Source organism: Dermacentor andersoni, chromosome 2 (genome assembly GCF_023375885.2).
Source record: "Dermacentor andersoni chromosome 2, qqDerAnde1_hic_scaffold, whole genome shotgun sequence".
NCBI classification, from domain to species: domain Eukaryota; kingdom Metazoa; phylum Arthropoda; class Arachnida; order Ixodida; family Ixodidae; genus Dermacentor; species Dermacentor andersoni.
The window spans coordinates 119,109,744-119,181,832 of NC_092815.1; the positions used below are offsets into that span (position 1 = coordinate 119,109,744).

At 47.8% G+C, this 72,089-nt stretch overlaps 4 long non-coding RNA genes across 4 annotated transcripts; 1 reads left to right on the top strand and 3 right to left on the bottom strand.

Moving 5' to 3' along the window:
- The first annotated feature begins 9,675 nt into the window (after positions 1 to 9,675).
- Positions 9,676 to 11,762, top strand: LOC129382909 (uncharacterized). Its single transcript, XR_008610895.2, has 2 exons — positions 9,676 to 9,876; positions 11,435 to 11,762. It is a non-coding gene; the product is annotated as an uncharacterized lncRNA (long non-coding RNA).
- A 2,076-nt stretch (positions 11,763 to 13,838) lies between these two features.
- LOC126541310 (uncharacterized) lies at positions 13,839 to 15,145 on the bottom strand. Its single transcript, XR_011892553.1, has 2 exons — positions 15,055 to 15,145; positions 13,839 to 14,799 (listed from the first exon to the last, which is right to left on the bottom strand). It is a non-coding gene; the product is annotated as an uncharacterized lncRNA (long non-coding RNA).
- Positions 15,146 to 21,122: 5,977 nt separating this feature from the next.
- Positions 21,123 to 23,174, bottom strand: LOC140215949 (uncharacterized). Its single transcript, XR_011892554.1, has 3 exons — positions 23,135 to 23,174; positions 22,414 to 22,550; positions 21,123 to 22,076 (listed from the first exon to the last, which is right to left on the bottom strand). It is a non-coding gene; the product is annotated as an uncharacterized lncRNA (long non-coding RNA).
- Positions 23,175 to 31,322: 8,148 nt separating this feature from the next.
- LOC129387572 (uncharacterized) lies at positions 31,323 to 33,018 on the bottom strand. Its single transcript, XR_011892555.1, has 2 exons — positions 32,652 to 33,018; positions 31,323 to 32,327 (listed from the first exon to the last, which is right to left on the bottom strand). It is a non-coding gene; the product is annotated as an uncharacterized lncRNA (long non-coding RNA).
- Positions 33,019 to 72,089: the final 39,071 nt, after the last annotated feature.

Below are 72,089 nucleotides of genomic sequence, written 5' to 3' on the forward strand. Positions count from 1 at the left end.
TCCCTTGCTGAATTCGTCGCTCGTGGATGATTTGTATTCGGCGAAACTGGGTTACGAGGGGAAACCGCTTTAGAGAATAGCCCTTTTTTCTAGCCTATCTTCCTGATTTGGTTTTTCTTGAAAGTTTCGGCACGTGTAATACTCCTCCGCGAGCTGCACTGCCTTCTCTAGGTCTGTCTCTGGGAGCCCGTCCTGCAGCCGAAGTCTAACTTCTGGAAGAACTCGATAAAACCGCTACATTGCTTTGCCTTCAAGCACCTTGTCGTGGTTGCCATACATTTCTGCACTTTTTAGCCGTTCCTTTAAGACTTTAGCTCGTACGCGAACTCAGTGTGTGACTCGCTGACTCGTTATGTCAAGAAATGTGAAAATCATTTGCATAGTTTAACAAACGTAAAGCAAACGTGCTGTCGCTTGAAACAAAACTATGCACTTTAAGGAGTGGTGCCAAATTTTTTAGGTGTAGTGAGCACCTGCACTGCACATATAATTTTGTTAAAAAGAAAGTAAGGCAGAATGGGCAATATAAAACTAATGGCAATAATTTTCGCATAAATAGATATTTGCTCAAATCATCTGACAATTTCTTATTTTAGAAAGTATGAAATTTCATTAAATGTAGCTGCTGTGAGATGATTCTGTATAAGCATTTGTCCCTATGCATATACTATTTGCCCTAAGTAAATTAAATTCTAGAGTTTTATCTGCCAAAACCACAATATGATTGAGGGATGCTTTAGTGGGGGATTCCGGATAATTTTGGACACTCGGAGTTCTTTAATGCGCACCCAATGCGCCTTATGTTCTTGCATTTTTCCAGCATTGCAATGCGGGCATTGTAGCCGGGATTTTATCCTGCGCCATTTGGCTTAGCAGTGCAATGTCAAAGCCACTACGCCACCATGGTTTTGACGTTGCTGGCAGTGGGATAGTTTCAAAGTAATTTAGTTTGCTCGACCTGTTTGTGCTGCTTTTTAAAAGTTTTAGTCTTGTTACTTCTGTTACTTCAATACTAGTGATTATTGTTGATCAAACAGTGTTTTTCTTTTTTTACGGTGATTTTCTTTTCTTACGGTGATAACTTGTTCCAGTGGCCTGTTAATGCTACAGGTTATTCTACTATAGTAACGCATGTTCCTTTAGAAATCATAAGCATTGCAGAAAACCACTTATTTTTATAAACTTTGTTCAGTATCCTATATGCTCTGAACGCTGGAGCACTTACCTGTGTGAATGTAGGCAAAACTGCTTCTTCCTATGCGCTATCTTATTGCATAAGTGAAAATAAATTGTTGGGTTTTCTTTACTTTTTCAGATGCCCTGCAAGCTCTCACTCAAGGAACACATTCCAATGGTCATCTGTCAGCAGACTGGGTGTATCAAAGCACCATTAGAAGCTCCAATAAACAACACTTGTGAGATGTATGACATGCTGTTGTTTAAATTCAGAGCACATCACTATTAATGAAAACTTGAATGGCTGTGCAAAACAACCTGTGTAAAGTATACTTTCTTATTTACAAATACAAACCTTTACTTCATCTGACATTGTCACCTCAAAATTACTCCTTACCGTAGAATTGTGAACAAATCATTACATCAAGACAACACTGCAGTAAGGTCAGCACAAGTGATCATGCATGTAGTACCACTTACAAGAATTACGTTTGAATGACTATAGTAATTATGTAAAGGAAGTGCCAATATCTTTTAGGGCTCATACTCTTGCTGGTTACAAGGTCGTTCATCTTGTATGCACTCAGCTCGTGCAAACAAACTCATCCATGATGCATGAGAATCTCGTTCATTGGCAAGAACGCAATCTCATACACACGTGTAGTACGGCAAATAATTCAATCGGCGAGAAATCGTTCAGTCGACGAGAAATCATACAGTCTATGGAGTAATAATAGCGTACGATATTTCTCGTAGATTCTCGTTCCCATTTTTTTCAATCGGGAGGTCAGCGACAATGTGACATTTTCGTACTTGTGGAACTTTCTGTCCCCACCTTTCGGTTAGTTGGTAGATTATATACCAGCTATCGATCATGTAATCGAAATCCTGCCATGCTTTCAAGTCAATTTTACCATAATTATGTCGTGCTCACGCCTATTGAAGCTATGAGGCAAGTAACAGTAAGGTTGTAATTTGAATATATCAGAAACAATAATTATGCCACCTGTAAATCCGAAACCCGGGGAGTTGAAATTAGTGTACATACTTCTGTCGCAAAATGCGGAGGAATATTTTCCAGCACCATCTCGTTTATTGCGTTGTCCGTTCCTGAAGCCGCGGCCGTAGCATGGACTCCGAAAAAATCTCCGCGGCACAGTGGCGCACGGCAGTTAATCTTGGAGGCCACAGTTGCAGCATGCGTGGTCTCTCAAACAATCGCTGGATGTCGCGACCATCCATGTAACAGCGCCGGATTTGTTTCTCGGTAGCCTCCTGACGTTTCTTGCATTGATATCGCATTTTCTTAATTAGAAATTCAGCAATTATAGCTGTAAAAAATGATATTGCAAGGGCAGGGTATAAGATTATGGGGTCTATACATCCCTGGGCCTACAGAACCTGCCTGGCCTTAATTACTGGTCAGCATGAAGGAATTCAGATGCTGGCGTTCCACTATGAACCCAACATTTACAATATTCACGGGTTCTGTTGCGTTTGACAATGACCAATGATGGAAATGCTGTGTACTGTGACTGCGCGAAACGCAGCGAGCCTAACTACGCGCTGCGCACTGTTCTGGCTATTTCTGTCAGTGCGGCGTCGTTTGTTCGTAAGTGTTAATTCTACGTTCTTTCTTAATTAAGTACTTAGGCATTACCTTTGCTGCGCCACCTTACAATGAGCCTTGCCAGGCCTCATCATCACCGCCACCGTATTGGAGCACATTCACTAAGCTAGTGTCGAGTACTGATGATAAAACGTTTGCCTAAATTTGCTCAGAGTGAATTACGACGCCGACTTATTATTTTCTCAACCTGTCGCTGCTTATAGTTAATTGATCGGCGCCGCTTGATGATGTACTTCTTTACTTGCGTTACAGCGATAGTGTTAGGTGATGGCAGAACTTAGGTGAACGGGTGAACTAAGTCTGATTCCTAGCTGCGTAAACTCACATGATTTGACATGAATCACAAGCATGTGATCAAAGTAGGTGTTAAAGGACTCTTAAGCTTGTTTGTGACTCTATATACTATAGTCAATCGGTGCTGTGTAGAAACGCATATAATTTCATACAAAACTTACTAAGGGAACACTTTGGCCATGGATGTCCACGGAAGTTGCAAGCACGACGGTCCAGTCAGCGCAGGAATTTGAACCATTAGTACACGAACTTGCTTAAACTTCATCCTTACGAGTTAAAACGGTGTTGCGTGTTTGTATACTGACAATTTCCAACAAAATGTCGTATTATAAATGCCACAATCTACAATTATCATGCATGTTCGATAGGCCTTACTGCCTTCTGCACTTAGAAATATGTAAAGAATATTGCTTCAGAAACTAGATCACTAAAGGCATATATAGCATACTATACAAAGCCACAAGAGCATCTTGAACCACAAGCACAGTGATTGAACAAATGCACGTACTATTGATCATTACATTTTAGCTGAGCGATCGCGGCGCCAGAATTCCTTCAAGTAATTTTAGCCGGAAACTCTATGAAATGACCTATTCTGGCCGCTCAACCTCAGGGATTAGGAACAATAAGGGAGTGCAGCTTTGCCGCACCACGTCCATGCTGTGCGCCGGGACTCTTTATTGAAATTTCCGCGATGACACAAGCAGTAACCCAGAGCCAAATATGCAGCCTATAACAAAGTTGAGCTGAGGTACGGCGAGAACTAGCGAACTTTCGTATATCGGATACGCGAGTTCGAAGTTCATTCGTTGAAAACACGCGTCAGCAGTAAAGACTACACGTACAGACTATACCGCAAAAAATGCTTCTTTTTAAAAACACAATTAACTTCCCCAGGCGCAATTTCAGAGCTTGCAAGCGGAATGTCCATGATCTTTAAAATCGTAATTTATGCAAACATCAAGAAGTCTAGCAGAAGAGAATACAAAACTCAACGATGGCATAATTGGAGCACTGTGTACTTTACTGCCAGAAGTATTGCGCATTTGACAAAGCCCACCTGATTCATCAATTTAACCGCCGTGGTTGCATAGTGGCTATAGTGTTGGGCTGCTAAGCACGAGGTAGCGGGATCGAATACCGGCCACGACGGCACCATTTCGATGTGGACGAGATGGGAAAACACCCGTGTACTTAGACTTAGTTGCACGTTAAAGAACCCCAGGTGGTCCAAATTTTTGGAGTCACCCACTACGGCGTGCCTCATAATCAGATCGCGGTTTTGGCACGTAAAAACGCATAATGTAATTCCTCAATTTAATTCGCGTCCACCAACATGACGTCGGTCAAGTTGGAATAGTAACGAACACGCTATCATTTGCAACACCGCACTGGCATGGGAAAGATAACATTTATTCTTCAGCGCAATACCTTGTGTTGGTATTATATACATAATACTATATAGGTAACAATTATTATGAACATTATACATTAGCCTATAATCGGTAGTAACCCGTGCGGGTAACCCTGTGCCCGAATGCCTTGGCTGAGCGACGTCCAGTAGCCATGTGAACGGTCCCCATCCTCTTGCAGCACGTGGCCACAACGCTGGCGAAATCAATTGCAGACGCCAGCGGTGGCCCACGCGCAGACAGTTTCGCCGATGAAGCAGCAGCAGCTTGGCCCGAATGCACGCGGTAGTCCAGGGAAAAGAATGGAATTCGGCGTCAAGTCCGAGACGGGCGGCACTGTGCCAGTCACGGGGATCACATCGAAGCCGTCGTCGCTGATGCCGGTACGTTTCGTGTGGCCTGTGTCGTCACTGCCGTTGCAGTATGCTGACGTGACACTCGTCTCCGTGCGATGTGGCTGGCTGTGACGCTTTTGCTGCTCTTTGTGGCTCCGGCAAATTGTCGTCGCCGGGAAGCTGCAACAAGTTCTTTCTGCAACGCAGAGAAGAAATTAGATGTGAAATATTATGTTTCGAGTGCCGTAGCAATACATCAACTTAAGGGAAACTGAAGGGTAGTCCTGAGACTCGGGGATGGGAAATGACCTGGTGGAGTTGGAAGGGTATAAGACAGTTTGGTTACAGAAATAGAACGCCTTTAGTTAAGTATACCTCTTCGTTGGTAGCGTAGACACAATACAAGTAAACATTACTATTGGGCGTTAGCACGGCCGCATGCCGGAGAGCGGCACAGTGCCAGGTTTGAACGAACAGTGAAAACCCGAAAGGTGTGCGGCAAAGTATAAATTACTCGGCTTCGCGGAATTCCAAGGTGATGACTGAGCTGGAAGAAATGGGGCAGTCACGCGATTCTGACACGCTCTGAGTAGAACACTAATTCACGCGTGGTATGTGCTCGCGTTTTCATTTTCTTCTTTGCCGAAAACGCTACTTACACTTCTATTACTTATATGCACTCATATTGTGAGTAGGTGAAAGCGAAACCACTCTGCCATACTCAGCCCTAAGTTCTTTATCGTTATGGGTCTTGACTTTATTTTATTTCTCGTCAGCGGGGCCAATCCCCCTTGGCGTATGCGCCACGTTGAAAGAGAACCAACATCAACATGTAGCTGATGATGACCCCCAAAATTTTGATATGCGCAGAGCGAGGGATGGGTCAAGAGGCTGGCGGCACGAAGAAAGAGAGCGAGAGATAAATAAACTCAACACAACAAGAACATGAAAGTTTAATTGAAAAATAAATAATACTCGTAGAAAAGGATTGAAAAGCACACGCTGTTGAGCAATAATTCTTCCATAGGAAAACTAAGCGAAATAGTAGAGAGGGGGGGAAATGGGAAGGAAAACAAACAAACAAACAAACAAACAAACAAACAAACAAACAAACAAACAAAATTTACTTAGAGATCAATACAGTTGAACACGGAAGCCATGTGAGCATTTAAGAATGAAAACATAAAAACTGATTTACTCAGCAGTCTCTTCCCGCAGCGCAGAAATTATCACGCATAGCAAGGCGAACACATTTGTGGCCGAAGTCCAGACCCGAGGCCCTGAGAGACAGAATAATAGAAGCTTTCGTGCTTTTTCTGAATTACGCAGCGGAAACATTTTGATGGCCGAATGGACAGTTGTATATGAGCTTTGATTCGTGAATTTTCATTACATAATAACCTAATAGCCTAAGATAAAATCCCATAGGTTAAACTATCGCGGTTTAACCATGCTTTAGAATGTGGAGGCATAAATATCAGGTGCTGTGCGTTGTTGTGGCAGAGGCTAGTCCTGAACCTTTGTCACCAACATAGTTCACAGGAAATACAGAAACACCAAAATGTCATGTTAGCTTTAATGTATAACTTCAGCCATGGTCGTAACGCCCACTGCTGTCACATACACATGAACGTAAATAAAAGCCAAGGCTGATGTCAGCAACAAATGTGACACTGTCGCGTCCATGGACATTTCGGCCCTAGTTGGTGCAGGACGTGTTGGTAGAATAGATACCACTTTTGTATCGTCACTCGAAGTCAATTCTGTCACTGAAGCCCATTATAACGTAATTAAGTCGTGTGTCCCTCGATGTGACGGTAAGAGGCATGCTAGCGTTCTGTTGTGATTGGCATTTCACAGAAAATCTTTTTTCCGCGCGAAAATTGAAATCCTTAGACTCAAGAGTATTGCGCGTGCTCTCGCCGCTGAGTGCGGACGAACACTTTCCTAGCTGGTAGTGCCCATGCGAAGTAGCGCGCTTCCATTCCTTACGTGCCAGGGATAAGCGAGACCTTATCACGCGTTCTGCGTAAATATGACGTTGAGGTGGCTCACGTTCCTACATGTGCGCAAACTGAGGCACGCACTCGATCGCGTCTACATAGGGGAAACAGGCAACTTCAAACAGCGGCTGCACCAACATCAAAACGACGCGGATAAGAAAAGAGTGGCTTCAAATGCTTGGGCGGAGCACGCAGCAACGGCACGCACAATATTGACTGGATGAAATCTAGTCTAATCGGCCAGAAAAGAGACTGGAAGTCACGTCTGTACTTGGAGTCTCAATACAATCAACAGCACACGCGCTAAATCGAAACGAAGGAACCCCCCCCCCCCTTCCCCCACGTCTTAGGCGCGGTGCTTGCGCCACATGCTAAAATATATTTAAACAGACACTTCCACCTTTTTCGCTCCATTGTGAACAGGGCTTCCGTATGGAAGCCGAAACGTCTTGTCTTTTAATAAATTTTACTTGGTCGGTGTACGTCGTTCTTTGTCATGTGTCATCCCGACCAGACGGGCTTCCGTCGAACTCTGCGATTACAGAGCACAATGTGCAGCCTATAACGGAGCTGAGTCGAGTTAGGGCGAGAACCTGTGAAAGAACGAGCTAACCGACCAACTTACATCTTACAAACGAGTTTGAATGGTCTGTAACTTCTACGACCGCAATAGTCTCTTTAGATATCCCACCACACCAGGAGTGAGACGGTAGCTTACAAGCGGAACGTCCTGATGCATCAGTATCTTAAACGAAATAAGATGTTAGTGGAACCAATGCAGAAATGAAGTATGGCGTAATTGGAGAGCTGTACATTTTGCTGCCATCAACATCGCACATTAAACAAAGGCCATTTGACTACTATATCCTATTCGTGCTCACCTACTGGTAACAGGGGGCAACAGCAAACGTGCTATTATTTACAGCACTGCATTGACACGAGGAAGATCAAATTTATTCTTCAATATAATACTTTCTATCGATATTACAAATATAATACTGAGGAACAAACGTTTAAGCTTTATAATACACGAGCCCATGGTTGAAATCCGCGTACGTGTCTCTATGCCTGATGGCTTGGCTGACAGATTTCCTGTTGCCATGTGCACATTCCCACCCTCTTGCGGCACGCGACTACACAGATGGCGAATTCAGTTGCGGTCGCCAGGGGGCCCCACAGCGGTGGTTCTCATCTTGGAGACCGCGATTCACACCGAGCGCTGCACCAATATGACTATTGTCGTTGGGGACTTGGGCAAGGGACTGTATTGCGAATGTTGTGGCCACGGGCCTGTTCTTAGCGTGCTCAAGTTCGTGCCCAATGACCGCCAGTTCCAGCTTTGCTTTGCCGTAGCCCTCAATGTTCCTCGTGTGGTGCAGTGCGCCGTCGTGACTCACACCGTCGCCTATGCGGCCGTTCGGCGTACTCGTGGCGCTCCGGTTATGATCTCGGATATCCTCCTGTCTGCCTCGTGGCTCCGGCCGTTGCATGGATCGAGTGTATTTGGTCTTGTGAAGAACATCGTTGTCGTGATTGTGCAGAATAGACGGAACTTGCATTTCGACCTCGGCTTTGCAGTTCCCCGTCCAGTAGCCGATGACGCAGCAACAGTCAACTTTCTTGATGAAACAGTGGCCTGGGCGGAAAAGAAGAAGTAGCCCAAGGGAAGAGACGGAAGCCGGCACTACGTCTGAGAACGGCGGTACAAAGCTAGGCGACGCCGTGGAGATCAGGTTGAGGCCGCCTGCAGTGCTGTCCGTACGCTTCGAGTCGCCGCCTGCGTCTTCACTCACGTGGCTGTAAGTAGACGGGGCACTCATCTCCGTGTGGTGCAGCTGGCTGTGACGCTACTGCTGCCACGCTCTGTGGCCCTGGCAAATGGCCATCGCTGGGAAGTTGCAACAAGGTCTCCCTACCTGCAATGGATAGAAAAAGAAGCTCAGTGCCCTTCTACTCCGTGAAGAAGGATGACCAGCGAAACTGTGTATGTGGGTCCTTTAATGGCGAAGTGCAGCTCTGCCGTGGGTCGGCCCGATATTGCACTATTTCAGGATCCGCCCACTTATGGGGAGGGCTTAACGCCTGCTTCACCTCCGCCGCGGGTCGGCGCGATATTGCACTATCTTCGGGATCGGCACACGTATAAAAAATTTATCTTGGCGGACGCAGAAAAAGCTACAGAAGGTTAGTCATATACAGCTTTCGCTGTAAAACTGGATGTAAGAGCTTACGTTACTCGAGCACCATAGCAACATAAAAAAAATAATAAAAAAATCAATTCACAGGAAGCTAAAGTACCTCTGCTAATTGGAGCGAACAGGACGTGATTAACCGGGGTGATTAGACGACACGGGTTCCCTTTAGGCTTAGGATACCGTTTACCTCGCCGTATTTACCATAGAGACGAAACCAGCAAACGTCGCTATCGGACGCCGACACCGTCGTTGCAGAATAGAGCGGCAAGGCGCCAGCTTTAGCAAGAACGGTGAAGAAGCAAAACGTGAGCAACAACACTTACCCAGCTTAGTCAGCGACGTTCCGAGGCAAGTGCAGGGAGCAAGCATAAACGTAGGGTGCCACGTTTCTGGTGGGCTCCGAGTGGAACACAAGTTCACGTGCGGTCAGTGCGCGCTCCTTTTTCTTTACGGAAAATGACGATGATGAATCTTCAAGATATGGCACGTACTCATAGACGAGGCAACCTAAAGTTTGCCCGCGCGGCACCAGCGCCGAATGCTCCCCTAGCGGACCGATGGAAGTTTCGAGGGTCGTCGCTGCGCGAGCGCGCGCCCGTGATCTGTTCGACGGGAGCGCTCGTGCTGGCTCGGGCGCGTTGTTTTTGCGATGGCGAGTGCGACCTCATCAGCCAGGAAAGGTGGCACGCAATAGTGCTGTATTGTTAATTGCCATAACAGCCTCGAAAACACGAAAGGTCGAACGCCGCCCGTGAAATTCTACAGATTTCCGGGGAAGTGGTACGAGAAGGTCAGACGACAAGCATGGATAATTGCAGTGCGCCGAGTCAAGTAAGCACCATACTTTCGTATTCGCGTGCAATATCGCGGCTGCTCGATGAAACGGAATAGTGATATGCCTGTTTTTAGCGCCCAACCGTTTGTTTAGTCATGCCGCGTTGTTGAATTGTGTTGACATCCGCTGCTTGTTAGCGGTAAATGCATGCGTGTTGCGACGCTGAGCTTGACGACGCGAGCTCGATTCCCGGCCACAGCGGCCGCATTTCGATAGGGGCGAAGTGCAAGAACGCCCTTGTTACCGCGTGCTTTGATTTTTGTGCACGTTAAAGAACCCCCGGAGGTAATAAGTATTCCTGAGACTAACCATTACAGCGTGCCTCATAATGATTTAGTGGTTTTGCATGGTTTTGGCAGTTAAAACCCCCGAATTTATTTGATTCTACTGTGCCTTCACTCGCAATCGGCATGGACGAGCTTTAGAGAATTATTTCCATTTTCCAAACGCTGCAACTTAATTTACTAGTTGTGCAGGTAACGAAAGGGGACGCGCGCTACTTTCGTCTGATAGCAGACAGCATTTAATGCAAGCCGTGGTCGTCGCGTGCGTCGGTAAGCGGCAGATCGGAAAGCAGCCGATCGAGACGTGCGCGTTATGTTTGTTGTTTGGCCATGCTTTCGAAGTTCACAATATCCAAGCTTGCTTTAAGGTAATTACCACCTTGCACATTCTTGCTGATTCACTCTTCCTGCCAAAAACCTTCGTTTCCTGTAGTAGCCGGCCATCGGTGCAAGCTTACTTTAGCTGTTCGCCCGACGAGGCACTAGATTTGCTTTGGTGAGGCATGTATCTCTAATGCTTGCGCTCGTGCAGTTGGTCCTAAGGTAATCGCCTGTTAACGTGGTCTGGGTTCATTTCGCGGAGCAGTCTGTACGAGCCAATCCTCATTAGCAGTGAAAAGGCACCTTGCTGATTAATGCGATGAGTTGCAATGACTCCAACATCTGCATTGAATAAGGCGTCATATACACTAAATATTTATTGCAGCATGATTCAAAGCAATATGCGCCTATGTAGTATTTAAATTGTTAATTTTGAGCAGATGTGTGTTTTGGCTGTTGTGTTCTAGGATTTCGTGTATCCTGGGAAGGAAACTGCTTTAGTGTTCTGGTGAAGCAGCGTACTGACCAGGACAAGGCAGACACACACATGAATAGAAGACACTCGCTGTGCTTGTGTCTCTCCTATTTGTACTGGTCAGTGCGCTGCTTCACCAACACGGTATGATGATTAATCACCAACTCGCCCAACTTCCCACATTACTGCGTTAGCTTTATAATGCAGTTCTCTTCGTGCCACGCAGTGACGTTATTGGGGCACGAAATAGGCATCACAAGTTGCAGGCACTAGCATCTCCGAATCACCATGTATTAAAGGCATGTACAGTTCGCCAAAAACAGCTCAATTTGTGATTTGCCTGAACCTAAGCCTGAGAGGGTATAATGAGCTATAGGCTAGGCCACGTTGTTGAAGGTGGGAAGATGGTCTTTCTCGTTAGTAACGTTCCATGCTCATTTGTGCCTAATACATGTGTTCTTTCTGTGCTCGCAGTGCTGATGACACTCCCTGGGAGCCATCCAAAAGCATGCGAATTTACAAAAACAAGCAGGCTTTGCGAAGCGAAGACATCGATAACGCTTGCCGTTGTTCGCTGACAGCTCCGCGCAAATCAGAACGAACACAAACGTGTAATTTACTAATGCTCCAGCCAAGAAATTTAGCAGCAAAAGGCGGAAGCACAAGATGAGAGCAGCCGTGTGCGCGCACTCAGCTACCGAGGAAACTAACGGCAATCGTCACCGTCCCTCCACATCTCTGCAAGTATGCATGACCGCTTTGTGCCTGCATCATATAGAAATAAAGTGGCTAAACTTCTGAACTTGGTGTATACCTCTAAATCGACGTCGTATACGATCTTGGACACCTGTGACACGCCCTTGGCTTTCACTGTCACATCACCGGCCACGATTTGTTGAACGCCGTACACGTGCGGAAGCAGACGCTCCCCTTTCGTGAGGTTGCCGCCACGAAAAAAATCTGTCCGCGTCGGCAGCCTTCTTGAAACCGCATTGCAATCTTTGCGTCGCTGTTGCGCAAGCAGGCGATCTGCCGCCGTCGAAAACTGAGCGCCGTGAGAACGAGCAGCGAAGAAACGCGCGGGCGAACCGGTGTAAACAAAGCGGAGACCGTGCCACGGCACGACCGCGCTGCATCACGTTTCCACATTGGGGGCGCTGTCAGGAGGCGCAGTAGCGCCGCCTGGCCATGGTTTTCTCGTCTATAGCGGGGGAGGAGACAAAAATCACCGCGGAAGGGGGGGGGGGGGGGTGAACGCACTAACGTTCATAGAAAACAGAAACGAATGGGCAACTGAAAAGTCTAAAATATAGCAAGACATGATTACTTATTCGAGAATCCGAACCATAAAAGTAGATGATTTCATTTAAAAAACATAAAATAAGGTTCTTTCAATAACTTAAGCTAGAAGAAACTCTGACGGATAATAGGGCTTGTAAGGAAAACCGCGCCCAGCACGGTCACCGTTATTTATATAACTTGAATAAAAACAGAGACCGTCAAACACGGTGGTTAAAACCTAGGGCTGAAGCTCCGAGAGAGAGCAGAACGAAATTGCTTAAATTTGATTCGCGTTTACAAAGCCGAGCTTCAAGTAAATTGTTTTTGTACTATGAGCCGCCGCAGGAATAAGAAATCCTGATCGATAGATTCATTTTCCCTGCAATAAAAACACAGTGGCGAGGTTACCAGAGCAGACCGATTTAAATATATTGCTAGGTGCCTAACAGTTGGCTGTGTTGTGCTTTTCCCGTTTCTGCGGAAGCTGACGACGACGAAGACGCACAATTGAATTTTCATTTACATAGAGCTGGTCTTACGATGTCCCCTCTATGCCGCAATTGTAAGGAAATAGAATCGATAGACCACTACATTTTATTATGCAGACGATATTCACACCAGATGAAGATATTACTCGAAGCTCAATTTTGTAAAATTCGATTAGGGTTAAGTATACCAGTATCATTATCATTTAGGGCCTCGACACTAGGCTGCAGTCATGGAGACGTTTGTTCCACATTATTTGATTATTAACTGAAACAAAACGTTTAATATGTTAATTATTACATATTTATTATACATATCAAATCTGCATTCATTTACCCTAAATTGGTTTCTCCAAATTATTTGCTAACTATAATTCTCTCCTTGAGTTAGTCTCTTTTAACATTCACATTTCAGTGAGTCTGACTGCTTGTTCGCATACTAGTCTAGTTATTGCAACATCTCCCCTTGCTTTTTTTTGTATTTGCTTTACTTTCCGTTTATCGTTTTCAAATAAGAATTTACTGCAGCTACCCCCTGCCGCCCGTTTCTTGGAATATCCTCCGTAGTGGGTGCGAGCCCTAACAGAGGTCCACCACCACCACCACTATAATAATAATAATAATAATAATAATAATAATAATAATAATAATAATAATAATAATAATAATAATAATAATAATAATAATAATAATAATCGTCAAGGAAATTGTTGGACGGAAACTGTTTGCTTTCACTAGATTCAACCTAATAGTTCTTGCCATATACAGAGTGCTTCAGCTAACTTTAACCAGAGCATTAAAATATGCCTATGCACCACCAAATGAATGTTGTTCATTCCTGTATGTAGTGTGTCACGCTATCTCTTTTATTTTGCTTAATCGGATACTTAGTCAAAATTAACCAACTTCTGAAGCAACTAAGTTAGGCAAAACATTTCCAATTAGAAAGTCGTAGAGCGCTTTGCAAAATGTCCGATTATATAGCTTCTAACTTTTTATCTATTAAGTATTAGTTTTTTTGCAGCAATTTAAACATTTCGGCACGTTCACATGCATTACATCGGTCGTAGTGATCGCGGCATTTTGTGAACATTATCATCGGCAACATCGCATTCGCAAATGAAACATGTTATTTATTTTAAACATAATAACGTCAGCCCATCTTGCATATGTAATCCACAAAAACAAACGTAACAAACCCTATTTTCCTTGTTGATATTGTTCAAAATATCCGATCCTAGATATTTTGACTGGACGGCTTCCAGTGGCCATGTGAAGGATTCACGCCTTTCTGCAGTACGCAGCCGCACTGTTGGTGTAAGCAGCTGGGGTCGTCTAGGGTTCTCGAAGCAGCCATTCAGTGCACGGTGGCCGCCACTTGCTCGACCTGCTCGCCTGCTGAAATGACAACGCCCGCGCGAGAGCTCCTGCGAACGGACACCGTCCCGTATGCCGTTACTACGGGTCCGTTGTCGACGTCTTCGAGTCCCTCCCACGGATCATGCTCGACGGCGGTCGGGTCCAGCTGGGCGTTGCCGTAGCTCTCTCGTAGCCGCATCATCGTCATCGTCGTCGTCGTTGCCGACGCCGGCGTTCGCTTCACACGTGGCGCTCCTCTTTATCTCTTGGAAGTGCACGTAGATATCGCTTGGCTTCGGGTACTGCGCGAATCGAGCGTGTTTGATCTTCTCGATAACGTCGATGTCGTGATCGCAGAGGGTGGAGGCAGCTTGCAACTCGAGCTTGGTCTTGTGGTGGCTCTCCGTCAAGTAGGTAGGTTTGTCGACGAAAAAGCGCCCCGGGGCGATTGTATACGTTAGCCAATAAAAACAGACTGAACGCAGCGTCGCGTCTGAGTAAGGCGCCGCTGTGCCAGGAGACGCCGTGGGAATTGCATTGACGCAGCCGTTGCTGACGCCGAAACGCTTCATGCCACCTGTGCCTCCACGTTCGTGGATGAATACAGACGAGACGCCCTTCTCCGCACGGTCCGGCTGGATGTGAAGCTGCTGCTGATCTTTGAGTCTCTGGCAAACGACCATCTCCCGGGGATCACTAGTACGTTCGCCTTATCTGCAACGTGGACAAAAGACTGGATGTAAGATGTAATCGTTTGAGACCCATAACAACAAATCAATTCGCGGGAAAGTCTAGGGCATCTCAGACTACGAGGGACAATGACATTATGAGCGGAGATGAAAACACGACAGGTTCGCTTTAGGCTTAGGATTACCATTGCTGAGTGCCTCGCCGTGGTTATAACAAAGGCGAGACCAGCTACCTATCGAAAATACCGTAGCGAAGGGTGAGCAATAAGGTGCAACTTACACGTCTTCGCGGCGTTCCAACGTGAAGACTGGGCTGGCAGAAACGGGGAAGGCTGCACTCCTGGCACGGTCCGAGTGGAACGCAATATCACGTGCGCGCGGTTCGTGCGCGCGCTCTTCTTTCTTTAATGACGATGATGATTTCCTTGAAATGTAGCAAGAACGCACTATGGTGGCACGTGAGACTTGGGTGGCATCACGAGACCAAAAAGAGGAATGAAAATAAAAATGAAACCCATCATAGGTTAAGTATACTGCATAATGCAGCGGTCTGCTTTGTAAAAGAAGTATAGAAGGTGCTTAAAAAGGATAATTAGCGGAAATAAAATAAGTATTTAAAACAGGTATCTGACAGTTAAAAATTTAAGTTTCTTGTAATTTGTATATTCTTGGCTTGTGATAAAGCTCCGCTCTTATTAACTCAGCTCTGTTGTTGCTGAAGCATTAATTTACAGATACGACTTGACTTATTAGCTTCCCTTTAAAAACCAAAGGGCTTCGACTTTAGAAGCATCTAGCATACCTGGATGTGCTGTACCTAGGAGCTAGAAGCTCAGTCGTTGCACACGGGCAGCTATTTCCTTTCCGGCCACGGTGACTCAGTGGTTATGGCGTTTTGCTGCTATGTATATAGCAGCAGCTTCATAGCAGTAAATAAATGCCGAACCATGCCGACCCTAAATACTGGTACATAACCACAATTACGGATTGGCGAAGAAGAGGGAGCCACGAGAAAAAAAAAAGACTTGGAACTTTAATTAACAAATGCAATTAATGATGGATGAATAAGTCGCACGCGTATACAAGAGCACTTGACATTCGAAGCTTCTTAAAAATTTATTTTAACACATTAGAACGTGTTGATTTCAAACGCGGGTTGAAGGTGCGGGGGCTAGCTAAGCCAACACTTTGCCCGTCATCGGTGTTCGAGGTCATTACTGCATATGTAGCAACGTGCACTGACGTGCAGGACTCACCACTGACTGCGTCAGTTACCGCGAATCATTCGAGCTTGGCAATTTGTGCAAGGTGTTGCGCCCGACACAGACTCGGAGATTGTTGTAGCGTGCATGTATCTCGAAGGCCACAACACGCAACATTGACAGCGGATGAGGACGCGACGTTGCGTGCACCCCAAATAAATTGTTCTTCGGGAAACTATGGTGCCAGCTGGGAAAACCTGCTGCTATAGCTGTCACAGTAAACGAGTTCTGTGCCAGGGCAATGTCTTTTTTTTTTTGTTAAAAGAAAGCTTGCCCTGCGGCATAAAACGTTTTTCATACTTATAGTCGTGATCAATATGAAGGGAACCCTTTATTTTTCCTTTTTTTTTGCCAGGAGACCGTAGCGGCTAAACACACATGCCCTACGTAAAAGTTAATTAAGGGAAAATTAGACATCCACCCAATCGTAGCAATGGCTGCAAAGGAAACCCATACGGATTCCTCGAAAGAAAAGCCTCGCAGTTAAAGGAAAATCCGTCCTCGGACTGCGCATCGGACGGTTGTGCTAAAGGAATCGCGTTCGAAAGAAACCGTTGCACCAATTTGACTCACTGGATATGTAACACTGGGTATGCGCCTCTTTCACGCCCGCTATAGAGTCAACGCGCATGTGCCACATGGGTGTGTGCCGCTTTTCAGCTAACCTCGTTGACGCGAACTTGGGTCACTCGGTACATGCCGCTCTTCGATGAGGAAAGAAATTGTGTGTTACTGGGCGGAATCGAACCCGCGTCCTATAGATATCCAGACAATATTGTCTGAATTCACACACGGCCCACGTGTGGACTGCGCAACTGTGTGGCGACGCGTGTCCGGAGGGATGCGCGAGAGACGATTAAGCCCGGTTTCATACATGTATCGTGTGTATATATATATATATATATATATATATATATATATATATATATATATATATATGGGAGTGTGTGTGTGTGTGTGTGTGTGTGTGTGTGTGTGTGTGTGTGTGTGTGTGTGTGTGTGTGTGTGAAGCGTCTCGGCGGCGGCAATACGGTGTTTCGCTACATTGCTCTAAAGGTAATCCCATTAACCCGGAAGCTTGTCATGAGAGGGATTCAGTGATAACATTATTAGGGCATGAAAAAATCGTCACGGGGTGCGACTCTAGTGGTAACGGATCCGGCGCTAATTAATGCTGTTGGCGATGCCCTCTACAAGCTTCGCTTGTAAAATCGGTGCAATGAACTGTATGCTGATAATGCAAAGCACTGATAACGTTCGCGAGGATGACACCGTACATCCACTGCTTAGAAACGTAATCTTTTGATATAAACTGTTTTGTTGAAGAAGACCGAAAACGTATATATGCTAAAGGCGCGAATCTGCTGCCAAAGAAGCACCTTTCGCTTCACGCTGTATCAAAGGGCTATTTGTTTCCTCAAAGCGTTCCCTACTTTCGGGGCACAACTACAGTCTGGAATGTGATGTACGATTTAGTACTGCAATGACATGCTGGCATCATTCACGAACTCTATGTGGCCATCATGTGCGGGAAACCACTGGCATGCTTATGCCGTGATAAGTTGCTCGTGTGGACCTAGAAACTACACCAACGAAAAGCGCAAGAAATGTCACGTCTAAATAGCATGTTAGGACTATTGATATTGAAATGCAGTTGATTGGGTGTTCAACATATCTGTACCTTTATGCAGTAGAACTTCAGATCTCCTCTGTTGAAAAGTACACCGTGTCCTTCTCGCCGGGGTGACGTTAAACAGTAAACTTGTTTTACTTTAAAGGTCACTGGCATACCGTAATACGAGTGTTTCTGCCTGCGCGCGTGAAGGAATTTTATTCACTTTGTTCCGGTAGCCCAAAAATAATGTCTAACCCGGTGGACGCGCGTTGTTAGCACGGCACTGACTGCGCTTTCTTATGTTGCTGGCCAATTATCCGAACATGCTTCTGAAAAAAATAGTACTGTCAGTTGTTGTTTTGAGCGTCGTAATCCCCTTCAGAGTAATTGCCTCCTGATTCCGCGCCCCGAGTGCCACGCTATCCCCACTTCTGGAAACAGTCGAGGAAACCCTCCTCGGGAAGTGGTGCTAAGGCAGCGGTCGCGTTACACGTGATGATCGATCGGTTTCGAAATCGCGTTCCTTTCAGTTGCTTCTCCATTTTGTGAAAGAAAATTTAATTAAGCGACTAAGCAAAGAAAAACGATCAACGAAATGAAGGCTGTTGTCATGATGGAATGTAAAACAAAAATTGACATTCATTCTAGTGCAGCCGTTTTAGCCTTTGTTGAAATTGTGGAAGCCTAAACTGTCTTCTTTTCTTACAAATGCCATATTTTCATGTATTATATTTGCACTTTTAATACACAGAAACATTTACAGCTCATAGTAGATTGTATTACTAGCAATATAGAGATATAATGACAATCCCAAGGACACCTAAGCACACTTATGAGCCGTGAATGCGAAAGCCTTCACGGCTCACAATTGAACATTGGTGTCGAATTCAACACCGCGAGTCCAATTGAACATCGCTGAGCGGTCCTTCGCGTTTAGCGCTGCGAGTAATGTACCATAGTGTTACGTGCTGTCCGAGCCAACAAGCAGCAGCAGTATGCGGTGCCAACGCCGCATGCTACCGACATGCTGTGCGAGGAGACACCGAGGAAGCGCGTTACGCGACTGCCTCACCGACGACAACCCGTCTCGCCCCGCGGCAGCTGCCGCGTCGCGTCGCCATATCTGCTCCGCCGAGGCGAGCTGGTGACGTGGCGTCGCGGCGATGCCCTCTCCCCTCACGCAACGTCTGGCGCGCTACTCCTTTAGCAGGTTATCACGTTCACCCGCTCTGCTTCGTCGAGGCGCGCTCGTGGGGTGGCGTCACACATTCAATAGGAATTGAGGTGCCGTTTCGCTGTTACAGATGCCGCAGGCTTTTTCGCTGCATGGACCATTTGATGCTTTCGCATCAAAGTATGTTTGTGCTATATTAACAAAAAGTTTATCAATTCTGAAGTCCTCCCCTTAGTGTTCGTGACAAATCGTTTCTCGACCGAACCACGAAGCACTGACAGCACTAGCAAGAGCAGTGTGCTACATGAAGTGCAGCTCACTCTGTCCCACTGGGTATGTGCCCACTGTAACAGTCGCCCAGTCGCCCCCTGTGGCACATATTATTGTACCGCACTCCCACCGTGATCGGCCCACTTAAACGGCGAGACAACCCGGCCGTCTTTCTGCAAAAATTAGAAAGAAGTGGCTGTACTCAGAGAGAGAGAGAGAGAGAGAGAGAGAGAGAGAGAGAAACATTATTTGGTTCCTTAAAGGATTTAGCGTCTCGAGGTCTCCGTCGTCTTCTTGGGCGCCGGCGACTTGGAGCCTCTTCCGGCAAGGGTGGGCCCCTATTCCAGGGCTCCACTGAGCCTAGCTACCTCACTAGCGTGCTGCACTAAGGCCCTTTGGGCCGTGAGCTCGCAGCTGGTAAGCCGACTCTCCCATTGCTCCGCACTCGGGTTATTGTGTTGGTGGAATGATTGATTGTGTTTACATTCCCATGTGACATGATATAGTGTGGGTGTGGCGCCGCACCATGTGCAGGTGTCTCTGTATTGTGTTGGCTACATTTTGTTTAGGATGTATAAATTTGGGAAGGAGTTTGTCTGCAATCTGCGCGAACTCGTTGCTTCCTCCTTCGTTAGAGCTTTGTGCGGTGGGGGATATTTGGCTCTCGTCCCTCTGTATAAGTTTAAGATTTCTGTGTATCCTCCTTCACAAGCGTATGGGTGATACTCCGGGGCGTGCGACTGCTCTGCTCGGAACGTGGTCTCTCGAGCTAGGCTGTCTGCCCTTTCGTTACCCTCTATGCCTGCGTGGGCCGGAATCCGGATTAACTTGTGCGTAACGTTCCTCTCGGCGAAGTTGGCTCCGCCAATAATTCTGAGGGCGGCTTTGCTAATCCTGCCCCTCATGTAATTTCTGCACGCTTCCTTCGAGTCTGTTAAGATGTTTAGAGGCCTGCCTGTCCTATATCCTTCTACTGCCGCCAGCGCCACGGCAATTTCGTCGGCCTCCGCTGTGCCGGCTGCCTTTGCCGTCGCACATGTGATCAGATTCCCGTCGCCGTCCACCACCACCGCCGTGGCCGTGCGCTTCGCTTCTCACGGGTACGTGGCAGCATCCGTGTATACCGTGTTGTCTAGTAGCGCTAGTGTCTTTTCTACGTATTCGGCTCGCGCCTGCCTTCTGCTATCGTGGAGGTTGGGGCCCATGTTCTTAGGTACTGGCCTAACTTTTATTGTTTTTCTTAAGCAGTCGGGCACGTCTGCGTATCTATCTACGTGTCCGCTCGTGTCCCGTCCAGAGAAGAATTTCGCATTAGAAAGCCACCAGATTTCGTTCACTCAAGGCCTGCAGGCTCTGAATATACTTGTACTAGATTTGGCTGAAGTGTTTAGGGAAAATAAATCACATGCCATATGTATATCTAAAACAAAATTTCTAATAGTGTATGGTACATCTGTACCACTTACACAATATGCGCAGAATTCCGCAGATATATAACAACTCCATTCATTATCCTTTAAGACAGGGCAAACTTCGTAGAGAAAGCGGGCTTCACCAGGCTTAAAAAAATGAAAACAAAACTTGTTCAGGGTCTGAAAATCGGCAATTATCGGGCTCTACTCGAAAACGAAGGACCCTGCTTATAAGCTCGCTTGAAGATTCGGGACATCTGTGAACTCGATGGTCTTTTTGCATATCCCACTTCTCGAGGAGCGAGAGAGCTAGGAGCTTATAAGCAGATTACCCAGGATCTTTGAATTTGGAGCATATACTATAGTTTGAACAGACGTTAAGGAGAACAAAAAGGCTAGGGAAATTAAGAGAATTGTCTCCTAATGCGTAGCATTCGTTGGCTCTGCTGTTACTTAGCTTTTGCTTTTGTTTCCCTAACTTCAGTTGGCCCACCCCCAAACTTCAGTTGATCGACGCCCAAATTTTAGTTGGCCCATCCCAAAGTCCCAAGTTCAGCAACACAGCGTCGATTAACCGGGGATCGTAACTAGCATGCTATCTTTTACAACACCGCGTTGGCATCGAAAAGATCAAATTTATTTTCGAGTACAACAGTATGTATTCGTATTACAAACATAATACTAAGTAAAACATTATTTGAATATTGTACACGAGCCCATGGTTGCAAGCTGTGAGATTGTCGCTGCGCCTGGATGTCTTGACAGAGGGAATTTCAGGGCACACGTGAACATTCCCACCTTCTCGCAGCACTTGGTAACACTGCTGGAGCAAGCAGTTGCAGTGGCCAGGGAGCCCCAGAACTGCGGTGCTCTTCTTGGAGACATCATCTCGCACTAAGTATTACTCCTAGATAGCTACTGCTTTGGGGAAGTCGGTCACGGACAGAATCGCGCATGTTGTGACCACAAGCCTGCAGCGGCCGCCAGCAGGACTGTGGATCTCGAGGTCCATCTGTGCGTTGCTGCAGCCCTCAGTGTTCCTCGCGTTCAGGCAGTGCGTCTCCAAAACCACCGTCGTCGACGCCGGCGTCTGTTATACCCGCGTGGGTCCTATTTTTATTTCGGACATTGTCGCTGAAACCTCCCGGCTTCGGGTATTCCAGGAATTGCACGTATTCGATCGTTTCGAGATCATCGATGATGTAATCGCAGAGAAAACATGGAGCTTGCAGCTCGATCTCGAAGTTGGCCTTGTTCTCGGTCGAGTGGGAGGTGACGAACGCGCAGACAGTTTCGCCGACAAAGCAGTGGCTTTGCCGGAATGGACGTGGTAGCCCAGGGAAAAGAATGGAATTCGGCGTCAAGTCCGAGACGGGCGGCGCTGCGCCAGGCACGGGAATCACATTGAAGCCGTCGTTGATGATGCCGGTACGCTTGATGTCGCCCGTGTGTTCACTCTCGTATACGCATGCAGACGGGGCTGTCTTCCATGCCTGGTGTGGATGCTGATCTGTACGTGTCTGGCAAATGGCCATCGCTCCCATGAAAGTCACCAGATATTCACCTTATCTGCAACGTAGACAAAAAAAAAAGAGAAAAGAAGGAAAGAAAATTGGATGAGAGAAACACATCGAGCGCCGTAGGGAGAAATCAATTTACGGTACACCGCCTTTAGGGCATCTCTAAGACCTCGAGTACAGGAGGACACGATGAGCGGAGATGAAAACATGACATGTTGCCTTTAGGCTTACGATTACCATTGCTGATGTGCTTCGCGTTTTATATCATAGACCGCCTATCGCCAATATCGTATACACTAGTTTCATCACTGTAGTACAGAGTGACACGGTGCCAGCTTCAAATGAACCATGAAGGTGCGAAGGGATATGAATAAAGCGCAACTTACTCGCCCTCGCGGAGTTCTATCGTGAGGGCTAGGCTGGCAGAAACGGCGCAGGCCGGTCCGAGTGGAACGCAATCTCACGTGCGGTTCCTGCGCGCGCTCTTCTTTCTTTAATGACGATGATCATCGTCGATGATTTCCTTCAAATGGGGTAACAAAGCAATGTATGGGCAAGTGAGAATCGGGTGCCATTATGAGAACAGAAACATCAATGAAAATAAAAAAGGAACCCATCCTAAATTAACTATACTGCATATATAGCAGTTTGCTTTATAACAAGAAATTCATAACAACGGTTAAAAAAGATAATTAGCGGAAAGAAAAGAAGTGCTTAAAAAAGGCATTTGGCAGATGATGACTTAAGGATTTCTAATTTGTGTTTTGGGAATTTTAATACTGGCTTATCTTAAACCTCCTCTTTTTAACTGTAGCAGCTTTGCTGTTGCAGAAGCATTAATTTACGCACACAACTTTAAATATTATTGATTTTTACCGTCCCCCTAAAAGTAAAGGACTTTGACGTTAGAAGCCTTTACGCTCGCCGACAACTTTCTGCAGCAATGAAGGGAAAGCTACGGAGGCAAAGCGCGCAGAAGGGAGAACGCTTCTGAAAAGAGTCCCGTGTTTTCAACTACTTTAGTTTAAGCTTGGGAAAAGAAAACATAAGCACCTTATTAGCAACAGGCAAATAAGATAAAACACACCACTAAATGTAAACGCTTACTTATATTGCGGCTTTTCCCGTCACCGTCTGGGCAAACGCGAAACTGTCGCACGTGACAGCTGCGTCGATTGAGCGTCTGTTACGAGCAAACAAAAGCACTGTCAAACGCTGGCGGACAACTTGGCGCGCTAACACATGTGCAGAAGTTCCGCCCCCGTAGTTTTCCCTTCAGTCACAGAAAGTTGTCCACGAGTATAGCATGCAGGGATGTACTGTCCGTAGGAGCAAGACGCTCAGTCGCTGCACGCGGGCAGGTTTCTCCCTACCGGCCACGGTGACTCAATAGGTATGGCATTCTGCTGCTATGTATATAGCAGCAACTTAATTACAGCAAATAAGTGACGAACCATTCCGCACAACATTGCTGCTTCTGACTCCAAAAAACTGGCACTTAACCAGAATTACGAATTAGCGAAGAAGAGGGCGGCACGAGGAAAAAAAGAAAGGAACTTTAATCGACAAATGCAATTAATGATGGATGAAAACAGCGCTTGACATTTGAAGTTTGCTTAAAATTTATTTACAACATTAAATGTTGCCTTCCAAGCTGGTTGAAGGTGCGGCGGCTAGCTAAGCCAACACTCGCACGCTTTGAGCAAAACTTTGCCTGCCATCGGTGTTCCCACTCATGACTATGCTGCAACGTGTACTAACTGGCTGGACTCATTAACTGCGTCAGTTGCAGCGGAACATTCGATCTTGGTAATTTGTGCAAGGTATTGCGCCCAACACAGACCCAGAGATTGTGGCGGACGTGCACGTATCTCGAAGGCCCCAACACGCAACATTGACAGCGGACGAAGACGCGACGTTGCGCGCACCCCAAAGAAATTGGTCTTCGGGAAACTGTGGTGCCAGCTGGGAAAACCTGCTGCTATAGCTGTTGCAACGAATGAGTTCAGAGCCAGGACAATCTTCTTATTTTGTTTTTTGTTAAAAGAAAGTTTGCCCTGGGGCATAAAACGTTTTTCATACGTATACACTCGTGATCAATATGAAGGGAACACCTTTTTCTTTAATTTGCGATGCTCGTAGCGGCTAAACACAGATGCGCTCCATTAAAGTGTTCAATGAAACTAAAACTGCATCTGGAAAACCTATTGCTATGTCTGAAGTTCCTGTATTTGAACCAATGCATCACGAGTTATCATCGTTTAAGAATATCCGATGTTCCCTTTCATATTGATGAAGGCTGTACATGCTATGTTCAGTGAAGTCTAACAAGGATCTGTGGTGTACACCATAGAACCACGGGCGGCATACTCAAACGGTTGGCACGGTCGTATATCCTCACTTTTGACGGATGGTGGTTCCATGATGAGTGCACTCCGGGACAACCACACAAGAGTTGCGGTGGATGTGCGAGGGCAGCTGGGCGAGGAAAGAATGGATAAGGGAAACTAAGGGCTGTGCGATGGTCTGGAGCTCTTACGCAGGTTGTACCTGGCGTGTATGCAGCACCCGCGCTTATCTTCTGAACGCAACCTCTCGGTGAGAGAGATCGAGCGGGAGGTCTAGTTCAGATTTATAGATGCCCTTGTCGAGTGGCGAAGGATTGCCTTTTTCGATAGCCACTTGAGCGGAAGAGCGGCAGTAGGTGACTCAAAGGAGGTTGGTGACCGACTGTGTCTGCCTGAATGTGTCCCAGGATACTGTAACGTAAGATATTCCAAACTTTTCTGTTCCAATTCTGTAATCAGCCTTCCGCGATTGGTCAAAAAAGTTTTTTTGGACCTCCCCGACTTCGCCTGTCTGTCATGTGAAGTCGCGAAAGCCACGATAGCTCCCAATCTGACATGACGTGAACACACTGCTTATGCTTGATTCGGCCGAACAAAAGAGAAATAATTATTTTTGATTCGACTGTTTTTGCCATTAACCCTTTGCTATTGGTAAAAAGGTTACACGAGGTACTATGGCGTAAACTATACAGACTCGCACTTTTCTATCTCCTGCCTTACGTCACAACATTCACCCGAGAATATACCCTACTTCAGCCTGCAAGTTTTGTCCTGCTAGCAGAGCGGACCTTAACCACATTATGTGGCAATGCAAGAACCACTCCCCTCCCCCTAACCTTTGTAGAGTTTTAAGTAGTAGGGAGCTGTGGGAGGCTGCCATGTGCAGCTACAACCCCGAACTTCAGGAAGCTATCCTGAGGTGGGCTGAGGTGGTAGAGGAGGCCTACCGCGAGTAGGATAACCTCCCTCGCCTTCTTCCCGCAGCCCCTTTCCTTTTAAGATGGGATAAATAAAGTTGTCTCTCTCTCTCTCAGGCTGCACCCACTTCACCTGTCTGTCACTCGATGTATTGCGTCAAAGTGACGTTTACGCGTTAAAGATGCATTAATGTGCCGAACAAAACTGGATTTTTTTTCTGAATAGCAGGAGACTGCTCCGTTCCGAAAGCAATAGAAGATGGCTGCCGCCGATCGTTCAGGCACTGACTACTCCCACCTGCCGGAGAGCATGTGTTTGTTTGCGCAAGCAAAACCTTTTGCGTGACCGTATAACGTTATCGAGCCCTTTTGGCACGTATACGACCTCGCTCTGCCAGCTCTTCTTGGCTGAGTATCCGTTTTAGCGGCCTGTTTAACTGTCCGTTACACGCCGCCGCGATTTTAGACGAGCAACCGCAAACAAAGTAAGGGCAAGCGGACCAATGACAGACGCCGGCACCTCTCTCTTTATCTGGTTATCTATTTTCAGTGCGCTGGCTCGGCCCCATCGGAACCCTCTCCACTTAAACGTGCTCCTCGGCTCTGGTCAGCGAATTAGTTAAGGAAAGCTGCTGAATGTAGGCAATGTTAGTCGTTTCCAAAGCAAACAAAAGAGACCTGTTGTAAACGACGATAGTGTTTGATCGAGCTCTTCAGGCAACGCTGCGAGTCACTGCTGGATGCTTGCGTCGGCAGTTACGTAAACTTGACGTCAGGAGCTAAAAACACATTAGAATAGTTTTACGTTATAGGGCCTCCAGTCAAGACAGGAGTCGTTGCTCGCACAATTCGCACCGGGCCCGGGAACGTCGGTGCGCCGGTTCGCCATTTCTATGTGAAAGAAAATCCGCTCAACGCCTTGCGGAGCTCTGTCATAGCTAAAACAGGACCTGTGTATATTAACTAGTTTCCATGTTTCTTGCGATAGTTTTAATCACCAGCAATTCAATCGGGCATACATGGCCTGCGGTTGCGCCAACAGAGATGGGCGCAAGCGGAACATGATTGGGGGAATATTAAAGTCCGAGCTCTTTTTTGTTTGCGTTGTACGTAGTTACAGCCCAATTTGCAACATGCTGTATCGTCATTCATATTCCTTACCTAGAACGATTTACGGTCGCCTATAACTGAAACTATTGGCTTCCGATCCCCGACGACAGCCATTTAACGTACCCCTTTTCTCACTGAAGCGAACCACGACAATATTGTAATCTCGTCGCCTTCGAGATTTTTCATCATGCTGACGAGAGCAGCCGCTGGTTGCACTCAATCTCATAGGTCGTGTCAAGCAGCCGCTCTTTTTGGGTCGTGTGTCACTTTCGCCAAGCGATTCGATATCAGATTCGGTATCGAGTTTCGGTATCAAAAGCGTCCACGTTTGCGGGCTAATAGAGCGAAGGGGCTTCACTCAGTGAAAAATGCTTCACATTAAAAAGTCACGAGTTTTCATTTACGCATGGCCGACGGGCTCTGAATATATATGTGCTGTCTTTCGCCCCCCTGTAGTGTTTAGAGAAAATAAATCTCGTACCATATGCATGTATAATATTATTACTAATACCTAATAGTTCCACGGAAGTCTGCAAAGCGGAGGGAAGTAATTAATTAAGGAAAAATGAGACATTGACGCAATCGTAGCAATTGCTACAAAGAAAACCTATACGGGTTCCTCCAAAGAAAAGCCTCACTGTTGAAGAAAAATTCTTCCTAGTCCGCACTAGGACAAAATTTTCTTCAACTGCGAGGCTTTTTTTTTTTCCTTTCTATTAACCCGTATGGGTTTCCTTTGTAGCAATTGCTACGATTGGGCGGACGTCTCTTTTCTCTCTTAATTAATTACTTCTCTCCGCCTTGCGGCTTTCCGCAGAACTATTGCGTCAAACTCTTGCCTTTGCTTCGAGTTATTGACAAATTTGACTTCGCCCTGCCATCTGCTAGCCGCCTGGTTAGCTCAGATGGTAGAGCGGCTGCCCCGGAAAGGCGGTGGTCCCGGGTTCATGTTGCGGACTAAGGCGAATTTTTCTTCAGCTGCGAGGCTTTTCTTTCGAGGAACCCGTATGGATTTCCTTTGTAGCTATTCCTACGATTTGGTGGATGTCTCATTTTCCCTTAGTTAATAGTACTAATAGTATGTGGTGCAGCTTTACCATTTGCCCGCACAAGATGGGCAGAATTTCGTAGATTTATTACAACTGCATTCATCATACTTTAAGACAGGGCAAACTTCGTAGGGAAATCCGGTTTTATGAGGTTAAAAACAAGTAAAAAAACTTTTTCAGGGTGCGAAGATCAGGAATTATCGGCCTTTTCCCGAAAACGAAGGACCCTACATTTAAGCTAGCTTGAAGATCCGGGACATCTGTCAACACGATGGTCATTTGCGTGTCCCAATTCTCGAGGAGCGAGATTAGAGCTTGTAAACCGCCTGCCCAGGACCTTCGAATCTGGAGCATAGCTAGTTGCACAGAGGTTAAGTCAGTAGAACAAAACGGCTACAGAAATTAAGAGAATTTTCTCCCAATGTGTAGGCTCTGGCTCAGCTGTTACTTCACTTTTGCTTTTGTTACCCAAACTTCTGTTGGCCCACCCCCAAACTTCAGTTGACCAACGCCCAAATTTAAGTTGGCCCACCTCCGTATTCCAAGTTAAGCAACACAACGTCGATCAAACGAGGATCGTAACGAGCATGCTATCATTTACAACACCGCGTTAGCATCGACAAGATCAAATTTATTCTCAATATGAACAATATATATTCGTATTACAAATATAATACTAAGTAAAAGATTATTTCAATATTGTATACGAGCCCATGGCTCGAAGCTGCGTGATTTTCCCTGCGCCTGGGTACCTTGGCCGAGGGAATTTCAGGGCACACGTGAAGATTCCCACCTTCTCGCAGCATTTGGTAATACTGCTGGAGCAATCAGTTGCAGTGGCCAGGGAGCCCCAGAGCTGCGGTGCTGTTCTTGGAGACCTCATCTCGCATTACGTATTACGCCAAGATGGCTACTGCCGTGGGGAAGTCGGGCACAGACAGAATCGCACATGTTGTGACCACAAGCCTGCAGCTGCCGCCAGCAAGGCCTGTTGGTCGCACGGTCCGTCTGTGCGTTGCCGCAGCACTCGGTGTTCCTCACGTTGAGCAGTGCGCCGCCGCAATCGCCGTCGGCCATTTCACCCGCACGGGTCCTTCTTTTATTTCGAACATTGACGCTGAAACCTCCCGGCGTCGGATACTGCAGGAATTGCGCGTCTTTGATCGTTTCGAGATCATCGATGATGTAATCGCAGAGAAAACATGGTGCTTGCAGCTCGATCTCGGCGTTGGCCTTGTTCTTTGTCGAAGAGGGGGTGACGAACGCGCAGACAGTTTCGCCGATGAAGCAGTGGCTTTGCCCGAATGGACGTGGTAGCCCAGGGAAAAGAAGCGAATTCGGCGTCAAGTCCGAGACGGGCGGCGCTGTGCCAGGCACGGGAATCACATTGAAGCTGTCATTGATGATGCGCTTGATGTCGCCGGTGTGTTCACTCTCGTATACGCATGCAGACGGGGCTGTCTTCCATGCCTGGTGTGGATGCTGATCTGTACGTGTCTGGCAAATGGCCATCGCCCCCATGGAAGCCACCAGATATTCTCCTTATCTGCAACGTAGACAAAAATAAAAAATAAAAAAAATAAGGATGAGCGAAACTAACACATCGAGTGCCGCAGGGAGAAATCAATTTACGGTAAACCGCATATAGGGCATCTGTGAGACCTCAAGGGTAAAGGACATGATGAGTGGTCATTAATACGTGACAGGTTGTTTTTAGGCTTACAATTTCCATTGCTGATGTGGTTCGCCGTTGTTATATCATATACGCCTCTCATATACGTGCATCATATCATATAGCATATCACCGTAGAATAGATCATGACTGCAGAACATCAGTGTAGAACATGGCCGCACGGTGCCAGATTTAAACGAACCACGAAAGAGCGAAAGTCTATAAATATAGCTCAACTTACTCGCTTTTGCCGAGTTCCAACTTGAGGACTAGGCTGGCAGAAACGGGGCAGGCCACACTTCTGTGACAGGCCAAGTGGAACGCAATATCACGTGCGGTTTGTAGGCGCGTTCTTCTTTCTTTTCCTTCTTTAAAGGCGATGACGATACCCTTAAAGTGTGGTAACAGCGCATCCTCGGGGCAGGTGAGAATCGAGGAGAATCATATGGTATTGATCATGCTACCTATCTTGCGGCACTTTGATTTAAGCAAACGTTTTTGTACATGGCTACGAAGTTAAAGCCGAAAATGGCAAATCCGAAACTACAGTGCCACTGAGGAACTTCAGCTGATCACTTAAAATGTCACCCAAATACCTCGCGGGCAGGAGGTTAGCAGTGTTTGTAGCAAACTTCAATATACGATAGTAACTGATCAGGTCTGTCAGTTAAAATCTGCTAACTGCATAATTTCTGATTTCATATAAGCGGCAAGCTACCGTTAAAGTTACATTGATAAGGCGTGTGTCAGCAATACGGGAGATGGGGAGTAGCCTGAGCTTGCGCTTGTAGAAAAGTTCCTTTCTGAAGGGTCCGCATTCGGATAAATATGTTTAGAATGCTGTCGTGAAACTAAATAATGAAAGCTATTTTACAGCGATGACTGCAAAAGGTAATGTGGGGCAACGAGAAACCAGACAGACGGTGGTGCCTGGTGTCCGCAAATTATTTTTTTTTTTGCCGTGAAAATACCCACTACCTCATCTTACGCTTAGTATGGAGGAAGCCGTGCACTACGAAGGCTCCAAACAAATTCCTTCCCACGTGCCACATTATTACACAATATACACCCCACACTACTCAAATACGACTGTCAGTTCTGCGGAATACCCAATACGCTCTATCATATGGTTTGGGAGTGCAATGGTGTCACGGAGGTTCCAGAATACAGAGCGCCATCTGAAGACGAGTGGGAGGACCTGCTGATCAGCGCTCACCCGGAGGACCAGAGACGAGTGGTGGACCGAGCAAGGCGGACAGCCGAGGGCCATAGCATCCTTGATTAAGGAAGCGACCCACCTGAGGGTGGCATACACAAAATTACCGGCTTTATTTCTTAAAACAAAGTTTATTTCATCATCATCATCATCATCATCATCCAAGCTCGCTATATCAGGCGGAAGCCTCATTCCGGCGATTCCATTGCTCGCGCACAGCCAGCGTGCTGGGCGTGTCCTCGTGATCTTTCTTTTTTGACCGGACCATTGAGGCATGTAGTATTGTGCGCTATAGTTATTTGTCCTTTTTTGTGGTATGTATATAAGAGTTAACGTTTGTCGTTCATGTTGCTTTTTTTTTTGATGTCATAAGGAATGTAACTATACATGAAATTATTGTACTATAGCACTATGTTATCTCCTGCCTCGTTGTTTCATTTGTACATAGTTCTAGCGCGGTCTTGAATATATTGTATTGCCAACGCTGTTCCTAGAGCACTTTTTAGGTAGCGTTGCTTCCCGGAAGCTACAGCCAACGCTATTGCTTTGGGACAACGATGGCCATTTAATGTATGCCAAATGCCTCAAGAGCAAGCCAGGACCTTACCAGTGAAACGTACACTTTCACGTAGACCTAGTTTATGCGAAGGTTATCGTAGTGTAACAGCATGCAGAACACGAATGCAAGATAACTGGTTCCGCAAGAGCCCACTGTCTTAATTTTATTCTATCAATAACACGCCTGACTCCACTATGTATGTATGTATGTATGTATGTATGTATGTATGTATGTATGTATGTATGTATGTATGTATGTATGTATGTATGTATGTATGTATGTATGTATGTATGTATGTATGTATGTATGTATGTATGTATGTATGTATGTATACTATTCGCCACTCACTTGTATTGCGCGTCAGTTAACTGGATGGTGATCGCAGAATTTCGTGCCCGAACATGTTATCTAGACGACACCGCCATTCGCAAACGAAATGTCATATTTATTTTAAAGATAATATAGTAAACCCATTTCCTTTATGCAGTCTAATAAAGCAAAGGTAACCTAACCTCTACAGCTTTGTTGGCATTATTGGAAAAGCATTCCCCACATAATCACGTCTGCCTTTAGAAGGTGTGCATACGACTCCGACCCTGGATATATTATCTGGGCGGCTTCCCGTGGCCATGTCCAAGTTTTGCGCCTTTGTACAGTGCGCAACTGCACGGTTGGCCGAAGCAGCTGCGGTCGCCTGGAGTTCTCGAAACAGCATTTTAGCGCACGGTGGCCGCCACCCGCACAGCCTGGTCTACAGAAATGACAACGCCCGTGGGAGAGCTCCTGTGAACGGACACCGTCCCGTATGCCGTTACTACGGGTCCGTTGTCGACGTCTTCGAGTCCCTCCCACGGATCATGCTCGACGGCGGTCGGGTCCAGCTGGGCGTTGCCGTAGCTCTCTCGTAGCCGCATCATCGTCATCGTCGTCGTCGTTGCCGACGCCAGCGTTCGCTTCACACGTGGCGCTAGTCTTTGTCTCTTGGATGTTCACGTAGCTACCGCTTGGCTTCGGGTACTGTGCTAATCGAGCGTGTTTGATCTTCTCGATAACGTCGGTGTCGTGATCGCAGAGGGTGGAGGCAGCTTGCAACTCGAGCTTGGTCTTGTGGTGGCTCTCCGTCAAGTAGGTGGGTTTGTCGACGAAGAAGCGCCCCGGGGCGAATGTGTACGTTAGCCCATAAAAACAGACCGAACGCAGCGTTGCGTCTGAGCAAAGCGTCGCTGCGCCAGGCGACACCGCAGGAATTGCATTGACGCAGCCGTTGCTGACGCCGGAACGCTTCATAGCGCCTGCGCCTCCACTTTCGTGGATGAATGCAGACGAGGCGCCCTTCTCGGCACGGTCCGGCTGGTTGCGAAGCTGCTGCTCATCTTTCCGTCTCTGGCAAACGGCCATCGCCTGGGAGTCACCAGTATGTTTGCCTTACCTGCAACGTCGACAAAATACTGGATGTAAGATGTAATCGTTTGAGACCCATAGCAACAAATCAATTCGCGGCAAACTGTGAGGTATCTGGGAGACTATGAAGGAAAGGATGATTATGAGTGGAGTTGAACACGTGACAGATTCTCTTTATATGTATATGATTTCCAATTGCTCAGTGCCTCGCCGTGGTTATAACAAACCCGAGGCCAGCAGCCTATCGACAAAATCGTATACGCTGGTTTCGCCTCTGAAGAACAGAGCGGCACGTTGCCTGCTTGAAACGAACAGTGAAAAAGCGAAAGATGAGGAATAAAGCGCAACTTACACGTATTCGCGGCGTTCCAACGTGAGGACTGGGCTGGCAGAAACGGGGAAGGCTGCACTCCTGGCACGGTCCGAGTGGAACGCAATCTCACGGGGGGTTCGTGCGCGCGCTCTTCTTTCTTTAATGACGATGATGATTTCCTTCAAATGTAGTAAGAACGCCGGCTGGGGGCAGGTGATACTCGGGTGTCATTATGAGAACAAAAAGATAAATGAATATAAATAAGAGGCCCATGATATATTCTGTAAAGTATATTGTATAATACAGGAGTTTGCATTGAAAAAAGACGGAAAGAATGAAAAAAAAAAAGGTGCTTAAAAGTATAATCAGCGGAAAGCAAAGGCGTGTGTAAAAGGGGTATCTAACATGCGTGCTATGGATTCAGTTTTTGCTGTTTGTCTTTTTGTCATTTCAATACTGGTATATTATGAGCTTTCTCCCAGGGTAAGTAAAGCCACCTTGCTAATGGAGAAGCGTAATTTACAAACGGAGCGTAATTTATTATTGGTCTTGAGCGTCTCCTTAAATTCTAAAGGGCTTTCACTATAGAAACCTTTAGCCTACAGTGATGCACTGCTCATGGGAGCGATAAGCTCATTCAGGGCACTTGGGGAGATGGTTCCTCGCTGATACGAGAGTGGTAACCTGCCAAGGTGCCTAACCACTTGTGGCGTTCTGTTGCTATGTTGAACACGATGTCCCGGGTTCGATATCCTGCAGTGTTTGTCCCGGGTTCGATACCCTGCCGTGTACAGCACCGTGTTTATCTCCTCCTCTTTCTGGTCCTGTCGTCTAGCGCTGTTTGAATTTTATTGTTACCATGGAAAAGGCAGGAGTGGGGATATTCTCTTAATTTTTTCAATGGTCTTACTCTCCTCGCCTTTTCTACTTCGCACCCATATTCCAGGCAGAATTATTTGCCATGGTATTAGCTTAACGAAAGCCTCCCCAAAGTGTCTCATTAGCTGTTATTGTGACCGACTCGCTGTCTGTATGCACAGCACTTACTGCATCCTTAAATTAAAGAATTCTGTGAATATTTTGTTCAATGTTTCCTCCATACTTACGACAAGCACACTTTCTTTGTGTACCGGGACATCGTGGGTTGAATTTGAATGAAATGACTGATTCACTCGACCGAGCATCCCTCAATGGCCCCGTCATATCTGTTTTGCCATCAGCTTATGTAACCGCGGTTTAAGGTGCAGTAATTTCTCTGCATAGCAATACTCCGCAAAATCCATGCTAATATCGTCTTCTGAATTCCACTATCTTCGTTTCCCGTGGAATTAGTGTCCTTCGTGGCAATTTGAAGTTTGAATTTGAAGTAGTTAGATGCCGTATACCGCGTCTAAATGTTTACTTACACAGGTTCGGTCTCGCTGTGTCGCTTCTGTGTTCTTTCTGCAGTGCACCTGAATCTATTGAGCATAATTTTTTCTCGTGCCGCCGATTTTTAAGACAACGAAAGCTCTTAGGAATTTCATTTCGACAACTTGGGCTATTGCTAACCTCGCCATCCATTCTTTCTTTTGGGGCGGCTTCACTGAAATCTAGCCACAGGGACGTTTTTCTCGCAGTTTACTTTATTAGAGACACAGAAAGAGTAGCTTGCTGAATTCCGAAATTATCGCTCATTATTTAAGTTCTATATGTCCAATTATTTTATCTCAAAATTCTAAACAATATTTTTTTATAATTTGTATATTTTATTTCTATAACTCACGCTCTGCTATGCAAACTTATTGATTCTGATAAACAAGCACAAGCTGCCGTCGGCGCGGCACCTTGCTCAACAGTAATCTTTACCGGGAAACGTATGCGGGGAGCTCTACATGCTTCACATTGTTATAGGAGCACCTATCATCAATTATGTGGTTCCGATGATTGTTTTCTGCATGTTCTTTATTGAAACGTACGCTGTTCTATATGTTGTATTCGTGATTCCAAAGAATGTGTGCACTGTTCGCTTCACTATGCCGAGTGCTTGAAGCCTCTGCCTTACGGGGGTATGAGCCACTGTTCCTGGCCCTGCATTGTCGCCGAGATCGGCCCACATTTTTGCTGGCGGACGCGGACTCGAAAAATGCCGACCAACTAGAGGCTAACAGCTTCGCTGTAATAAAGCGCGAGAGAAGGCTCTTAGCTTCGCTTCTGCGTATTATTCACATTCCATTCCGTTCACCCATTCCATTAAGAAGTCCGTGTGCTTTAGAAATAGATGTGAGGTGACATCATACGTAAGTGCTCTATGTCATGACTTTGAGATGTGCTTCCTGGCGCGGTCAATATAACCGTGTGAGCTGTACCAGACTCGCCGTACAAAGAAAAATAGCTGATCGAACCCAATAATGCTGCGCATTAACATTTATTGTCTAACCTAATATTTATACACATTTTGCAAACATGATACACAATAATACATTAGGAAACATCCAATTGGCTGGCTATGCTCTGGAAGCGTGCCCTAGGTAATGCGAGTCCACGGTCGGAAGCCGTGCCCCTGACTCTGCGACTGGATATCTTTGCCAGGTGGCTTCTCGTAGCCATGAGGATGTTGGCTCCTTTCCGCAGTACTCGACCGCAGGGATGGCCTAAGCAGCTGCAGTAACATGGGGTTCTCGGAGCCGCCATTTAGCGCGTAGTGACCACCGCCCGCGCAGCGCGTACCACCGTGATGAAAACGCGTGTGGGACAGCTGTTGAGGGTCACCGTCCCGTGTGCAGTTACTACGGGTTCGTAGTGAACGTTCTCGCGTCCCTCCGGATCCAGTTGGGCGGTGCGGCAGCTTTCGGTGTTTCTCGAGTGCAGCGCTGCGTCATCGTCGTCGTCGTCGTCGTTGTCGTCGTTGACTCCGGTGTTTGGCTCACCCATGGCGCTGCTGTTTATTTCATGGAAGTAATCGTTGCTACCGCTTACCGCGAATCGAGTATGTTTGATCTTGTGGAAAACATCGATGTCGTGATCGCAGAGGGTGGAGGCAGCTTGCAACTCGAGCTTTGCATTGGCGCAGTTTTCCGTCACGTAGATAGTTTTGTAAACAAAGGGGTGGCCTACGTCGAACGCACGCGGTATTCCAGGAAAACAAACAAAAAGAGGCGTCACGTCTGAAAAAGGTGGCACTGTGCCAGACGACATCAACGGGATCATGTTGAAGACGTCGTCGCTGATGTCGGCATGCTTCATGTCGCCCGTGTCTAAACTGTCGTGGATGTACGCAGACGGGGTGTTCTTCTCCGCCTGATTCGGCTGGCTGTGAAGCTGTTGCCAAACTTTGTGTCGCTGGCAAACGGCCATCGCCTGGAATTCACCGGATATTCTCCTTATCTGCAACGCAGTCAAAAAAACAAAATATAAAAACTAAATGAGAGAGCTGACTCTTCGAGTGCCGTAGCATGAAATATATTCATTGGAAGCTGTAGGGTATCTGAAAGACTGAGGCAAAACGACACGAGAAGCGGAGGCGAGAACAGTAGACAGGTTTCCTTTAGGCTTAGGAGTTCCTTCACAGAATACCTGGCCGGAGTTAGCATAGACCAGCCTGTTGTCAACGTCACATACGCTATCGTCATATCACTGCAAAAAAAGAGCGGCACGTTGCCAGCTTTGAACGAACAGCGAAGGAACGAAAGGCGAGCAATAAAGCGCAACTTACTCCTCTTCGAGGTGTTCCAACGTGGAGACTGGACTGGCAGAAACGGGGCAGGCTACACTCCTGGCACGTTCCGATGGCGATTGTGATGATGATGATTCCTTCTTTTATGGCACAAACCCACTGAGGGTCATAGGCCACGGGCCGGGTGGTAATATTATTTATTAAAAACAGAAAAAAAAAGAAAAAAAAAAGAGCCAAGGGGAAAAAGTAATCGAAGATGTGAAAGCAACACTCCGAATCTCACATGCGGTTATTGCACGCGTTCTTTCTATAGTGACAATGATGAGGATGATCATGTCCCTAAAATATGGCAATAACCGCGGTAGACCGCGGTAGTAATACCGCCCGAGTTTGGGGCCTAGGCCCAGACTCGGGCGGTATTACGAGAACAAGAAGGTATACGAAAATAACGTAGAAACCAATTATACATCATACATAAAGTGTATAATGCGCAATGCACAGCAGTCGGTGTTGTAGAAAGGATAAACAAGTTACGAAGAACAAAGAACAGATAAGAGAAAGCCAATGCAAGTGGGTTAAAAAGCGCCTCACAGACTACGAGAGTTCATTTTTTAATTTTGTTTCTGTTATTTTATACTGGCACATTATAAGCCTCCTCTCACGGTAAGAGCTGCCGTTTTGCTGCAGGAATTGATCCTGTTAACTACACCGCCCCTTAGGCTGTTACTGTAGTTCCATAGCGGACGCACTCAAGTCCCTCCCACGGACCATGCTGGACGGCCGTCAGATCCGGTTGTGAGTCGCTGAAGTCCTCAGTGTTCTTCGCGTGCAGCTGTGCGACGTCGTTGTTATCGACGACATACGACGCCCGTCTCGAAGGTGGCGAGCCTGTTTTACAGTCGCATGCCAATGCTTCTGGCTCTTGGCTATGCAGGAATCGAGCGTGCTTTGTGGGAGACGTATGGGTGTCGGAATTGTATGCGACGAATGCAGCTTGCGGTTCGAGCTCCTCATTGTCCTGGTTCTGCGCGATGCACAATGAAGGCTGTGGCAATTAAGACTTTATGTTCATAATTGGTAACTTCCAATGTGTTAATTTCTATCATCTTGTCCGTTTCTCGTGACCACCTGATTAATGGAGAATCATCCATTGCGGGTACGTGCAATCGGGTACCACACTCATTCAGGACAACAACAACAACAATAATTTTGTCGACGAAAGAGCCTGCGGAGGGAAATGAATCAGTGTTGCCAATTTAGCGGGTTTCCAGTGAAATTTAGCGGTTTCTTGTGCTGCCAAGCGGGAAATTTTGTTCTCTTGAAGGCGGTGTTCTTTCTTTTTTTTAGCGGTTTTCGTGTAATGACGGCTTCTTCTTCTGTTTTTTTGGTGGTACGAAAACTTATGCGTTTTTGACAATAATTCATGTTTCACATACCGGAAACATGCAACTTATCCGTTGCCATTTTGGAAGTTTGAAAGAATTAACATCTTCTTCCACAAACAGTGTGCTTCTCATTTCTTCCCCCTCTGCGCTATAGCAGTTTGGGCAGTTGATGGCAGTTTCACTGTGCGCCATTTTCGCAGACGCGCTTAAAGGGGACTTCACCTCGTTAAGTAGATCCGGTGAAATACATAAAAAAATTCAGGTAGGAATGGGCTACAGGAAAAAGCGCTTCGAAATTGATTGGTGGAAGTTCCATGTGGAAGCCAAGTGTCGCTATTGCAAAGCGTAACTTTGTGCAATGCTCGGTAATTTGGTTGCGCACGCTGTTACAAAGAAACGTATTATGGTTGCTGAACCACTTCTCTCCGGTAGGCAAACAACACCGCAAGTATAGCACGAAGTAAATGTCAGATGTTATGCACTATCGAAGGATGCCTCGCCGTGTTCTTGCGCGCTCATTCTGCAATTGTGACTTCGGTCCACCTGAGTGCTCATCTATAAATGATGCTTCAGTTACATGCTGCCTAAGAACGATGTTCACAAGGTCGCCACGATGGAGGTCTACGGGATCAGCGATGGCACACACCCTCGTCGCGGTCGCGGCAGCGAACAAGAGGACACGCGACCATACCAGAGACGAAGCAGGTGACATTTTTGTGTAATTTCAATCACTACCCGGTACAGTTCAACCTGTTTTCTGGCCAGTAACTACAAACCCTTTCGTAATTTTTTTTCTTTTAGATTTGTTCTGCAATACGTTTCCATACTTCACAGTCGCGCAAAAAAGCGCTGAATTATTAATATTGATAATATATATCTTTTTTTCCCATTATGGCCAAAAGATACGCACTTTTCTGTCCAATGTAATTTTTTGTTCAACTGTGTTTTGCATAGCCACAATAAAACATATTTTGTACGTGATTCTGACTGTTGTCTACATTTAACGTGTTTTTAGCGCACTTTCGATGCTCGTATCGTGGGTTCTAGTGTTTTTCAGGCTCTCGACTTGCCTTTTATTTTTTAATTTCTAGCTGCCAACAATGAAATAGACATAGGGGCCCAGAGAATCAGAAGGGTGGTGGTACCACGTCGAAAAAGTACACATTCGTGGCAGGTGACTGTACGAAGCTCACGTTGAAGCAGTCATGGCAATTGACGGTATACTCTTCGTGTACTGTATGTCTTCACGGTTGTGGCTGTGGAAATGCGGACAGCTGTTTTGCATGCAGCATGAATGTCCGTAACGTTGTCGCTCCTATGTGTGGCGTGTTCGAGTGGGCAAAGCCGAAATGTCACAACGTGTCCTCATTATCCGCAACGAAGAGAAGAAATGCGATGTGAGAGCAGGTGCTTGTTCGAGTGATATGGCAAGAAGTCTTCTATTTCAAGGCTTGTTATGCCTCCGAGACTCAGAGGATAAGGAACAACACGAGAAATGCTAAAGAAGCCATGCGGCTGTTTCTTCGAGGAGGCTATTTCCGCTCTCGATGCTAACAAGATAAAAGCAAGAGCAATAACGGTGATACTTGAAACTCAATGACGCAAGTTAGTGAGCTCGAAAGCATTGAAGTACAACCAGAGAGAAAGCTGCCTTAATCCAAAAATTTCGTGCTCCTCCCAGCATCATTCAATTTTCCAGATAGCTGTATACTATTTATGGTGCAAAAAAAAAAAAAAACGGAAACACAGGAACAGACAATGAACAGGATGGGCGAAAATTTTGCGTTTCTTAAGCCAGTATTTCTGCCCAACTAGCTCGAAGGAAAGCTCGGACTTATATACCGTGCTGTCAAAAGCAACGAGGTATATTGGCGTGCGCGTCATCTCTGTTAAGCGTTGCCTTTGTGAAGGGGTTGTTACCGTGGTCGCTAAATGGCTTTCCGTAATCTCGGCCTACGCATATAAGCACGTCGAAGCAACGAGACTCGACATATGTAACAAAATTCCACATCCTATACGTTTCACGCCGAGCGTATCGGACGTCTCATAGCGCGTTTTTGGCAGTTATTGGGCCTGCTATCCCATAAAACAGAGCCAGTATAGGAACATTCCAAGTGTAAAAACTATGGAAGCAACAGAAACAGCGAAGGCAGGAAGCACGAAGAACGCGGCTTGATATTTGTTGTAGTAATGTTAACGCCTGCAGCGTCAACATTATCACAACAAATCTCAAGGTGCGTTTACATGAATGCGACTAAGCGCATCGCATCATCCTTTTAGCGCTTCGCATTGATGTAAACGAGGATGATGCACAAGGGAGAGACATTAAAACGACAGAAAGCTGAGCTAGTTGGTAAGGATTCGTTATGCAAAAAAGAGGTGAGGCGTGCAGACAGGACACAAGAGCAGAGAAGTGGACAACACGAACACCGACTATCAACTGAAAGGAGTACTGAGGCGAGAGAAGAAAGCAGACACAAAACTTGCAAATTAGTAGACAAAAAAAACTTGACAAAACTTGTAGACACATTGTAACTGCACGCCAGAGTTAGATGAATGCGCGATATTGTACAGGCGTAAGAATGAATATACGTGTCTTATGGTAGAGGCATGGCATATCTATAATGGTGGAAGTGCGTGCGCGAGTCAGCCTTCGATTACTTTACATAAGGAAGAGATTAAGTGCCTTAACAGTTATCTCTCACGTAGACCGGCACGTGTACCCGACTCACACGTGGTGACACCATTCCTGAGCTTGCGCCGATGAGTTTTGTGTCTTCTTTCTTTTGTTCGCCTCAGTGCTCTCTTCAGTTGATAGTCGGCGTTCCGTGCTGTCCACTTCTATACTCCTGTGTCCTGTCTGCACGCCTCACCTCTTTTTTTTGCATAAGAGACATTAACGCGTCTGCTGGATGTAGCTTGGATATGTACAATTTATGGTACAGTTTCTTATGTTAAATTGAACGCTCTCAACAGCATTTTGAAAATTATTGCCCATTAGACAGCGTACACAGGAGAGGAGCATGGTAGTGACACCCAGACAGTTATGATGCAATCTGACATCCTGTACCCCCGAAAACAGTTCATTTTTTATATTGTGCGTAAAAGTTTTCTGTCAATTCATAAAGAAAAATGTAAAACAGCGTTCACTGTCAAATAGAAAGATTCGTGGTGCGCCATGTGTTCACTTATTGAGAAGAAAAGAACAGGAGCCTTTTGTGATCCATTTGATTATATAGTGCAAAGGCACTCTATGATATCACATCCTTTTACTGAAGCCAAGATTTTTTTTAATGATGACTTATACAAGCAGAGAATTTGTAATAAATTTATATGTTGTGTTACTTGTATTCAATATTTTTCTGTATCAAGTGTATACGCTGCTATAAATGTATACTGTGTTTCTTTGCGAACAGTGTCTACTTCTTATTCTAAATTTTCTCTCCTTGCTTTATGCTTTATTTATTACGGAAGTTGGTCATTTCTTTCTCTAAGGTACAAATTCCGCACGCTACGTAAATTCAACAGACCACCTACCCGATGTCTTCAGCGGGTATTTGCAACATGTTCAAACCGGCTGCTGCTGTGACGCGTCAGAGACGCGATCTCCGAAGGCCGCGCCATAGCCCCATGCGGCCAGAACTTGGAGTAGCGGGGACATTCTTGAACGGTGGAAAAGCAGCACTTGTGCGTTGCGCACTGCGAAGACTCCTCTGGATTCTTTAGCTAAGATTTAGCTAATAGCTTCTGCATGCATGCGCGTGCATGTGGGTGTACGTGCCGTTTGTGTGACCAATGTGCGTAATATATTTCTTGGACAACTGTAGCAGCATAACAGGCCATAGGAAATGCTAACGTCTTCAGCTTCTCATTAAAGTGTAATGATAGTCTCAATCCACGCGTGTTCACGTGTACAACTTTCTTGCAGTGTGCTCCCCTTGCTCAATGCTCTTCATGGGGTTGAAAGGTATATTGAAATAAATAAATAAATAAATAAATAAATAAATAAATAAATAAATAAATAAATATATAAATAAATAAATAAAGCTCCCATTTCTTCATCCTCGCGCATAGAGCTAGCTATTTACTTAAGTTTCTTTAATTTTTTTTTTACTAGGCATCACCTTCCGCGTGTTCCTTCGTCTAGAAACTTATGGCAAGCCGCCTTGGAAGGAAGCGTCACAAACTTCAGAGACAATTTCTTACAACCAACTGTAGGAAAGAAACAACTATTGCAGAAAAGCGCTGTGGGACACGGACAAATACCGTCGCCTTCGGCTGGATTGGCAAGTTTCTGTGCTTAGGAAAGCTATACATTGTCATTACGAAACATGGTTACAGCCCCAAAGAAGACGAAACAGCGCGGAATGTTTCACCGCACAAGTGTTCGTTCCAGCGTCCATATGCAACGGTGCAGCATTTCGCCTTCCTTATCGCTGTAACCACGTTAAACGATGCCAGCAACCAACTCACCCAGTTTCAGTAGCAGAATGGTTTTTTTTTGTATCACTTTTCACACTGCTGATATGGTGGCGGAGAAGTTTGCGCTCGCAAGCATGCCTGCGCGCGCGACCGTCAGATTTCCCCTTTCAATGTCGCCGCAAAGTCCGCATTATTCCACTCGTCTCCGAAAAGCCGAGCAAAGCCAAACGACCATAGCCTACTCTGACCACTCGATCAAGAAAAGAGTGCGGCATGCAGCCATCAATGGCGTCTGCCGCGGGGTCGCCCGACCTAGACCCGTTTGCCTGAATACCGCCGCCGTTTTATTCCCCAATAATTGCCGACAGGAAACGAACGAGCGCGCGACTGGCAGCATTGACGAACAGATTTCTCTCGTGCCTTCTACGTTTTTGTATCGCGAAGGAGAACGCCTGTGCGGCTTCGGAAAACTGCAGGGCGCGGAGTGAGCTGCTATACACACATACACGGGCAACCTTGGTCGTGTAGCCATCGTCGTCACCGTAATGACCACCGCTGCCTCCCCCCCCCCTCGCTCCCTCACTACATACCCGCGCGATATCCGTGTCTCAAGGCGTCGCGCTGGCCGCCACGTCGTCACCCTATCGCTCTCTCGACGTTTTCATTTAAAGCCACTAACGAGCACAATCGAAAGCACGATTCGCACTCGGCGCGCCCAATGTCGGTTTCGAGGACAACCTTTGCGTTTCGCCGCGCGCGGTTGTGTTGTCTCTGTCGAAGGCACCTATAGGCGCACTCACTGCAGCGGCATACCCATAAATGTGCGTGTACTGCGTCCCAAGCCTGCGATAAACGATGAAATAGCGGCCGCTGTTGCCTCGGTGTCAGTTTCCATCTTGCGTGTCTCGTATATCCACCGCAGACGTAAACAAACAAGAAAAGTGTCGCGAGATTGTTTCTTGATCGAGCGACGCGGGACTGGTCAGTAAGTCGTCAACACACGGTGGCCCGTATCTATCGCACGTGTGCGTGGGGAAAAAAAAAAAAATCAGGGCGTCCTTGTATGGACACGGGCTATGTTTGTCCCGCGGTGTCTCGCTTGTCTTCCTTCTTTCGCCCCGTCTTTATCTCTCGCACCCCCCCCCCCTCCCCGGCTTTTTTTTTTTACTTTTCTCGTTGTCGTTTAGGGTATCAATTATTAATTGATCGCTTAAATGGCCGGCGTGTGGCTTTGAGATAGAGCTTAGAAGATGGTGAGTCGTTCTTTTTTTTATTCTCTAGCGTGCGCAGACAGTTTCCGGCTGTCCTGTCGCGGTGTGGAAAGGTCCTAATTGCTGCGCTCTCGGTAAATTTGCAGTTTTTTTTTTTCACGACCTAGCATGGCGTCCAGGCTACTTTGGTGCCTCGCCAATGTGGGTCGCGGGTTGCCTCTAGATTTACGGTTGCCGCCGAGAAATCTCGCGTGCTGTTGAACACCTGCACTAGAACGTGTTTGGATACGTGTCCTCACGCACTTTATCACTTGCGTATAAACGTCGACTTCAATTGAAGAGGACAGGCATAAGCAAGCAACTTACGAACGAAAACATTAGGTCTGTAGATGGCCCCCTCTACTCGACTCGTCGTGATACCTGTTCGAATGAACGCTTGCTCGTTCCAGGAAACCGTCGCGAAAGCAGAAAAGAAAGAAAGCTAAATTCCATCTATGCGAGGCCGACTGCCTCTTTGTCTTTGCTGCTTCTAGGGAAGGGACTAAGACTGTCGGTACTTTGTTTTGGAAAAAATATTTTTGTTAAACCTTGCCGGACGTACAATAAAGTTGTATCCATCCATTGTGGAACTGTTCGAATGTGTGCGCAACACAGCTTTTTGGAAGACCTTCTTCACAAATTCCTTGCGAAAACAAGGAGGGTTCTGCGTGACCTAGCTGTGTGGCTCAGTTTTCACACAGCTTTGCTATACAAGTTTTTTTTTTTAGACAATGCAAATCTTTTTATAAGAGGGCTACAAGTGCAGCGAAACATGGCGTTTTTGCAGCCGAATTCCTAGGAGAAGCGAACATACTTTGCCGCTGAAAACGTGAGCTTTGGATCGGAAAGCTGATTGAGAAATTTTATTAATTATCCTTTCTAGTAATGCTTTAGGGCAAACTTAAACGGCAGATTTGAAGACAGTCACATTTTAACGCGCCCCAATTTTTAACAAATCTTGGAAGTCGCGCCTAACTTGAGATACTTATTATTGGATTTCAACGGTAAATCCAGGGAATATCGAAACCGAGCGCCGTTGGAGCGCAGGAAACGCGGCCCCGCTATCGTATCAGGCCGAAACGCTCCGAGCAGACTAACGCGAGGAAGTTGGAAACCGAGAGCCTCGGCCAGGTCGCGGCAGCTGCTGATACGGCACGCTTTGCCAGGCAAGCATGTGCGGCTGTGCGTAGGGTCGGCGTTCGGCCGCGGCATGCTGTCATCGAAACTCCGCCCCCCACTTCTTTGCGGGGCGTTGCCGTCTGACGTACAGCGGGACGTACTCAGTCTCGATATCATCTCGGTGGAGCTTTGGAATTTGATTATGAATATCTCGAATTAGACGCGGTTCTCAAAATTTTTTAGAGATGGCTGTGCATAAAAATCTCACTGCCTCCAAACTTGCAATTTAGACAACTGCCCCAAGGCACTGATAAAAAAATTGAATTAATGAAATTTTGTAAAGTATTTTTCTGAAGCTCACGTTCCTAGCGGCAAAGTATGTTCGCCTCGTCTGGAAACTCGTCTGCAAAGACGCCACGTCCGCTGCATTCATTACCTTTTTATTAAAAAAAATCTGTATGGTCCTCAACAAAAAAAGAAAGAGAAAGGAAACCCTCCATAACTCATGACGTTGAATAATATGGATAGTGAGAGCTTACGTTCCAAACCGCATCGAGTGAGTTCTCAACAACACTACTGCAGTTCCTGCATGATGCAGAACGGCAAGCTCGTCTTCGTTTGTCTTTCCTCAGTACGGACGCCTTCATTCAAATCTTTCCTATTAAAAACGAAAGAGACATTTAATGACACCTCTCTTGATTCGATCAGCATGTACCGGTAGAACGGGTAGAAGAAGGAGAATGTTCTCTGTAGATCGTTGCATCAGTACTGGCCGGTGCTGCCACCTTGGGCTGCCGAAATTCGTTTCCTCACTATCACATCTGTTGATTGCGTGGCACGCAGCTAAGTATCTCTGTATAGCACTCGTCTGATGTTGAATATTGTGCTGTCTAGTGGAATGGTAACGACAATTAGCGGCGAACTGCGCAAAATTCTACGCGCGTGCTCTCTTAATTGCAATGGAACTAGAGTGGTATAGAGACTTAGTTCCTCTGAATGCGATATTGAAAGCACATGGATTCTGATGGGCGCAACGCGTTCTTGTTTCGCGGAGGGCCATCATGTTAAAGTCCTCAGTGTGACGCCAAAGACGTATCTAAATGTTCACACTGCTCTTGTAGTCCGCCTCTATGCAGTGACGTCGTGCGTGATGTGATACGGTCAGAAAGTTAGCGCAACATATCAGTCGCATGACAGTACTTAGAGACTGTGCTCTGTAATTTAACCAATAAAACACGTGTATGCACGTGTATACTGGCACTCCTCCACCCTAGCATTGTCGCGTAACTGCAGGACTGTGTATTTAAGGCTTTGAATACCATGTGCAACATAAACTTGTATCATAGCTATGTTCTGCGTCATAGATATACATGCCGTTCACGGAAACCGGCAGCTCGAAGGTTCTAGTACCCCACCGCTTCCTTCGCTTTCGTAGATCAGGCCTCCATTCAAACTTATTACGCTGTCCACTTTACCTACGCTAAACTAAATGCGGCAGCTTCGAGCAGATAAGCTACTAAACCAACATCGAGACAGAGAATACGGTGGCAACCTTAATACAGAGGCTAGTGGTTGGGAAAGTTAAATATGGCACCTGAGAACGCCATCCGTCTCCTTAATTGGGAGAACTGTGTCCGTTAGAATTCACATTGCTGCACCGATCTTCCCAGGCGTAGCTTGCCTTCTTACGAGCGTCGTCGTCGAGGAGGTGCCACCGCGAGCGCGGGGACAGTGGAGGACCGACCGGCCGCGGTCTGGTTCCGCACAGATCGCGCGGCGGCGCTGTCATTTGAACGAGGGGGGCCGGCCGACCCGCGCGCCTGCCTTCACCATCACGCAGGCCGCGGGGTCGCGAACTGCATTGTGTTTCCGCCCGGGGCACGACACACGGCGAACGCCGCCGCCTGTGCTGCTTCCTGGCTGCGGTCGTCCGACGACCGCAGTCGTGGCTGCATCCGCGTCCGCGTCTTCCACACCTCTGCTGAAAAGCGAGGACTGGCCTCCGGTGCGAGCGGGCGAGCGCGCGCCCTATGACTCTGCGCGAATTGCGAGAACTCACGAGCAGCTGCTGCGAGTCGCTTTATTACTCCTAATGATGTTTATCTCGCCGGCTCTCTTCCCTACTCGCGGCTCGCTCGGACAATCACGCGGTGCCATCGGAGGAAAATAAATAGAGACATGACATGGGGGGGGGGGCCTCCGCTTTCAAAACTGCGCCTTGCTCCCAGGCAGCGCTGCATGCAGGCCCCCCCTTTGAACTGCAGGCAGAAGGGCGACACCGCGCGAGCAGGCGTCCTGCTGAAACGAAACGATGCCAAAGCGAGAACACGAGGTTCCTCGGGAGGAAGGGAAGTGCTGCGGAAAGGTTGCTCTTTTTGGCATTACTTTTATCTTCTATTTTACGTGACTCTGCGTCCGTTGGCAAGCGAACGCTCGACCTTCCAGGCGCTCTAAGTTGCCCTCTAAGACGGTAGTGAAAACCGCGAGCGCTGTAGCTGCTTTTCCTTAAAAATGTCGACGGGCCTGAGAGACCACCTGTGAGCTTGGAGGGCCCGTGCGTTCGTGTGTTCACGTACCTGCGTGTCTCCCACATTTCGCATCGTTTTTAATTTTCCCCTTCCTTCAAAGGAGGAGCTAATCGGAGTTCTGCGGGTCGTACCTCAGTGACTTTTTTTTATCCTGGTTCTCCATTGTGGCATGTACATCTCTAGCGTAGCGGGGAAAGTGCACGGCGTTACTACAGATGTGGAACAGCTGTGGCAATTCAGTGGTCGTCGAGCTCTTATACTACCCGGCGACCCAGGAAAAGCGCCGCGGCGCCAACCTTCCTCCCCCCACCCCCCTCCTGTTGTATTGGCAAATGCCACAACTTTTCCAATACAAGGGTATGGACACTATTACGCACACATGAAGTGGAGCAGTTTTTCAGCAGGAATATTGTGACAATGGTTTCCAGTTCGTGGACAAAAAATGTTAAGAATTTCGTTTACGATACATGGCGCAATTTATTTCCATTGTGTTCTTGCATATTCCTTTCACGTTTGGAAAATGTCTGTAAATTCATTTCTCCAATACCGCATTTTCCGTTCGCTTCGCAACGAATCTGCTGCGAAATCCAAAAACGCATGCTGGTATGGGAACGACTTGTATGACTGTCTCAGACGACAAAGCAGTTTTTTTTTTTTTGTATATGCGTGAATTAAGAAGTGAAATTACGTATAGGAAGGAACTAGTGCTTTTTTTTAACCCTGTTCGCTTGACCCTCCGGGTAATTTTTGTCGGAGCGCAGGTCTTCAAGAAAATGGTGTAGTTTAAAGGTTAAACTGTGTATGCGCGCCTTTGTTTTTTATTAAATTGCGACATTTGCTTTCATTTGCCGACCCCTTCGCAGAGAAGCAAATTTTCCATGAGCACGCCGCGCTCACGGCAGCACACTGTTGTGAACGCTGTGCCTTAAAAGCCCAGCGTTCCTGCACTAAATTTTCCCATGCATGTACACATAGTTTCAGGGAAGGCTGCAGCATGAATCTTTAATTTGATACTATACGCCCACGAAGTACCCTTGCTGCATACGCTACAGTTGAGGACATTATCGTGCTGAATAGATATTTCTTGCTCAGCTGTTCTAACTGTAACGCTACTACTCGGAGCGAGATCTCATAGCCAAGGTAGCATTCAATTGCGCAACATACTCCCCTCTATTACGTGGTGTCATCAATTTAAAGCGCAACGAAATGCCGCACCTGGGGCGCTATAACGTAAAACTATTCCAAACTTTTCTATTCCAGTTCTGCTATCAGCCCTCCACGATTGGTCACTTTTTTTCGACCACCCCCCACTTCACCTGTCTGTCACGCAACGTCACGAAAACCGCGATACCTCCCCATATGATGTGTACACACTGATTATGCATGATTTGACAGAAAAAAGAAAAACGGTTATTTCTGATTTGACCCCTTTTCGCCATTAGCCCTCGGCTATTGGTAAAAAGTTTTCGGGCTGCACCCACTTCACCTGCCTGTCACGCGACGTCACAAAACCGCACAAACTCACCGCGTCAAATTGACGTGTACGCGATAAAGATGCATTAATATGCCGAACAAAACTGAATTTTTTTCGGAATAGCCGTAGGCTGCCCCGTTCCGAAAGGAATAAAAGATGGCTGCCGCCGTTCGCTGAGACGCTGGCTACTCGCACCTGCCAGAGAGCATGGGTGTATTTGCGTGTAATAAAACTTCTTGCATGGCCGTGTGACGTTTTCAAACACTTTCGGCACGTTTAGTACCTCATTCTGCCCACTCTTCTTTGCTGAGGGTCAGTTTTAGCGTCATTCTTAAGCTTGCGTTGCATGCCGCCGCGATTTTCGACCAAGCACCACAAGCTAAGTAAGGGAAAGCCGACCAGTCGCAGACGCCGGCACCACCCTCTTCATCCGGTTATCGATTTTCAGTGCACTGGCTCTGCCTCAATGAATCCCTCTCCACTTGAGCGTTCTCCTTGCCTCTTGTCAGCCAATTAGATACGACAAGCCGTTAAGTGTAGGCAATGTTATTCGTTTTTCAAGCAAACAAAAGTGAACGAGGAGAGCGTTTGATTGGTCTGTTCAGACAACCCTGCGGGTGACCGCCCGGTGCTTGCGTCGGTGGTTACGCAATTTTGACGTCAGGAAATTGGAATAAAAACATATTGGAATAGGTTTACGTTATAGGGCCCCTGTGTCACCGCAATAAACTTTTTCGTTTTCCAGTGCCCGCCAAGTGCGTTAGGAGACCCTTGGGTTGATTGCCATACACATTTTCATGATGCGTAACGACATCTCGAATGTTGCTCCAGCACGTCGTCTGCTGCCTTGCCTTCTAAAGCGCACCACCGCTTTGCGACCTCCTATAGAGCATCTCGCAAGCTCTACCACAACACAGGGTTTGGGGACTGCTGATAGCAATATGTGGTGACGTTTTAATATACATACAATATGAACATTCATGGGCACTGGAAGGAATCACGAGGTCGTCGTTTGGTGGGTGTTCATACACACATCGAGTTACGTCTGCGTCAAGTATAAAAAAAAGTTCATCGCTACATGAACGAAAAAAATCAGTAAGAGGATGACAATATCACTCATGATTACGGAAAAGTATCCCACGGGTTTAATGAAAGTGACACCGTGTCATGATGTATGATTTTTTTGTCCATCGCCTTTACTAAGCGTTGGTGTTATTGATTGTCCCTAACGATGCACTGCGTGATTTCGCTCGAAAGACTGATTTAAGCACAATACAGCTGCTAAAAAGGTTATCGAGTCATTGCCTAACGTGAGAGGTAAGGGGGCGCTTCGTACAAAACGAACCAAATACTTCGGAACCACATAATATGAAAAAGAAATTGTTCACGCCCCGCTCACATCACCGAAAATGTAAATATTCAGGGGGAATTCCCCATCTTTCATGATTATATATAATGTACTTGCGGGCGCATTGAAGAAGTGGCAAAACGGGAAAGAGAGAGAGAGAGAGAAAACAAGGGTAGGAAAGGCAGGGAGGTCAACCAGAACAGCATCCGGTTTGCTACCCTACACTGGGGGTGGGGGAAAGAGGAATAGAAAGAGGAAGAACGGGAGAGAGGAAGCACTGAGTACGTGTGGGAGCGACACCATACACAAGGACACTATAAACGGTCTGTTAAGCCCGTGCACTTCAAGTACCGCACTAGTGCACGAATCGCTTTTCGAGCCAGTGACGGGTGTGGCCACGGTCCGAGTATCTTTGACTCGGTGAAACATCTAGAGTCCAGTCTGCGTAAAGTTGCCCGCAGAGAGAGGCGTTGGACATCGTAGCGAGGGCAGGTACACAATAGGTGCTCGATGGTCTCCTCGCACCCACAGGAGTCGCACATCGGGCTCTCGGCCATTCCCATACGGTAGGAGTATGCGTTCGTGAACGCCACTCCCAGCCACAAGCGACACAACAAGGTTGCTTCGCCGCGGGGAAGGCTAGGTGGCAGTTGTAGCCGTAGCGTCGGGTCCAGTTTACGTAATCTGCAATTTAGGCCACTTGAAATCCAGAGATCTTGGGACTTCTTACGCGCAAGTTGGCGAAGTTCTCTGGCAGCGTCCGACCTCGCCAAAGGTGTTGGACGCGTCTTGGTACCTTCGTGGGCACACCGGGCAGCCTTGTCAGCTAGGTTGTTGCCGACGATGCCACAGTGAGCAGGAATCCACTGAAATATAATGTGGTGTCCACTTTCCAGAGCATGGTGGTGCAGTTCCCTGATTTCAGATGTCATTTGCTCGTAAGTTCTGTGACGTAATGCGGACTTGATGCTGTGAAGGGCTGCCTTTGAGTCACAAAATACGACCCATTTCTCTGTAGGCTCTTCGGTGATGTACATCATAGCGGCATGGAGAGCTGCAAGTTCTGCCGATGTAGATGTAGTCGTGTGCGACAATTTCATAGGCCAGCCGCTTTTCGCTGGGCGAAAATTTGTACAGCAATATAGTTGCTCTCCTAATAATGCTCGCAAAATTCGATTTCTAAGTAGTCATCACTATACATTTAGAGGGGCAGTGAATTTATTATTCTACTTCTCATAATAGCTGATGCCAATGCGTATGCCCTCAATCAGTAGGCAATCAACAAAACGCTTCCGCAGGGGCTAGTAATTCTGCTTAGGCCGTATGAATATAGGGCAGAAGTCAAGTGTCGGTTTTATATCGTCTGCTGCGGTATCGGCCATTCTCAGCATGGTGTAACCATGCGTGGGAGCACTCCGCAGTGGCTGGCCCTGTCCTCATCTCCCAATTCCTCAGCCCCATTACCCTCAATCTGCCGATGAGCCGTCCCTCCTTCCATAAAGCTGTACCATACCATCTAAAGACGTACATTTACGAATAATTATGCGTATGCTGACGAAATGTTTCTAACCAAGACATTTCGTACTTCGCAAGTATATTCCGTGCAGTGCCTCTTTGGTGGTCGCAGATAAACATCACACAGTAGAGTAGTGCACTGGGAGTCTCTAAGATTGGATTACCGGATTTCAAGCGCTTGTACATCGAGGTGCACGATTTCTTCTCCTATAACGCCGAGTGATGGCACGCCACGATATGGCGGCGTGCACGACTGCAAAGCAAACGTCGCGGCGGAAACAGTGAAATGAAGCCGTTTATATGCAAGGCGCGCGCGCAGGCAGCCAGGTGAAGAAAGTTCGCCGCACGTGACACGCTTGGTCGCGGTATAGGCAAGCGCCCATGTGCGGACGGGCCTCCGGGGTCGCTGCCGCGATAGGTTATGCCGAATTTAAGACAAGCTGAAAGCTCGGTTGCTTCGGCTATGAGCTTTATAGGCCTTAGCAGAACAATGGTAATATAAAGTAGCGACTTCATTCAGCGTGAAGTGGTCGCGACAGCCGGCTCGTTTGTAACGCGCAGTAAGAGCCGAAGGTTATTCGCGCGACTTGCGGTAAAACATTCGCGCGGCGGACTAGAAACCCGCTCATCGGTGTCGCGCTTTGTGCCGTAGTCGGCTCGTAAAATATCCGCGTGTATGCGCGCGCGTATGTGTTTGTGGGAATGCTTTCTCTTGCTGGTCTTTTATACCTCATCATCAACTGCACCTGGAGTAGCGTGTCAAGCCTGTCGCTACGCTAATATCTCCAGTTAACACATGCGCGCGCGCACGCACGCACGCACACACACACACACACACACACACACACACACACACGCACACGCACACACACCACGCACACACACACACACACGCGCACGCACACACACGCACACACACACACACACACGCACACACACACACACACACGCGCGCGCGCATGCACATACATACATACATACATACATACATACATACATACATACATACTGATTTGTTTGTTGTTATAGCAAGCATAACAACAATGTAAAAAAGACTTGCAAACAGTAGAAACCTCGCCTTGCATTGTCGGTAGTGTGGATGCAAGCCTATGTTGTCGCAGAGTAAAGCATTGCATAGACACCCCGATAAATGCAGCAGGGAACCTTAGAGGCTTTTGAGATTAGCCGCTTAAATCTTAATTGCGCCAGCATCCAGTCTCTTAAGCTGTCCAAGAAAGAAATCAAATTTCTTGAAACTGCATTGTAACAAGCATGCGCTGGGCGCGAGGTCTTTTTTTCCTTTTTTTTTTCTTTTCCCTTTGACCAAGGTCTCATGGTCTTCTTGGTACTGCTTTAGTGCTCTGTACAAAAGGCTCAGCAAGATAAATAAACACGCCGTTATTAATCAGCGCAGTGTGTGTGTTGTTGCTCCCCTGTGTCCCGTGTTGGAGCGCTGTTCTTTCTGTGACAATGAACCAACTATAGCCCGTCAGTCAGTCCCTGCGTGTCTGACGAGCTGTGTTTTCGTTTTTCATTCAATCTTTATAAAAGCGATTTACAGGTGTCACGTAATAAAGAGTTGGATGTTAAGCGCGACCATCTGTCCTGTTTCTCCTCGTTTTTCTCTTTCTTTCCTTCACGCATACTGAGTTATGATAATGCCCGTAGATACGCTCAGAATGCCAACACTCACTAACCGCCACCCTTGTGTCTGTTCAAAAGAGTGTCCTGCGTCATGTTATAGAGCAAAAGTGGAATTTTCAGTCGCCAGTATGTTGAACATGTGCTGTGTTGTATCCTTCTGCTTATTTTATGTTGTACTTGTAGTATGCCTTTTCTTATTTGTAAACTTTCTGGCCCGTTGTATCTTAATTGATTGATACACACTATTGTCACGTGGTGGTGACGTTCAAGAACACAGTAGCAATACTGTGAAGAACAAAACTAACTTTTATTGGGCGAACCTGTGCCCACAAAAACAGGCTACACTTATAGCACAACGATAGCGGCGAACACGGTCGGCGATCGTCGGAAATCTGATCAGCGGGTCAAGCGCGTCGGCTTTTATAGAGCAGTCATCGAATGTTCCAGACTAATCGTTGGGACCCGCGTGCCTTCCACATAGTTCTACATCATTCGCGTCAGGCGATGAAATCAGATAACACAAGGTTCGTCGACAACAGACCGCGGATAGAAGCATCGATAACTTTCTAGAAACTTCGGATACATGCAGGTGCGTCCCGCGCTGTGTGATAGCATTTGTTAGGCGGCGAAGCGTGGTCGCCCGATAAAGATAAGTACACGTGTCAATACCCCCCTCTTAAAAAAAAGCATCGACCCGATGCTGCAAAGAAACGAAAGTAATACACAAAAGCACTCGTAGCAAAGAAAACAACAAAAATAACGAAGTTCGTCAGCGTCCGTAAAAGGGTTTAAGGCGCACCACGTGGACCACTTCAGATCGTGCGCGGCGCCGCTGTGAATGCGAAATGCCGTCTGGCACGACCTCATAGTCCAGGGCGCCAATACGTCGGATGACCTTGTAGGGTCCGAAATAGCGTCGCAGTAGCTTCTCACTGAGTCCTCGTCGGCGTATCGGGGTCCATACCCAAACACGGTCGCCGGGCTGGTACTCGACGAAGCGTCGTCGGAGGTTGTAGTGTCGGCTGTCGGTCCTCTGTTGGTTCTTGATCCGGAGGCGGGCGAGCTGTCGGGCTTCTTCGGCGCGCTGCAGATAGCTAGCGACGTCAACATTCTCTTCGTCAATGACGTGGGGCAGCATGGCGTCGAGCGTCGTCGTCGGGTTCCTGCCGTAAACCAGCTTAAACGGCGTGATCTGTGTTGTTTCTTGCACCGCCGTGTTGTAAGCGAAGGTTACATACGGCAGGACCGCGTCCCACGTCTTGTGCTCAACGTCGACGTACATCGCTAGCATGTCGGCGAGGGTCTTATTCAGGCGCTCCGTGAGACCATTAGTTTGCGGATGGTAGGCAGTTGTCCTCCTGTGGCTTGCCTGGCTATATTGCAGAATGGCTTGGGTGAGCTCTGCTGTAAAAGCCGTTCCTCTGTCGGTGATGAGGACTTCTGGGGCGCCATGTCGCAGCAGGATGTTCTCGACGAAAAATTTCGCCACCTCGGCTGCGCTGCCTTTCGGTAGAGCTTTTGTTTCAGCGAAGCGGGTGAGATAGTCCGTCGCCACGACGATCCACTTATTCCCGGATGTTGACGTTGGAAACGGCCCCAACAAATCCATCCCAATCTGCTCGAATGGTCGACGAGGAGGTTCGATCGGCTGTAGTAACCCTGCTGGCCTTATCGGTGGTGTCTTGCGTCGTTGACAGTCTCGGCATGTCTTGACGTAACGGGCGACGTCGGCGGTAAGACGCGGCCAGTAATACCTTTCATGTATCCTCGACAGCGTCCGGGAGAATCCGAGGTGCCCAGCAGTGGGATCGTCGTGTAAGGCGTGCAGTACTTCTGGACGCAGCGCCGACGGAACAACAAGAAGGTAGTTGGCGCGGACTGGTGAAAAGTTTTTCTTCACGAGTAGGTTGTTTTGAAGCGTGAACGAAGATAATCCACGCTTAAATGCCCTAGGGACAACGTCGGTGTGCCCTTCCAAATACTCGACAAGGGCTTTTAGCTCCGGGTCCCCTCGTTGTTGATCAGCGAATTCTTCCGCGCTTATTATTCCAAGGAAGGCGTCGTCATCCTCGTTATCTTGCGGCGGCGGGTCAATGGGGGCGCGTGATAGGCAATCGGCATCTCAGTGTTTTCGACCGGACTTGTATGTTACAGTAATGTCGTATTCTTGTAGTCTGAGGCTCCACCGTGCCAGCCGTCCTGAAGGGTCCTTTAAGTTAGCTAGCCAACACAACGCCTGATGGTCGCTGACCACTCTGAATGGCCTGCCATATAGGTAGGGGCGAAATTTCGCTGTAGCCCAAACGATGGCGAGGCATTCCTTTTCCGTTGTGGAATAATTGCCTTCCGCTTTTGACAACGACCGGCTAGCGTAAGCTATCACGTGTTCATGTCCATCTTTTCTCTGGACTAGGACGGCACCGAGGCCTAGGCTACTGGCGTCAGTGTGGATTTCGGTATCGGCGAGCTCGTCGAAGTGCGCAAGTACGGGCGGCGACTGCATGCGTCGTTTGAGTTCTTCAAATGCGTCGGCCTGCTGCGTTTCCCACTTGAACTCGATGTCACATTTAGTTAGCTGTGTCAGCGGCTCAGCGATGCGTGAAAAGTCCTTGACAAATCGCCTGTAGTAGGCACACATGCCAAGAAATCTACGCACTGCCTTCTTGTCGGTGGGCTGCGGAAACTTTGCGATGGCAGCTGTCTTCTGCGGGTCGGGGCGGACTCCAGACTTGCTGATGACGTGGCCTAGGAACAGAAGCTCATCGTAGGCGAAGCGGCACTTTTCTGGCTTCAGAGTGAGCCCTGATGACTTGATGGCCTCGAGTACTGTTGCGAGCCGCCTAAGGTGATCGTCGAAATTTTCGGCGAAGACAACGACGTCATCTAAGTAAACGAGACAGGTCTGCCACTTCAATCCTGCTAAAACCGTGTCCATCACGCGCTGGAACGTTGCAGGCGCCGAGCACAGTCCAAATGGCATAACCTTGAACTCGTAGAGGCCGTCTGGGGTGATGAAGGCGGTCTTTTCGCGATCTCTTTCGTCGACTTCAATTTGCCAATAGCCAGACTTGAGGTCCATCGACGAGAAGTATTTAGCGTTGCAGAGCCGATCTAATGCGTCGTCTATCCGTGGGAGGGGGTATACATCCTTCTTCGTGATCTTGTTCAGTCGACGATAATCGACACAGAAACGTAGGGTTCCGTCCTTTTTCTTTACCAGGACAACAGGGGATGCCCACGGGCTTTTCGACGGCTGGATGATGTCGTCGCGCAGCATTTCGTCGACTTGTTCTCTTATAGCTTCACGTTCCCGCGTCGAAACTCGGTAAGGGCTCTGGCGTAGTGGTCGAGCGCATTCTTCGGTTATTATGCGATGCTTTGCGACTGGTGTTTGTCGAATCCTCGATGACGTCGAAAAGCAGCCTTTGTATCGTCGAAGCAGACTTCTGAGCTGTTGCTGCTTAATCACGGGGAGACTTGGACTTATGTCGAAGTCTGGCTCGGGAACTACGGTTGTCGGGGTAGATGCGATAGAATCCGAGAGGACAAAGGCATCGTTGGTTTCCACAATTTCCTCGATGTATGCGATCGTCGTGCCCTTGTTGATGTGCTTGAACTCCTTGCTGAAGTTTGTCAGCAACACTTTCGTGTTTCCTCCGTGCAGTCGAGCGATCCCTCTTGCGACGCAAATTTCACGGTCGAGCAGTAGACGTTGATCGCCTTCGATGACGCCTTCTACGTCAGCGGGTGTTTCGGTGCCGACCAAAATAACAATGCTGGAGCGAGGCGGGATGCTCACTTGATCTTCAAGCACACTCAAGGCGTGGTGACTACGAGGGCTCTCCGGCGGTATTGCTCTATCTTCCGACAGCGTTATTGACTGTGACTTCAGGTCGATGATTGCGCCGTGTTGGTTCAGGAAGTCCATACCGAGAATGACGTCTCGTGAACACTGTTGGAGGATAACGAAAGTGGCAGGGTAAGTCCGGTCGTGAATGGTTATTCTTGCCGTGCAGATTCCAGTCGGCGTGATGAGGTGTCCTCCTGCGGTGCGAATTTGAGGGCCCTCCCATGCAGTCTTAACCTTCTTCAACTGGGCGGCGATGTGTCCACTCATTACGGAGTAATCGGCCCCTGTGTCGACTAAGGCAGTGACTGCGTAGCCGTCGAGAAGCACGTCGAGGTCGGTGGTTCTTTGTCTGGCGTTGCAGTTGGGTCTTGGCGTCGGATCACGGCTGCGTCGTGTTGACCTGAAGCTGGAACGTCGCGTCGTCAAGTCGTCTTTCGTCGGTGTAGTCTTGGCTTCCCGACTTCTTCGGGACGGCGGCGTGTCGTCATTAAGTCGTCGAGATGGTTTCTTCGTCGTCTTCGTCGGCGGCGGAGGATCTTCGTCAGTTCGACGAACAGCAACCGCACCTCCATCGGTTGCTGCTTTTAGTTTTCCGGATATGGGCTGACGGACCGGCCCCGGGCTGGGCCGGTGTATGGTCGGCGCTGCGGCGACAGGTAGCGGCCTGGTGACGGCGAACGGGAAGCTCGTCGAGGGCTCCACTGAGTGGCGGCGAGGTAGTCGGCGATATCGCGAGGTCGTTCGCCAATCTGTGGCCGCGGCGCGTTAACGGCGAAACCTCGCAGTCCCATCTCCCGGTATGGGCATCGGCGGTAGATGTGCCCCGCTTCTCCGCAGTGGTAGCAGAGCGGGCGGTGGTCAGGAGCGCGCCAAATGTCCGTCTTCCTCGCGTAGGTCCGCTGGGCGACGGGTGGTCGTGCTGGCGCTGGCGGCGGCGGACGACGGAACTGCGGCGTGACAGGGCCCTGGCGCGGTCGCGGAGGGGGACCTTGACGGCGTGCGACGGCGGCGTAGGTCATCGCTTGCGGCTCAGGCTGGGGCGATACAGGGGCTACTCCAAGTTGTTGTTGGAGCTCTTCACGCACGGCGTCGGCAATCGAAGCCACTTGAGGCTGTGATGGTGGGAACAGCTTTTGTAGCTCCTCCCGCACGACCGCTCGGATAGCCTCGCGCAGGTCGTCGGTGGCCAGTGATTGAACTCCGGCGTAGTTCGTCGAGTTTGTGCGGCGGTCGAATTGCCGGTTTCGGATCTCGAGTGTCTTCTCGATGCTGGTGGCCTCGCGAAGAAACTCGTCCACGGTCTTCGGTGGGCTTCGTACCATTCCGGCAAAAAGTTCCTCCTTCACACCACGCATCAGCAGGCGGACTTTCTTCTCCTCGGGCATTTCAGGGTCGGCGTGGCGAAAGAGACGGCTCATTTCTTCCGTGTAGATCGCGGTCGTCTCATTAGGCAGCTGCACCCGGGTTCCTAATAGCGCTTGGGCTCGTTCTCGGCGTACGACGCTTGCGAACGTCTGCAGGAAGCCGCTTCGGAAAAGTTCCCAGGTCGTTAAGGTGGCTTCTCGGTTCTCGAACCACGTCCTGGCCGCGTCTTCCAAAGCGAAGAAGACATATCGCAGTTTGTCGTCGCTGTTCCAGTTGTTAAAGGTAGCAACTCTCTCGTACGTCTCGAGCCAGCTTTCCGGGTCCTCGAAAGTTGAACCGCGGAACGTCGGAGGCTCCCTGGGCTGCTGCAGCACGACGGGTGACGCTGGGGCTGCCATTGGGGTGGACGTGGTGGCCATCTTCCTAATCATCTCAGGCAAAAGTCCGTGCTCCGGGGGCAGTCCTTGCAGCCTGCGGCTACCTCGCTGGTTCTTGGCGACGTTGGTGTCTTCCGAGTGAGGGCTTGGGTCACGGCTTTGTGGGGGCGTCCGGTACATGAACGCAAAGCACCTCCACCAGATGTCACGTGGTGGTGACGTTCAAGAACACAGTAGCAATACTGTGAAGAACAAAACTAACTTTTATTGGGCGAACCTGTGCCCACAAAAACAGGCTACACTTATAGCACAACGATAGCGGCGAACACGGTCGGCGATCGTCGGAAATCTGATCAGCGGGTCAAGCGCGTCGGCTTTTATAGAGCAGTCATCGAATGTTCCAGACTAATCGTTGGGACCCGCGTGCCTTCCACATAGTTCTACATCATTCGCGTCAGGCGATGAAATCAGATAACACAAGGTTCGTCGACAACAGACCGCGGATAGAAGCATCGATAACTTTCTAGAAACTTCGGATACATGCAGGTGCGTCCCGCGCTGTGTGATAGCATTTGTTAGGCGGCGAAGCGTGGTCGCCCGATAAAGATAAGTACACGTGTCACTATTTAAATCAGTGTTACGACTTCGCAATTCAGCTTAAAATCATTTACAACTGTAAAAGTAAGTGTGGGTGTAAATCGCTATTAACTCACACTCTTACATCCAAGAGGGTGTAAGGGTGTGAGTTATAAACACATTTACACTCTTATTAACATTTTAAGGGTGTAAATTATGTTTAGTATACTAGTGTGCTATTTATTGTACCACTCCGGACAACACCCGATTGTATCGACCCACCCTCAAAGTATTACCCTGTCTGAGGGCCTCTGGGGATATTCGTGAAGTCAAAATAATAATAAAAATAATAATAAAAACAGAACGATAAAGCAAGAACGCTGCAATAATGGGATGCTGCCGGTGAAAAAAAAAACGAAGCTGCGAACTTGTCGAACAGTTGACTTATCGGTATATGCAGCACGCGCGTTAAATTACACATTCCATAAACAGCGAAGGCCGTGGTAGAGGAGGACTGCTGATCGATTCCGGCTGCCCGAGTTCTGGAAGTGTGCGCACCCGGAGAGAAAAGAACAACAGAGTTTTTCTGTATTTCCACCTGCGTCAACGAGGATTCGGACTGCACACCAGCGCGTTGGTGATAACCTAGACAGTCTCGATCTCAAAAGTAATGGAAATATCCTATAGCTGCGCCCGTCTTACGTACCAAGATTTGTCGCGTTGCCAACCAGCCGGAATGTATCTGGCAGCTATATATTCATGGTAATCTAAAAGCGGCGGCGAGTTTACTACTGGGCTATGACCTCGTTGGTAATAGACGGCCGTCTCGCCTTTGAAACGCATGTAGTTTAGGTTAAAAAACGAACTGGTGATTTTTTAATTTGTGCGGCGCATTTTTCCTTATTATTATTGTATCCATTATTAAAATGAGCAACCGCTTCCGCCACGGGGGCGGCAGGTTCGTTTATTCACATTAGTTTCAAGAAAAGAAACCTGATTGCGAGAGTGAGTTTCTAAATAAGTTTCATGACGCTGTCGACCGCGTAGAGACCTTGGAACATAGTCGGTGTACCAGGTTCCGTGTATGAACTGTGAAAGGAGTACGGACACGACATTTATGACTTGCAGTATAGTTTTGCTTTAAATGAAGGTCGTTTAAGCCCTCTATACACGTTACAAAAAAAAGTTGTGTGGGAACGATCGAGTATCATTCTCAATGTAACCGACTAACTGAATGCCTCTAGGTATCCACGTTATGTGTCGCATCATGCACAAATGATGCACTTGTACGGATATATTTGTTACAGTGATGATGTTCAGATTGCATTTGTCGCTTCATTGCGAGATTCCGTAATGGACAGAGCCGTTGACTATACCACATCCGTAATGGCAGTATAGGTGAATAAAAATGAGAGGCAATTCTCACGTGTGATGTCTCCAAAGGCGTGTGAGCCGCAATGGAAAGTGTCTGCCATCCTCCTTTCCAGCAGCCGCCAGAGGCGGGAGAGGATGGTGGAAGAGGAGGAGGGCTGTCCTTCCCTAGCGCTCAACCACAGCACCGAAACCTTCAGACGCCCCAAAGCTCTTGCACGGCAGCATGTGCGCCTCAAAGAACTACAATATTTGGCAGTCGGCGAAGAGCGAACCTTGCACGCAACTTGGTCGCGCGAGAGCAGGCACCCTTTGCAATGTTGCCTTTGTATCGGCGCTGAAAGTCCGACCACCAACAGCCGCGAAAGCGGAAGAAAGAGCCAAGTTATTCGCCTAAAAAAATGCAAGGAAGCGTCAGAATACCTTGAACAACTTATTATAATCCTTGTTCATGCCCATCTGATCTGGCTTAGAGCTTGTTAGAGCTTGTTCATTTTTGTTTCTGGTCCTCGGCGAGTGCAATTATGCAAAAAAAAAAAAAAAACGAGAAGGAAACAAGGTAATGTTACTTGTGCTATACTTTAACTGGCGTAGTAATTTGTTTGTTAAACTATCCACGACTGAAAACTTTCTCCACAGTATGAAAAACGGTACTATGCAACTATGCGTTAAGTTTCCTGTCCTTAAACCTGAATTTTGAGGTACCGATTAACAGCGTAGCGTGTACGTTACGTTGGGCATTGCAGGGTTAAGTAGCAGAGGGGCATGGCCGCGTTCTGCGCCCCGTGTCAGTGTCCCGAGCGGGCGAATGACACGGCCATGCAACTCCCGCGTGAACGAGGAGGAGCGTAAGATTATCGCGTTCTTTGATTATAAGTCGCGCTGGGGAGATGTTGCGCCAGGGCGCGCACCGGACAGAGTTGCGGGCAGGTGATTGACAGGGGAGCCGGTCTCCTAAACTTCGGCGGCCTTGGACTCTGGGAAACGCCCGGCTGTGTCGACACGGCGAGGGAAAGATAGCGCAATGTTCACTCCCGGCTGTGTGACTCGCCCCCTTCTTTATGCGTTGCGCCGTACAAACGTTCGTTCCTCATGCAGGAAGCGTTGTCAGTATGTTGGCCGAGAACGTGGTCCCCGGTTTAAAGCTCGGACCGCGTATTTTTTGCCGAGTTACCGCTTCTGTCCTCTTTTCAATGTGATCCACACTGCGCACGTTTACGAATCAAAAAGCCTTTTGGCATCGAGAAAACAAAGACGTACGACATTTTCAGGGGTAGTATATACAAAACAGCCGACCAGTCCGCGCTGAGGAAGAGGAACTAACGTTTAGTATGTGGAACAGCGATAAAGTGTTCTGTCTGCGCCCTAGGTGGGCGTCTCTCTCAGTCCAGAAAGCCGTTGGCTTATGCCACGGCCCGTGGCGGATCCATCAGACTTCGCTGATCTTGCAGGCTCGGTGCCGTTAACATTCTCACCGCGCTGAATGTGTTATAAAACAAAGCGTCGATGAGTAGCAACATTTTAAGTCTAGGAGACAAGTTTTATTACGAATTATGTGATGTATAGATAGATGGAGATGATATAGAAGTAAGAAAGAAAGAGAAAGAAGGATTATCATTTATGTTTCCCGTACGTTCTGTGTCTGGGTTCTGTGGAATACAAAGAAAGAATGAACGAAAGAATTAAAAGGAAGGCCCAAACTATAGCGAGTTTATTCCCACTCGCACGCGGGAACTGAATCGGCGACATAGATTCCGATAACGTCAGCATTCTCAAAATCAAGACGTATTTGCAATATTCGCCGGTTTGAGCTCCGCTTCAGTGCTTACGTTGCTGTCGTAGAAATAGGTGAGATAAGTTGCGACACACTGCGTTTCGGTATCGCGAACAACATGGAAATTTAGTGAGATCTTTAGGGGATCACTTAAGTCTCGATCGACGGCTATTCGCCGCCGTATAAATTTCCAGTGCATCTGTGTCCGGCGTACAGGGAATCCCTATTAATTATTACAGTAACAAACACTACGCCTTACTTGTCAAACTTTACAGCTTTACCCCGCTACCATTCGCGCAATCTTCGGCCATGCAGTTGCGCTGCTGACACGCACAAGCTCAACGCCGCGTTAATTACGCGGACGCGGACAACCCGCACGCATTGGTACACAAGCCCGAAGGAACGGCCGCGAGCTTTCCTCGGCACCGGACCATTTAACGACGTCTCGTCAGTGGTCTGCAGATACGTGTTCCCACACTTTGAGGCTAGAAACGCCCTCGTGCGAGAAAAAGAGAAAGGAAGGAACCGCGTCGCGGTTAAGTATAGCTCTTCTTCCGACAGTTATAACGAGGCTCACCTTAATTACGAGGAAGTGCGCCCGCCTTGTCAGTGTGTACGCGCGCGCCACCCTGAGCCAAGATTTGGAAGCCAGTTAAATGGCGCGAAGCCGGCGGGGGTTATGACTGGCTGCCGGTGGTTGCGCGATGCTTAGGGCGCCTCGCCGAAGCGGTGGGCGCACGCGTTTCCGGTTGCGATAACCTGGGTCTCTGCTAGCCAGGCTGTCGCCGCGTGGTGCTGAAATCGGCCGCTCGCTGTCGGCGACGCGCTGAATTGCAGATATAGTGCAGACACCAATGTTTCTTCAAAAAAACATCATGAAGTATAATCAATATTGGTGGCACAGCACCGTGTGCCGCTATAAGCGCATCGTTCGCGCATCTGCAAGAAATCTACCATTCTGCCTCCGACGACTACGGACTTGCAACGTTTCATGAAAAACTCGCCCTACAGCGTCACTACACTGTCTTCTGTTCCGTTTAAATAGTGCAAGACATTTTGTCCATATTTTTATTTAATTATGCCCTTCGCTAAGTGAAATGAAGTAACTGTCGCTAGCATACGGCGAAAGACTTATAAATTTATTTTCATCCCAATAAGGAAGTATGCAGAAATTATTGGCCCGATACAATCTTCCCAATTTCACACCATTACCCCCATTCCCAAATAGGCCTCGAGCCATCATTTAAAAATATAATTCTCTCTCTGTAGGACATGGGGTGAACATTGCAGGCTTTGTATTCACCCCTTCTTGATATGAATATACAATTCAGTAATGCCAATCAATGTCTTCGTTGATAAGTGTTTATCACTGTATGTATCATAATCATCACCCAGCACCTGGAGTAGCGTGCCAGCTGAACAGCTAGGTTAACATCTCCAGCCATATCATTAAAGCTTGATTCTCACTCTTCGCTAGAATTAGGAAAAAAAGACACCTTGAACTTATCCAAATGCAATTGTTACTTACGGCGTTTCGGGTATAGAAATTGCAACGAAACTAGAATGACGAATTGACCAGATATGTTGTAATAGGTAATTACTAAAAGAAAGCAATACCGTCCAGAAGGTTCTGTGTATTTTTACCTATCATATGGGAAGATCGCCCACGAACGCAAACTAAAGAAGGGCAATGTTATGAATTCCGGGAAACGAAACGGCCCAGTTGCTAGACTACCTAACAAAATATGCGCTCTCGTTGTTTACGTGTAGAGAGAAGCAATTTTTCGTTTCCTTTGTGTTCCGTGCATCTCGATCCTGCAGCCTTTCGTTAAAGCTGCCTTGGTTTTTTATCCGTTTCAACAAATACGAGACAATAAATTGGCACAGTCCTATACGTGCTCCCACTTTGAGCCTATCTTGTGCGGTTTACCATCCCACAAACGAAAAGGCTATTACAAACAAAACGCTTCTACAAACAAAAAGGATATTATAAGTTGAGTTGGAGGCAGCACTCGGTCCAGTAATTTGCCCGTAACCCATCGCGCTAGCGTAGCTACCCATGTTCCACGCTGGAATCACTTGCGTCTACGCATCTGTCATCGCTCCTGTGACCGTTGCAAGCCCTCCGCGACTTAAGCGGCTTCCATTGACAAATCGCTTTCGCTTCGCGTAAATATCGAGCACAGAGTGCGCCGACACGGGCAATCTCTCTTGGGAGGCGTTCGGAAAACGATTCACGACGCGCTGGATGCGACGTCGTCTATTACAAGTAAGCTGGTAAACGCGCACTTGAGTAGATGGGTGGGCCTATACTGTCGAACGGGCCAAAGATTTCCTTAACGTTCTCTCAAGTGCAAAAACGGAAAGGAAGAGCATCACAGCGTCGTTGAAGGACATTTAGGTTGCTCTGTTAAATGCGTGCAGCATTGCAACAGTTACGAGAAGCTCCAGCGAACCAAGGGTGGTGTTTATAATTTCTTTAAGAAGTGCTTCTGAGGGTCTAGCACCCGTGCTTTTCGCCCTTCGCAGGAGCAACGAGTAGCGGAACTAGCGGCCCCCGAGAAGTGTGTACGTGTTTGATAATCTTCGTGAATTTGGCTCCTCATTATCCAGAACCCACTCTATAGAGTGGGTTCTGGATAATGTGTGACTGTGTGTAAGCTATAGCTTACACACAGCTGCGTCGCTCTTTAGTGACCAATACGGAAGGTGGCTTATACGGCCCGTACCCTCGCTGGCCATATTACATTCGAGGGCTTGCCGCAGCAGCAGCAGCTTCGTCTTTCACGGCCCGGGCCCGCAGGGCCGCGCCCGGCTCGTTCGTAAAGAGCCGGCAGCAGCCAGCGTGCAACTTCAAGGCGGGTCCCGCGGTGTTCATTCGAATGCGCAAGGCGACGGCAGCGACCGCAGCTGCACCTGCACGGCGGTGCGGGCGCCTATAGCTGTTCGCCGTGCGCACCGCAATCGTGAGGCTCCCCGCGGCGGCCCTGCTGACCGAAAAGACCCGCGTCACGAAGGAAGGCGTCCGGCCCGCAGTGGGTGCTCGGGAAACTACCGGTCACAGAGTAAACAAGCCGCGAGGGACGCTTTTATTTCATTACGAGGGCGACGCTCTTTCGCGTGCACAAGAGGTCCCAGGCGCAGCGATAGGTCGCCATGTTGCAAAGTTCTATTACGTGGCGCACGCTTGTTATTCAAATCTGTGACCGATGCTTTCCGGCGCCGAATGGGACTTTTAAGCAACGCGGCGCGCGCTGCTCGCGCGGGATTCGTTCCCTTCGGTGTTCGCTTGTGGCACACTTGGCGCGCCCCAGTGGTGCTCTGTGTGTGTTGAGGAAGGCTGCTTGGCGTGAAACGAGCAGACGTCGAGTATCCTATTCGAAATCTAAGAAGTGATGCTCATTCAAGACATTCTTATCACCCCTCCCCCGCCCCCTCGCGCGCGCACACACACACACACACACACACACACACACACACACACACACACACACACACACACACACACACACACACACACGCACACGCACACGCACACGCACACACACGCACACGCACACGCACACGCACACGCGCACGCGCACGCACACGCACACGCACACGCACACGCACACGCACGCACACACACACACACACACACACACACACACACACACACACACACACACACACACACATGCATGCTTACCAGTATGCAGACATGTATAAGACAGTAATGGCACTTAGTCGCAGGCCTTTCAGTTTTGATATGTAGTCACTATGCTTTTGACCAAGAAGCACGACGCAAAGGCTTGTATAGTTTTAAAAAGTTTCTAGGGGACAGTGGTATTGTTGCGCGGTATAATTGGACGCACATGTACCGTACTTGCTGATCTTCACTTACAGATGTCAGGCAGTCATGCCGTTTTAAGTCATGCTGTCGCTCGTATAAAAGCGTGCTAGATAAAAATATGTAGGCATGATTGACTTGCAAGGTTCCTCATAGTTAAAGTACGATGGAGCGAAAGCTGTAGTTCACAACAGCAACAAGGGGTTTTTACATACTGAACAACGTTGCCACTAACTGAGAACAGAGGTGTTGGAAATCATGCAATAACGTCTTAAAAAAAAAACGTGTCATGGCCACGGAGATGTCGCTCCTGCACCTCAAAATACTTCCCAACTGTTTAAAAGGTGTAGTTGCGTTTGATGTGATTAAGTGAGGTATGGCTCTCTGCACGGTGTCACCGAAAATGTAAGCGAAATTCCTAGAAGCCTGGTGGCGTAATGCGTATCGCACGGGTCTTTATGCGTATTGTTAGGGTGTTTGCGTTTGCCGGTGTCCTCGCCCAATTAATTTAAAAGGCTGTACTACATATTCTGTCAAACATTAGCGTCGTTTCTCGTAACGGTTCAGGTGTACTACCCTCTTTCCGCATCCATTTCATTCGCAAATAAATAAGTAATTGCTGACCATGCACACTGCATGTAGTAATACATTTTTTTCGAACGTATATAAACTCTGTAATATTCTGGCGTCATGCGCAGGACTATTAGTTGAAGTTTCCATTCTTCGGTGCGTGATTCCCGAAGGAAGCAGATGCTTGCATTGTGTTCGCCGCAAGAGATCGCAAGCTCAGTAAGGAAGTGCATGGTATACATTCGCCTCCTACGTTGAAGGATTTCCCCACAGCACGCAGCAGTTAACGGCTTTGAGCGGCTACTTACTTTGATGGGAATGCCGGGAGCGTGAGAGCGGTCTTCGTTCATCGCCCACAAATCGAACAAAATACAGGGGCTTACTTTCGAATGGAGTTTATACAACGTAATCAAAACGGCAGCAAGCTATGTCTGAATGCTCTCGCTACTTACTTAGTAACCTTGCGAAACAGCTGTACGTCCTTGAGCGGCTTATGCGTAATTGGTCTCCATCTACGTTACAAAGGAACCAAATCATCTGCGCTGTGCGCACGAAGCAACAATTCCGGTTCGCGTCGATCTGTACGTATATGCACTTGTAGAAAAAAAAAATGAGAAGAAAAATCGTGAAGCAAATCGGCTGCAAGCAACAATAGGACCCGCTTTTGAAGCCTGCGACTTTCTTTTCGGAAAGGGGCACAATGGACCATAATGTCTGGCCTTGAAGGACGAGCATCGGACCACGCAAATGCGACCTGCACCGATCCGCACCTTCCAGCTCCCGTAACTGCCATTGTGTTGGGCACGACACGGAGACGAAGCGGTCACCGTGCAGGGCCTCGAACACGGGCCCGGAACGCTCATGACGCGGACGAGGCCCGACGGCTCTGCCAATATGTTCCCTTCTCCGTTTTTATGTGTGTGTGTGCGCACGTTCATGCGTGTGCGTGTGACCGTACCGGTATAGTGAGGACGGCCAGAGGAAGGTCGCAGAGGTCACGTGACGGTGCGGAGCGGGTCACGACCTGGACGTTCTACTTTGGCGCCTTGCGTTGTTCCTCGGATCGGCGGCGTGAGATATGGACGACGACGAGATTGAGCGCGGGGGCTTGTCCCTGACAGCCGGCGGAATTGCCTTCTGTCATTCAGATCCGGTAGTGAATGCAGGTGATCGAATCATAACCGAGGCGTGTCGGTGGGAACGACTAAGGAGGGCGGGATGAAGGGGTTGGAGCTTGGCGCAGAGTGACGGCGCCGCTTTGTCGACGAGAACTTTGTAACTGTGGCTTAACCTGTTCCGTCTTTGGTATACTATAACTCCTTATCGTTCGAGTCGCTGGCAATGATATGTCTAAGGTTGGTGTGAAGGGGTACTATACTTAAGTAAGGGACGGACTGACTGTTACTTTAACGCGCCAGTGCGAGGTAGTCAGCCAAATACGGAAAATTTTGAAAATTCTTAGTTGCTAAAAAAAGGAGGGGGGGGGGAAGCTTAAAAAGCTGGAAGAATAATGACGTTGTAGGGGATGACTGTATCTTTACAAATTTTCAGTAAACAAAATTCACGCAGCAAGCAGACATCGCGAGGATAAGGTGTGTCTTCGTAACGACACGGAATAGAAGACTCCGACACCTGAGGACTCTTCTTTTAGGCACCCGCCACGGTGGCTCAACGGCTATGGCGTTTAGCGGCCGAGCACGAGGACGAGGGTTCGCTGCCCGACTGGGCCTGCCACATATTTATGGGTGTGCGATACAGTAAAATTCGTCTATCGAGTTTTCAATGAACGTTAACGTACACTAGGTGGTCAGAATTACTACAGCGGCTTCAACTGTGGCTTCTCTTCCGGTTGCGTTGCTTTGGGATGTTAAAATGAATGAAGGAATGAATGACTGAATGAATGAATATTCTTGTCAGCAAAACACGTTCTCATTAGTGCGCCTTAATCGATCTACTATATGAAGTTTGCGGAAATGCGATACGTTGTTTTGTTGCGGAGTCAAAGAATTGTACGAGTGGCATTACTACTTTTAAACATTCAACTGTTTCAGCGAGTTTATCGACTATACTCGAGCTTCTAAATAAACGTTCTGCGAACATAAATGACTCTAGCGTTGGATGCCCTCGTATGAATGGAAACGTCCAACTCTTAGAGTCATTCAACTCTATATATAGAATCCAACTCTAGTCAATATACAATTGTATCTGATGTAAACCACTTCAACGGACAATTATCTCTTTGTTTTATGTACATTTGAGCACGGAAATCGGAGTTAGCAGAGATTAGGCTGAGAACTATAAGGCTTTCTCTTAATTATCGGCTGCGTTCAGGCCGGAGGGCACGGGCTCTAATGAGCCCGTGCGAACGCGCTGCGCCGTGGCCCATGCTAATTTCCAAACTCGTTCTCTTTTAGAGGTCATCAAATCCGAACGGAACGCGTAAACTTCCTTATCATTGCGTGCCCGATAGAAGTAGGTAAACAAGCCAGCTATAGGACACCTCATTAGTCTGGTTCATATAACAGCCGATCAGACGTATAACATGATAAATTACTCTCTCTGAGTCACCGCAATGCTGCCGAAACAGCGCTCTCTTTTACCCGCTCCTTCCTTCCTTTCTTCTCGCAAACACGCAAACTGCCACACCCTGACGTAGTACATACAAAGTGGATTGGCGAGATACTAAAGGAGAGGGCCTGGTAACAGGCTAAGTACGTAGTACGTACTCCCGCCTACAGCCCGCAAGCTGCAGATGACGCTGGGGAAAACGCGATCAACTAACTGCACTTTCTTTTCACGAAACGGGGAGCGGCGTATGTGGAGGTGATTCGCGCGGGCCGCCCATTGTGCGCCCGCAGCACGCCGCCGGAGCTCAAGACGCGTACGCGAATGAAAAATAAGAATTGTCTGCCGGCAGCAACAGCAGCAGTCGTAAGCCGGTGGCAACGTATTGCAGCAAGCAGGAAGGCGCGGAGAAGATGCTTTGTCGCGGATGATTAGACTCTACACCGCGCGCGCTCGCTTCCCCCGCGCATGGTTTCCTCGATGGATTCCCGCGCGATGCGCTTGCAACTGAGTGGCCGTCGTGATCTCGGACTGCTTCGCGCTTGCGGTTGCTTTTACAAAGGACAACGCGTGCGAGTTGCGTCAGTACGGAGCTGTATAGGAGCTGTGCCGCGCTGTTTGGCGGGATTTCGCGAACACCTTCTGTGCCCGTACACCGCTGTTACACAGCGTCGAACACTCTCGCTACGAGCATTGTTCGCGCCACGTGTGAAGCGTGCACTGCGTGTTTGGTTTTTCGTCATGCGTGCGCGCTACGTGGTGTGGTGTCGCGTTGTGCGCTGCATACCTGCAGAAATGCTGGATGCTGTGGCAGCGGTGCGCGCGGATCGCTTTTCCATAAGGGCGCAGTGGTGGACCTTGAAACTCCGGGAAAAAAAATGGTGCGCCTTCGTGGTAACTAAGCTTAGCGGATTACAGATTACACGCGTGTTAGCGAGCGTTGTCGCAAACCTACAGCTTGCCACATAGTGCGATGGTTACGACTCCTTATGCTAAAGCGTTTTTTACACGCGAGTCTTCCAAGTAGTTGAAGCTTATGGGCAAGGCGGACAGCCGTTGTGCATTTTGCGCGATGTTGCGAGCTTGCGTCCGTAGAAATCTTCCGGTGGCATGTACACAAAGGCCGGACGTGTAATTACACTGTTTTGTAGTAGCCAGTTCCACGCACCCCAGCGAGCAGTCAGCCTGCTTTTGCGGTAGGACAGCCAGTCTTCTTGCACCAACGTGAACGGTGACGTCTGGTGTGAAAGAGAGAAACAGAGAGAAGGTGCCTTGCTTTCGTTGGTCCTTCTCCACGACATCGCAGAAATCTGCCTGTAGCTATCGCGGAATTCCTTTTGGGCACATCGGATAGCTTGACGCCCGTATAGTTCTCTTTTCAGACGTGTGTCACCTAGAGAGCCAACCGTCTTTCAGCCAATCAAAGGGGTTATCGTGGTTCTCTGCTTAAATCATCAACTCTTTTTTTTTGTAAACTCCTTTGGAAGAAAAATTACAGTCCGTAGTTCATGATTATTTAAATGGTGCAGATTCCATTTCCTCGTTCTTTTCGTTCATTTTGTTTTCTCTTACAAACCTTTCATATGTTGTATTTCTTGCTCTACTCATAACAAGTCATTCAGCCTATAGTTTATCTTCACAAAACAGAGCTGCTGCTCCGGATAAGCGACCATCATAATTCACGTGCCGCGGCGCCCAGCGCACTCCCGTGGCCGTATCTTTCTCCTGCACGTCGCGGAGAACGCGGAGCGCGAGGACCGATATCGAAAGCCTGAGATCTACTTTCTCCGGCGCCGACGAACGGACCCTTCAAAAGTCGGTCGAACAGTGGGTGCGACCGGTCGCGTGCAGGCACGCGAGAACTCGCGCCATATTGGGACGCGTGCCTCTTTGCGCCCCAACACGGAGCGTGCGCACGCAGCTTTTTTGCACCCCGAAGCTATGCGTTAAGGAAACAAAATCATATTCGAGATGAGCGCGATCACATCTCGCGTCCGCGCCAATTTAGTGCGCGTTGAAGTCCGGTTTTCCGGGGGCTTCAGCCTTTGCTTTCGCTTCTATTTTGCGTCTTTAATTTAACCGCGCTAATTTATTGTCTTCGAAAATAGTCGCTTCGTTGCGGATAGAATGAAACTGATGATTCTGCCCTGGGATCAAAGAATTAAGGAGCGCGGCATTTAGCTGTCGTATACAGCTATCATTATCGATCGAGTTTTGTGCCTCATAGCCGCGTCTTCTGCGGGAAACATCCGCAGGGAGGAGTTTTGAATTCTTCTCGACCTAATGCTGCATTTTCACGTAAATAACGCGGCCATGAATATGACGTAAGGAGGTACTTTCAGTTTTTCAGAAAAAAAAAGCGTATATTACGATTATAACTCGAAGTGATGCCGCACTGAAACGGGAAACGACACATAAAAGCTGATGATAGTAGGGCTTTATTAATCGTTACTGCGTTTTTCCGCACACAATATAAAAGTGACAGGACGATTGCTGGTGTCTTTGTCCCTGTCGGCGAGGACGGCGTCGTCCTCCACGTCACCCACCGAGATTATTGGACAAAGAGCAGTTCAGAAATGCCCGCGACACAATTGGACGTGGCCGAACACTTCGCGGATATTGCTCCGTGATGCACCGCGCGACTTCGAAGCCCGCTCGTTTGACCCACCTGCGCGACAGCGCCTATCGCCTCGTTCGAGGCATGGATTAGTACGCCGTAACCAGATTGATGTGGCACTAACAGCGTTCTAAATCGGGAGAAGAAAGACGGCACAATATGCACACCTATAGCTCGCCTCTCTTGAGCGAATCGAAATGACAGCGGCCATGAAGAGCCATGGCGAGCGGGCGAAGACAAAAT